Source organism: Vicia villosa, unplaced genomic scaffold (genome assembly GCF_029867415.1).
Source record: "Vicia villosa cultivar HV-30 ecotype Madison, WI unplaced genomic scaffold, Vvil1.0 ctg.000402F_1_1, whole genome shotgun sequence".
Classification (NCBI taxonomy): Eukaryota; Viridiplantae; Streptophyta; class Magnoliopsida; order Fabales; family Fabaceae; genus Vicia; species Vicia villosa.
The window spans coordinates 690,896-762,984 of NW_026705181.1; the positions used below are offsets into that span (position 1 = coordinate 690,896).

Genomic DNA, 72,089 nt, shown 5'->3' on the forward strand with positions numbered 1-72,089 from the left:
CAAATGCAACAATTCTTTCGACAACAATATGGTGGTGGTGGATTTGAAGCAGTTGGTAACCAAGGAATGGTAGACGAGAATGATGAAGAAAACGAAAATAATGCGGACGACCCGGATCCTAAGTGAATATTATTTTGAATTTAAATATTTTGGATTAATCATGAATTTCTTTATATTAAATATGCATTTCTTTATATTAATTATGAATTTCTTTATATTAAGTATGAATTTAAATATTTAGAATTAATTATAAATTTAGTATTTTAAAAAAAATTGAATTTGAATTATTTATTATATTTATATTATTCTAAATATTTAGAATAATATAAATATTTTTGTTACTATATACGTTACTATTTGCGTCGTGCAATAAACAAGGTATGTCAAAATAATTGCCAGGTGAAATCCACCCTGCAAGTATTAAATATTCAAATATTGCTAGGTGAAACTCACCCCGCAAGTTGCCTAACATACTGCAATCTCTGTTCTGGATCATTTGTGTCACACTGAACGAAGTTGTGAGTACCTATTGGAAAGCGTGTTTGCGGGGTGCTATACACCTAGCAAAGTTGCGGGGTGAAAAGCACATTGCAGAATCACCTGCGTCACCTGCTCTGACTCAACTGAACAAAGGTGTCTGCACCTCTTGGAAAGCGTATTTGCGGGGTGCTATACACCTAGCAAAGTTGCGGGGTGAAAAGCACATTGCAGAATCACCTGCGTCACCTGCTCTGACTCAACTGAACAAAGGTGTCTGCACCTCTTGGAAAGCGTGTTTGCGGGGTGCTTTTTACCTAGCAACGTTGCGGGGTGAAAAGCACATTGCAGAATCACCTGCGTCACCTGCTCTGACTCAACTGAACAAAGGTGTCTGCACCTCTTGGAAAGCGTGTTTGCGGGGTGCTTTTTACCTAGCAACGTTGCGTTGTGAAAAACACCTGGCAAAGTTGCGGGGTGCGAATCCCCTTGCAAAAAGTTGCGACTAACGTTTTTGCGAGGTGGCAGGCCCACCTCGCAACTGTTGCGTTGCAGGGTGATATTGGTATTTGCAGGGTGGCTTTCACCTGGTAAACCTGAGTTTTTTTTTTAGTGATGGTATTTTTCAATCATTTTCAAGTTACTGTGTGTAGGAATGACACTTGAAAACTTGAAAAAAGTTATAGGGAAACCACCATGGCCATGTAATATGGTGTTGCTGCCTACCGTTGGGCCATTAGTGTCACAACATGGTTTGGCAATGCCAAAACCTGCCATTTAAACCAAACCTCGAATTGTAATTAAACTATAATTATTGAATTATGGTGCACCCATTTAAGGTACTTTCTTAATTTCTTTTACATCAAGTTGATATCTTCCTAACCCACCAATATCATATGATGGAGATTTTTTTGTATTATATATTCTTCCTAATATTAAATTGTTTTTAATTGATTTTTTATTCAATTATCTATGGAAAACAAGTTAAGTTAGTTAAGACATTCTATTTCTAACTGATTAGTTTTTCATCCTTTTAATTTAATTTTTGTTCTCTAACCCTCTGTTTGTGTGTTCAGAAAAGAGGAGGATAGAGAATTTTAGAGAAATGAGATTTGAAAAAAATTAATAATATGTTAAAGTGTAATTTTATATAGAAGATAAATAAATATTTATTATAATATATTTAAAATTTTCAAAATATCTATCATATAAGAAAATTAGGTGTTCTTAAAAACCCTTAATTACCCTTTTTATTCCTAAATCACCCACGTGGCATACTTAACCATTAACCATTTCATTTGACTGTTTTAAAACTCTATCATATAAGAAAATTAGGTGTTCTTAAAAACCCTTAATTACCCTTTTTATTCCTAAATCACCCACGTGGCATACTTAACCATTAACCATTTCATTTGACTGTTTTAAAACTCTATCATATAAGAAAATTAGGTGTTCTTAAAAACCCTTAATTACCCTTTTTATTCCTAAATCACCCACGTGGCATACTTAACCATTAACCATTTCATTTGACTGTTTTAAAACTCATAACTTCTTATTAATAAACTACAATTATTTCCAAATAATAAATAATAAATTGCCATTATTTAAAAACCTAATTAATATAAAATTGGTCTGCTCCTTCATTCCTCATTCAACATAAAACCGCCTCTCACCATCACTACCACGATCCTCCTCACTACTTGTCAGTTTCCCATCTATGTCCAACCATGTATATTTTGAGATATTACAACTTCCAATTCTTAGACACTATATATACACTCAATAAATATTCTCTCTCTGTATCTTTTGTAAACTCTTTCTTAATCACATCTGTTTTCCGTCATGGCCAGACCTTTAGAGAGAATCGCCGACATCAACGACAAGAAGGAGCTATGGAAGGTTGCTGTCAGGGTGCACCACAAATGGACTGTTGTCTCCAACAACAAAGAGCACTTTGAGATGATCTTGATAGACAAGGAGGTAGATTTCGTAACTCAATTTGATTCTGTTTGTTTGGTTTGCGATTTGTGCTTCTTTATGTTATAAGGAGTTTTATGTTGTAATTTTGTCATTTGACATTTCTATGCATCACAGGGGATGATATACATGCTGTGGTGACAACAGCCCATATGACTGCGTTCTATGACAAAATAGCATTGGACCATACTTACACGGTGTCAAACTTCAAAGTTCAGCCAAATGTGTCGACTTTCAAACCATCGTCGCACAAGTTTATGGTGAAGTTTACCGGAGGAACATCCGTTGGTGATGATGATAAACACGAAATACCACCCAAACCACTAAAATTTACAAGTTTTTCTGATATCATCACCGGCAGGTTTAAAAAAGATGCACTGATAGGTAACAGACCTATGTTCGTATTTTGTTTGTGTTTTGCTTATGTAAATTGTGGCTGATGTGTTATTTTGGCAGATATCATTGGAATTGTGGATAGCATCGGATCTCAACAGACACAGTCCGGGGCAAAAAAACAACAAGTTAATTTAGTGCTACGTGACCACAGTTGCATAAACTTTCCCAACAAAATCTTATTTGATTGTAAATTTACTTCATGTTATGTAACTTAATATTATGTACTCTTTTTTAGCAACAACACCGTGAACTGCACTCTTTGGGAGTCGTATGCCGACCAATTCATCAAGTTCAATCAGGATCGGGTGAATGCGTCTGCACCAACTGTGGTCCTGCTTCAATATGCAAAAGTCAAGGAAGAGGGTTAGTTGGTTTATGTTGTATTTAATAGTGCGACACTTTTAACTACTCACACATATCTGTCGCTTGATTAATGTAGGGAAGTTCCCGCTGTCCGTGACAAACACTTACAACATTACCATGCTCTACCTGGATGCTGATTTTCTGCCAATCAAAGATTTTATAGACAAGTATATTATGTTATTTTATAAGTATTGTTTTCATTTCTCTGGAAGTTATATGATTGTTTTATGTATACGTTTGTTAATAGAATCAAAATTGTGCAGCATCCCTAAAGAGTTGGTGGTTAGTGTGTCTGGAAAACTAACTTGTAATTCTCAGCTTACCTCACAAGGCTCTGAAAATACTCAACAAACTCCTGTTCAGAAGCTGCTCTCTAAGGCTGTTGTTATGCCTCTCTCTGAGATTACCAAACTTACTGACGTATGAACTACTTTTACCTATAACTCATACTTTATATTTCTTAATTGTGTTCCCTATGGATTTTATATCATTTTCCTTTTGTGCTATTTTCGGTTGATGCAGATCACATTTTGCGCTACTGTTGCCGAAACTAAAATTTTAGTAGCATCTCCATTTGGCTGGTATTATCGATCCTGCCATTTATGCCCGAGGGTTGCACGCGGTGACAAACCTCCATTTCTTTGTGAAGCTGGTCATTCCACCGAAGCTGAGATATTTAGGTATGGTTGGTTATGATCTGTTGTCCAAACACGTCTCTGAAAAGTATAATCTTACATTTATGACCCATCCTATTTCTTATGACCATTATTCCCTATATCGTAGGTATAAGATAGAAATTGAAGTTTGTCACTCAGGGAAAAGCTGTAACTTTGTTTTCTGGGACAAAGAATGTGTACAGATTTTGGATTTATCTGCTGCTCAGATGCGCGACACTATGATTCAGGTTTGTTATTTATTTGAACATCAACATATTAACAACGTCGAACATTACCATATAGTAATTGTGTTGTTTCCTTCTATAGGCTGGAATTCATGACCCATTAGAATTTCCACTTGCACTCGATGCGATGTTGAATTTGGAGATGGCATTTAAAGTTAAGTGGCATCCGCGTTGGAAAAATTGCTCTGTTGTCATGCTCCTAAGAGATGACCCCTTCATCAAACAGCTTAAGGCCCCTTGGGAACTTCCCCTGCAGGTGTAATTCATAAGCACACCTTTAGTATTTTATTATTTCTTAATTTTCTGTTGTGACGATTATACTGATCCTACTATGATCACAACAAGAAGGCTGCAGGAAATGTCCCGTCTAAAACATCGGAGCTGCTGCAGGTTTTCTCCTTGCTCCACGATTTACATAGTATTTTACTTTATTTCAGTTGTTTTGTACGGGTATATATTGCACAATGAAAATTATGTTAATTATGCTTAGATTAAAGAGAGCATTGATGAGGTGAACACCGAAGCCCCTGAAGAATGTGATTTGGTTACGGTAACCTTCGATGCCCTTGCACCGTGTGAATTGAATGACTTACTGTAACAATAAATAATGTTGCATGTATCGCTAAGCTTTGATTATACTTGATTATGTAACAGGATCTTGAGATTACGTCTAAGCATAACCCTGATCCGATAACACCCACGTCTAAAAGACAGGTTCCGGATGGATCAAGTGAATCAACAACTTTTGAAGGATTGTCTGAAGGAGAACTCTCATCGAACAAGCTTAAGAAGATCATCAAAATGGAGAAGAAGGCTTAGTTGTAGCTATACTTTGTTTATTGTCTTGAATCGTAATCTGTTTGTTTCATTGTTGCATTTTACTTTTAAATCTGTTCTAAAACTACTTTAGCATTTGTGGTTGAAGTTTATCAATATGCACTATTTATTCATAATGGATTATATTTTTTAATGCTAAAGTCGACTTTATATTACAATACATGCTAATACAAACATCGGCATACATGCTACTAGACAAAAACAACTAAGAACAAAATACTGGGATGTGCTGGAACTGGAAAAACACCATTCAGCATAGGCCAAATAAATTGAAACAAATGAACAAGAAAGTTCCATCGAATAGTGGGATGTACTGGAGCAACAACATTCTTAATATCTAACATATATAACTGAATTATTATTGTGTATGGCCAAATAGTCACATATATCTATGTTTTAATTTTGGTTGATCATAAACCTGAATCAGTCACTGACTTGCAAATATGTATATTTTGGTTCTGTGCTGATGGTGTACACGTAATTAGTCAAAAATCACAAGTTAGTTTCTATGACACTGGACTCTTCAATCTTAAATGAGGAGGTTTGCTCAGAAATTTAAACCACAATACAAGCATGGAGAACAAATTCTGCTTCTTTTATTTTTATGTGGTTGATGATTAATTAGAAGTTCTGAAACCGTAAAGTTGGTCCAGTGAGGTTAATTTTACCATTCACTTTTGTGTAGAAATGCTTATGGATGTATTTTAGAAAATTAGGTGTATATGCTTTTGGAGTTGTTCTTTGTCAACTAATTTCTACTAAAGAAGTTGTGATCGAGATGGATAAACTTAATACCGAGTTCAACGAATTTCTGCATATGGACCTATTTTGTGAGAAATAGTTATATAAAGCTAATTTAAGATGTTACAACATTGGTAGCTGCTGCATTGTTACAACAAGAGATATATGTTGGAAGGTAACTCACTATTCTTACTATTTTACATATATAATTGAATTATTATTGTGATGGCCTAATAGTCATATGCATCTATGTTTTGGTTTTGGCTGATCATAAACCTGAAGCAGTCAGTGACTTGCAAATATATGGAAGAGTGTGGTGTTTTTTTGACAATTGTTATCTTTATCTATTGTTATTTGTCCTCAAACATATGGATTTAAGTTTACCTTCTATGGATGACTAATATCTGAAATCCAATTTAGGACCCTGAGATACTTAGGAACAAGGCAACTTACATGTCTCCCTCAAATATACACACACGCAATCTGCGAGGCGGAAATCTGCAGGGTTGAAAGCTGATAAATCAGGACCAACATAAGACTTACATGAAATAAAATATGATGCCTCGCAGCCACTAGAAAATATGGCAAATGAGAATGAATCAACATCATTAGGATCCAATGATGTAGGGAGATAAGATGTTGAATGTAATTATTGCTATTTTTCTCTTTCTTCTTCTTTTTTTTCTTTTGTTATTTGTCCTTAAACATTTTTTTGCTTGCAGCTTTGAGAAGGCTATCTGCCCTGTTGAAACATGTGAATCCAAAACCAACTGATATATCTATTGAGTGCTTCTTCAGTGGTGATGAGTCTATCCGATCTAAAAACTTCATCTTTAACAGCTTCAACGCAAAGTCCACAGAGCCATATACCTTGATATCTCTGGCGAACTTTCGAGATGTATGCTGGTGTGCATTCTTCTGTGAAACTGCATGAGTCGCATTTCACACACTCAACTTCTACATGGATAATAGTTTTTACGGTAGAAGTTTGAGTTTGTATCTGTGACTCTGATCCTGAAATTGGCATTATTTGAAACAAAGAAGAAAGAAAAAAGAAGATAAACTTTTAGTACTTTTCGATTTCACACACTCAACTGATTTCATCTGATTTAATTATTAAGAGGGGTAGGAAAGTGAGTCAGCAGAGGTTATTTATGTTACTGTCAACGACTTTTCCCTTTCAAATATTTCACATGGGCCAAAACCTTGGAGATTAACTAGCTAATCCTTTGACAAATCTAAGTGCCATGCAAATATTTTGACTACAAAGAAATATGGTGTTAACATGAAGGAGCTTTTAAAGGCTTGTGCTAGCAGAGAGTTTTGCATTAATACTCAAGTAACGACTTGCGATAATACTTACTACCTGTTCATTTTTCTTCAATAAATCTTGTGTCCAGATGCATATAAAAAGCTTAAAGCCATTATTTGAATTAATATTGATAAACTCTTTAATATGTTTTGTCTCATCGTACGAGGTTGGTTGGATGAAAGAAAAAATTGTAATCAAACTTCTGGAAAACATTACATGGATAAAGAAATTATTGTACTCAAACCTTCTGGAAAAACATTATATGGATAATACATATCAATTGTTTCTTCTATGAATTGAGAATTGATCATAATTTTTTACTATTGGCTGTATGTTGCCCCTGGTCGAAGATATCTTTAAAATGGATAGTCCTATTGCGAAAGTATCGGGTTAATGTTATCATTTATGCTATGTGGATCATTTGGTTGTGAATTCATTCAATATCTTTGATCTTCTTTTAAAATATTGTCATTGACTTTTAATCTGTAGGCTATTGAAGCTGAAAGCTTATTGAAAGAAATATGGTGTTAACATGAAGGAGCTGAGCTGTTAAAGGCTTCTGTCTAGCAGAGATTTTTGACTTTCTTTATACGTGAGCCACAGTTACTTCTCGATCTGTCGTGTCAATTCTTGACGGCAAAAAGGGCAAGTGTTATGCTGAACAAACCATGGTACAAGATAATTTGGGTGAAACATATGATTACATAGCATTTGTTTTGCATCACTCCCCACCATAAGTCATCTTGGCATACCGGTCTTGATGGATCTCACTGGAGATGCTTCGACGCAATCTTGACAGTAGGAATTGCGGCTAATATGGACCGCGATGCAGGCGGGGACCTCACTGGTCATTAGCCAAAATATGTTCAGAAAGTTCTGTAACTCCGGGACCGATAAAATAGTCACCAAAGTTTGAAAACCTTGATGGAGTTTGGCCACCATAGATTAAAAAAGGAGTAGTAAACCTTAGACCGTTTTCACGAATTGAATCCAATTGTGCCCTGATATTTTCAACCATTATAACTTTGTCTAAGCTCTTCATTGTTATCCACTCCATGAAAGTGTTATAGGTTGTTGAAACTGAAAGCTTATTGAAAGAAATATGGTGTTAACATGAAGGAGCTGTTATCACAAAAAGTTTATCAAATTAATCTTATAAGACATTCAGTTAACTAAATAAAATAATGTATTACTTTCATAGTTAAATACGGAATGGATATACATAATGAATATAATAAATATGCATATAGTCATTTAATTACTAAATAAAATAATGGATAACGTGAATGTGTTTTATTTAGTGTTATATTCATTTTTTATAATACATTGTATTCTAACTTCTTATGTTAATTCCATTGTTTAATATAGAATGGATATCCTATATACACATTACCATATAATAATATGCAGGTTGTATTTGTTTGTACACTATATATAATATACACCCAACAATAAAATATAAATGCCACATTATCCCACATCACATGTATCATACTGGAAGTTGTGTATTTTGTAATAGTTGGTTACTTTTACATGACCCACTTCACCGATCATGACGAGTAACAATATTGTAAAAACAATTAACAAGTGGGTCCAACGCAAAATCATTTCTTATCTCTCTGTTTCAGTTTGTATTTTTAATAACATTTGCAAAGTGAGTGGAAATACATTAACTTCACACCTTTATTGTTCTTCTACAGCTTTCGTCGACATCTACACCTTAGCAGACTTTCTACACCTTAGCAGACTTTGTGACTATGGATGTTTCCCTCTGCTTCAAGGTATGTTGAAAGCAAGAGCACACACCTCCTTCAATTGAAAAAATTTATTGCTTTTATCTGCTTGGTTTTCTATACTATAATGATTTTCTCTCTTAATATGTGATTTATTGACACTCATGTCTTCCTGTCCAGAGTTGGAATAATTAACGATTTCATATTCCAACGATGGATCCAAACTTTATTCAAAACAACGTCACTCAATGTGCAATTGCTAGACGTAGGAGGAGGTTTATTTTGACAGCAAAGAGAAATGCACCTTACGTTGTGCATACCCGGCAATCTACTGATTTACAGACCCGTAATAATGTATCCACTTTACCGCCTTCTCTTTCAAGTCCTTCATCTAATACACCAATTGGTACTGTTTCTTCTACTAACTATGAAAACTTGGAAAATACTTCTGAAGCTACTATTGCTAGAAGGAGAAGGAAGCTAATTTTAAGTAACAAGAAAAAGTCCTGTAATATTGCAGACAAGGAAAATTATACCGGGGGCCATCAACACTTTGCTATCCCTAATCAGGCCCCATTCACTGTTGCACGTATACCTCTTTCACCTAGCAATTCTAATTTGATAAACACTGGACCATTTCAGAGACATCTCCAACAACAATCTATGCCTAAAAAAATTAGATTGCTTGGAAGTAAACAAAACCTGTTCGAACATTGCTCTAAGACTATTCAACCGAGTTATAACACGAGTCACGCATCTACGTCTAATGCCCCAACCTACAGTCAATATGTAACTCCTGATATTGCAGCAGAATGGCATCATTCGGATGATGTCGTGTCTAATTCTGACGACGAATTCAGTTTGAATGGTAGTTCTGACTCTGATGCCAGCATGGATCCTGAACCCTTAACAGATTCACATTTGCAAGGTAAGTTCATATTGGAATGCCTTTATAACTATACTTGACTATTTTATTTGATTAATATGTTTTGCACTCTGCAGAATATTCGGATATAGGAGACCAAGTATGGGAATGTCCATGTTGTCAATCTTGTATGTGGTATCAAGAACGTATAAAAAAATCGCGCCATACAACTGTTCCTAAGTTCCATCGTTGTTGCAAGGGTGGAAACATTGTACTCCCCCTCCTACAAGACCCACCACAACTGTTGCAACATCTTCTATATGATGGCACTTCTCCACAGAGTAAAAACTATTAGAACAATATTCGAACTTACAATGCCATGTTTTCTTTCACTTCTTCTGGAATGAAATTCGACACAACCTACTCGAAAACAGGAGGCCCACCTACTTTAAGACTGCACGGTCAAACATGTCATCGCATAGGTACTCTACTACCGAAAATTGGAAATCTTCCGCAATATGCTCAGCTATATATTTATGACACTGACAACGAAGTTGATAACAGAATGAAGTGTTTCAGGTATTTGTAATTAGTTAGCAATATATAATGATTGTGTTGGCACATTTTCTATTTCAATTTTTTTACATATTATTCATTCCAAATTACAGGAAAAATGAAGTGGTCAAAAGGGACATTGTCACTAAGCTGAAGCTTATGTTAGACGAGTTCAATGTTCATGCAAAGGCTTTTAGGATGGCAAGGGATCTTTTGAAGTCTAATAATTTCTTAGACTTAAAGTTGAGACTCATTAGTGATAGACCCGGGGATGGACGCGTGTACAACAGACCCACTGTGTCAGAAGTTGCTGCTCTGATTGTTGGAGATATTGATTCTGCCTCTAAAAGAGACATCATCATTCAACCACGAGATGGTCATTTGCAACGCATTGATGAGTTTCATGCTGCGTACTTAGCATATCAATACCCTCTCATTTTTGTGTATGGCGAAGATGGATACAGGAAAAATATATTGAAGAAATATGAACATCAAACTGAAGTTAATAGGAGAAACCGTCAATCCATCAAAGATTGGCTATCATTCAGATTGCAGGAACGCCACAACGAGGCTAAAACATTACATCACTCAAGACGGCTATTTCAACAGTTCTTAGTCGACGGTTATGCAATGATGGAGTCTGAACGACTTAATTGGTTGAGGGACAATCAATCAAAGTTAAGAGTTGGTAAATATAATAAGTTGAATGATCAATGTGGTGGTGGCGAGCCAAATCAACGATCAAAGCGAGGAAAACGTGTAGTATTACCATCTACTTTTGTTGGTAGCAAGAGATACATGGATCAATTGTATTTTGATGGGATGGCCATTTCAAGTAGGTTGGGATTTCCTGATTTATTTGTTACATTTACTTGCAACCCCAATTGGCCAGAAATCACTCGTGCATTGTCTGGAACTGGGTTAAAGCCGCACGATCGACCAGATATTATTACAAAAGTTTTCAAAATCAAGTTTGATGAACTCATGAATGATATTACAAAACACCATGTTCTCGGAAAAGTCTTGGCATGTAAGTGATGTTCTTGATTTAGTAACGCAATTTTTCAATCATTTTTCTTCCATGGACAGCAATCCTTAACTAACTCTTACGTTTACAGTTATGTACACGATTGAATTTCAAAAGCGGGGATTGCCGCATGCACACATTTTGATCTTCTTGCACCCTCAGAGCAAATATCCAACACCTTCGGACATAGATAACATCATTTGTGCAGAAATTCCAGACCCTAATCTTCATCCAACTTTATACAATTTAGTTAGGGCACATATGATGCATGGACCTTGTGGCCTATCACGAATGAACTCGCAATGTATGAAAAATAGAAAGTGCTCAAAATACTTCCCGAAGAAGTTTATTGAAGACACAATTGTTGATGCTGAAGGTTATCCCCTTTATAGAAGAAGGTCAAACTCCCATGTTATTCAAATAAATGGTATCGAGCTAGACAATCGACATGTTGTACCTTTCAATACAAGACTACTTTTGAAATACCGTGCACATATAAACATGGAATGGTGTAACCAAAGTACATCCATCAAATATCTTTTCAAATATATACACAAAGGCTTTGATAGAATCACGGCAACAGTTTCAAGGAATGACAAAGAGCCAATTGATGAAATCAAACAATATCTGGACTGCAGGTATGTATCCCCGAGTGAAGCGTCTTGGAGAATTTACTCTTATAATATTCATGGCAGAAAACCCGCGGTCGAACGTATGTTCTATCATTTAATAGGTGAGAAAGCTATTTACTACACTGATCACGATCGAATGGAAAATATATTGGAAAATGCAAGTGTCACCGAATCCATGTTTACAGCTTGGCTGGTTGCAAATGGAAAATACGAAGAAGCCCGGTTACTGACGTACGGCCAATTTGTATCAAAATTTGTTTATGATAAGAGAAAAAGAATGTGGAAGCCTCGCAAAAAGGGGTTCACCATCGGTCGTTTGATATGGGTTCCACCAACCACTGGAGAACTATTTTACCTGCGGATGATGTTGACGGTAGTCAAGGGGCCGACGAATTACGAGGAAATTCGGAAAATTGGTGACGACCAATATGATACATTTAGGGATGCATGCTTTGCAATGGGCTTTCTTGAAGACGATAAAGAATACATTGGAGCTATCAAAGAGGCGAGTGAATGGGGTTCAGGTCATGTTCTTCGCAAACTTTTCGTCGTTATGCTTTTGTCAGGTGCTGTTAATCGCCCTGCTCATGTTTGGAAAGAATCATGGATGCTATTAGCGGATGGTGTGTTGCATGCCCAAAGACAACTGGCTCAAAATCCAGGTTTAACACATCTCAATATCATAGTTTTTTTTGTGTTATTTGTTTACGTACTACCTTATATATTTCTAACAAGTTTGTCAATTATGTTTTTGTAACTTACCATTAGAATTGTAGGTGAATTAATGATATACCTTTTATATACCAGAATCTAACAACATATATAATCTTCACCTAAAAAATACTGTAACCACGTATGGACTCATTATCACTGGTATACATATTGCGTGGGCTTATATTAGAATCTTTAAACTTAGGTGGATACTAATGTACATGCTGTTTTTTGACCTGCTGTGGTAAAAAAGTGTTTAGACCTTCACAAATGATGACTCTAATCTTATACATTAAACATACAGATTAATCCATGCCTTCGACTTATTAACCCGACATATGTATGTGTTTTCTTACTTAACTACCAAGTATTCTAACTAATTTTGAACTTTGTTTTCTCATATCAATGTGTCCAGAGTTGTTATTGACGGAGGCTGAATTACAGAATTTGACGTTAATAGAAATTGAAAAACTCCTTCAGGCAAATCGAAGGAGTCTCACAGATTTTAAGCCAATTCCATATCCGGATGGGTATGTTCTGCAACAATTAGGCAATAGACTCATATATGACGAACGTAATTACGATGCGTCGACAATGAGATCCGAATTCACAAATCTCTTCAATGCTCTTACAGGTTTGTATTCATGATTAATACTTTATTTTCTACATTTCCATTGTCATCATTACATCTTATTTTGTGGCCTCCTTATCATCAATAATCATAGATGTTTTATGTTATCATCTCTTTATTAGATGAACAGAGGGGCATATATGAAAGAATTATGGAGTCTGTCCAAGCGCAAAAGGGTGGTGTGTTCTTCCTACATGGTTACGGCGGTACTGGTAAAACCTACATGTGGAGGACACTTGCAAGCAAATTGAGGTCTGTTGTGAAAAACGATACCAATAACAAAGTATAATAGGGAATTATAGGGGAGAAGAAGAACACAATAATTGGTTATAACCGTTATTCTTTTACTTTCTCTTAAAACAAGATTACAAGTTTACAAGAATAACAAATAACCTCTCTCACCCTAAATTAGGATTTGCAGCTTAGCAATGATGAGAGACTAGTATGCTATTTATAATAAAACCTAACATACTAACTAATGGGCTTTTTCCACAAGGCCCATTACACAAGTCAACTTAATAAACAAGCTAACTTAACAAATTAGGGTTTAAATACTAAAACCTAATTTAACATGCTAATAACCCTAGCATCTTCGACACAAGCATGTGAACAACCTTCGACTTCATGCTTAACCCTGTCGAACCAAGAAGCTACCCTTAGGCCATACTAGAGTTCGATCCAAAATCTCACAAATCTCCACCTTGGATCTAACTCTACAACATCAAGGGAACAAACTAGCTTTCTTCATGCAGCTTTATCAGCTGCATACAGTGGAAAAACTTGCAACTCGGCAATGTCTTGGTGATCATATCAGCAGCATTGTCTTCAGTCGAAACCTTCAGCACTTGGACTTCTCCATGCTCGATTACTCCTCTGACGAAATGCAGCCTCACATCAATGTGCTTAGTTCGCTCATGATAGGCTGAATTCTTCGACAGGTGTATTGCACTTTGACTATCACATTTAACAGTGATACCTCGACCTTGAAGTTTTAGCTCCTTTGCAAAACCTTCAAGCCACAATGCTTCTTTCACAGCTTCAGTTAGGGCAATATACTCCGCTTCAGTGGTTGATAGAGCAACAACCTTCTGAAGTGTTGCTTTCCAACTAATTGCAGTGCCAAACATAGTGAAAACATATCCAGAAATAGATTTTCTGGAATCCATACAACCTGCATAATCAGAGTCGACATATCCTTCTATTACTGCTTTACTATCTTCACCCAAGGCTCCACCATAAATTAGGACTCTATTCAGAGACCCATTTATGTACCTTAAAATCCACTTCAATGCTTGCCAGTGAGCCTTTCCAGGATTCGCCATGTACCTGCTTACAAGACTTACTGCGTATGCTATGTCGGGTCTAGTACAGACCATAGCATACATCAAAGAACCGACTATATTAGCATATGGGATGCTATTCATATAGGCTCTTTCGACATCAGTACTGGGACACTGATCAATACTCAGCTTGAATTGAGGGTTTGTTGGAGTCACAACTGGCTTCGAATTCGACATACCAAACTTTTCAAGAATCTTCCGTAGATATGCCTCTTGAGATAGGCATAACTTCGACTTCTTTCTATCTCTTCGAATGTCAATTCCAAGAATCCTGGAAGCAGCTCCCAGATCCTTCATATCGAACTCCTTATTGAGTTCAGCCTTCACCCTCATCACATCTTCGACACTGTTGCTTGCTATGAGAATATCATCCACATAAAGCAACAAAATAACAAATGAATTACCAGGTCGAAATCTGAAGTAAACGCAGTGGTCGAACTGACTTCTAATGAAACTTATGCGTGCCATGAACTTGTCGAATCTCCTATTCCACTGTCGAGGAGATTGTTTCAGCCCATACAAAGATCTCTTTAACTCGCACACATAATCTTCCTTCCCCTTTTCGACATACCCTTCAGGTTGCCTCATCAGGATCGTTTCATCTAAATCACCATACAAGAACGCAGTCTTCACATCCATTTGTTCCAGTTCTAGATTGAACTGTGCCACCATGGCAAGCAACATTCGAATGGACCTATGCTTCACAACAGGAGAAAACACATCATTGAAGTCGACACCTTCTTTCTGAGTGAAACCCCTTGCAACTAACCTTGCCTTGTATCTTTTCGACGTCACTCCTTCAATTCCTTCCTTAACTTTGAAAATCCATTTACAGCTGACTAACCTTGCCCCAACAGGTTTCTTGATCAGTTCCCAAGTATGATTATCATGAAGAGATTTCATCTCATCATCCATGGCCTTCAGCCATTCAGTCTTATTTCGACTCCTCATAACTTCCTTATAGTCTCTAGGTTCTTCGTCTAGAACCTCACTTGCAGAGATTAAGGCATAAGCTATAAGATCTGCATATCCAAGTCTCTGAGGTGGCTTGATGACTCTTCTCGACCTATCTCTCGACAATAGGTAGTCATCGTCAGTTTCCTCAACTTCAGCATCTTCTGCTTCTTCTTCGACTTCATCTGGGATATGCAATTCAGCATCAACATGCTCCACCTCAACAGGAATCTCTACCTGTTCCAGCTCTTCGTCAGATGTTTCTGTACTTCGACCAACATCATCAGTTTTCTTAAAAGCCATTTCAGCTTCATTGAAAACTACATCTCGACTGGTGATACACCTCCTGTGACCTGACTCTAGGCACCATAGCCTATAAGCTTTGACTCCTTCTGGGTATCCCATGAACATGCATTTCAGAGCTCTAGGTTCGACCTTGTCTTGCCTAATGTGAGCATAGGCTATGCAGCCAAATACTCTCAGTTTGTCGAGATCTGGTGGATGTCCCGACCAAACTTCTTCAGGTGTCTTCATATCTAAAGCTGTCGAAGGACATCTGTTTATCAGATATGTTGCTGTCGCAACAGCCTCAGCCCAGAACACCTTCTTTAACCCCGCACTAGTCAACATGCATCTGACTCTCTCCAAAATAGTTCGATTAAACCTTTCAGCCAAACCATTTTGCTGTGGAGTACCTGCAGTAGTTCTATGCCTTGCAATACCAGAGGCAGCACAAAAACTGTCGAATGCCTCATTGCAAAATTCAAGGCCATTGTCGGTTCTCAACCTCTTGACCTTTCTGCCAGTCTGATTTTCAACCAGAGTCTTCCAACTTTTGAAATTCTCAAAAGTTTCATCCTTAGTCTTCTGGATGAATACCCATAATTTTCTGGAATAATCATCTACTATGGATAGAAAATACCTTGCTCCTGAATGTGATGGACACCTTGCAGGCCCCCAAAGATCAGCATGGATGTAATCAAGGGATCCATGTGTTCTTTGTTTGCCTTTGTTGAACTTCACTCTGCAAGATTTTCCAAGTACACAGGGTTCACAAAACTTCAGCTTTTCGATTTTGTCTCCACCAAGCAGATTTTGTTTCCCTAATTCGACTAGACCTCTTTCACTGACATGGCCCAATCTCATGTGCCAGATTTCTGTTTTCGACAAAGATTTCGTGGATGCAACATTTGTCGAACCACTTACAACTTCAGCCTCAAGGGTATACAAGCCTTGTTTCTTCACGCCTCTCAAGACTTCCTTCGAACCCTTCATGACTCTTAGGATACTTTTCTCTCCTTGGAAAACATATCCTTTCTTGTCGAATTCACCAAGAGAAAGCAGATTTCTCTTCAAATCAGGAACATACCTGACTTCAGTCAACAACCTTATTGACTCATCATGGAGCTTGAATCTCACAGATCCAACACCTGCAATCTTGCAAGCCTTGTTGTTTCCCAGCAATACTGATCCACCATCTTGATCACATAATTCCTCGAACAAGTCTTTGTTTGGAGTCATGTGCCAAGTGCACCCTGAATCCATAATCCACTCTCTTCTCGAGTCACTGCTTGAAACTACAAGAACATCAGATGATTCAAAATCATCTTGAACAATGGCTGCATTGCCATTATCCTTACCTCCATGATCTTTCAGGCGTTCAGGGCACACCTTTCTTGTGTGACCCTCCTTCTTACAATGATAGCATCGAATGCCAGATGCTTCGCCACTGTAAGACTTCGACTGGCTTTTGCCTTTCTTCTTGTCGAACTTACTATCCTTTCGTAAGAGTTTTCCTTTAACGACCAAACCTTCGCCAACAGTCGAAGGTTTATGCTCCTTTCGTTCATTCAAGTCCTTAGAGTACAAGGCTGATTGAACTTCTTCAAACGTCAGGGACTCTCTTCCATACAAGAGAGTTTCTTTGAAGTGAGCATGTGATCGAGGCAAAGAACACAATAGTAACAGCGCTTGATCTTCATCATCGATCTTCACATCAATATTTTCAAGATCAAGAATCAGCTTGTTGAACATATCCAACTGCTCAGCCAATACTTTGTCTTCAATCATCTTGAATGAATACAAAGCTTGCTTCAGGTAGAGTCGATTTACCAGCGATTTGGTCATATACAAACTTTCAAGTTTCACCCATAACCCTGATGCCGTCGTCTCCTTTGATACCTGCCTGAGAACCTTATCACCAAGGCTCAACAAAATTGCGCTGTGTGCCTTCTCAATCATAGTCGTCTTCTCCGCTGCCGTTAATGCAGCATTCATGGCTGCCTCTCCCTTCAACGCTTCCAAACAACCCTGCTGAACCAGTAGGGCTTTCATCTTCAAGCGCCACAGACCGAAATCATTCACTCCGGTGAACTTTTCAATCTCATACTTTGTTGACGGCATCTTCTCCACGCTCACCGCACCAATTTGTTGTGAAAAACGATACCAATAACAAAGTATAATAGGGAATTATAGGGGAGAAGAAGAACACAATAATTGGTTATAACCGTTATTCTTTTACTTTCTCTTAAAACAAGATTACAAGTTTACAAGAATAACAAATAACCTCTCTCACCCTAAATTAGGATTTGCAGCTTAGCAATGATGAGAGACTAGTATGCTATTTATAATAAAACCTAACATACTAACTAATGGGCTTTTTCCACAAGGCCCATTACACAAGTCAACTTAATAAACAAGCTAACTTAACAAATTAGGGTTTAAATACTAAAACCTAATTTAACATGCTAATAACCCTAGCATCTTCGACACAAGCATGTGAACAACCTTCGACTTCATGCTTAACCCTGTCGAACCAAGAAGCTACCCTTAGGCCATACTAGAGTTCGATCCAAAATCTCACAAGGTCCAAACATGATATTTGTTTAACTGTTGCAACCAGTGGAATAGCTTCTCTTTTATTGCCTGGAGGTAGAACCGCACATTCTAAGTTCAAGATACCTGTACCAACATTGGATAATTCTACTTGCAAAGTAGAATATAACGATGACGTTGGAGAGCTTCTTAGGCAAACAAAACTTATTATATGGGATGAAGCACCCATGGCACACAAGCATGCTTTAGAAGCACTTGACAGAACTTTGAAGGATGTAATGAGTACCTACAGTAACTCCAAGGATGTGTTTGGTGGCAAGGTTATTGTATTTGGTGGTGATTTTAGACAGATTTTGCCTGTTGTTCCAAGAGGGAGTCGTTCTGATATCGTACACTCTACGATAAATGCTTCTTATATATGGCATTCGGTCCAGGTCTTAACCTTAACACAAAACATGCGGCTTCATTCTGGACCAACTGAACAAGATAAAAGAGAGATTGCAGACTTTTCTAATTGGCTTCTGAGAATTGGTGAAGGCAAAGTTTCAGAACCAAACAACGGTGTTGCTGAAATTGAAATACCCCCTGAACTTTTAATAACGGACTTTGATGATCCTATTGTTGGTATTGTCAGTAGTACATACCCTGATTTCATTCACAATTACAAATCTAACGATTATCTCAAAAGTCGAGCAATACTCGCTTCTACGTTAGAAGTTGTTGATGAGATAAACGACCACCTTCTTGCCTTGATGCCAGGTTGTTTTCCTAATCCCCTTCCAAGTCCAAATTTTATATGTTTACTTCTTTTTGCTGATATATTTATGTTTGATATATAGGAGAGATACACGATTACTACAGTTGTAATTCAGTTGACAAATCTGAAATTCATGATCCAACCGTAGTTGACATCCTTACACCTGAGTTTCTTAGTTCCCTACGAACATCTGGCTTGCCTAACCATCACTTAAAGTTAAAGGTTGGAACACCTGTTATGCTAATGCGAAACATTGATCAGTCAGAAGGTTTGTGTAACGGCACAAGGCTAATTATAACAAAGATGGCAACCCATGTTGTTGAAGCTAAAATAATGGCTGGAAAGGGTTTTGGGAATTTAGTTTACATCCCTCGGATGGATATGTCACCATCACAATCCCCTTGGCCATTCAAACTAAATAGACGGCAATTTCCAATAACAGTGTCATATGCAATGACTATTAACAAATCTCAGGGCCAGTCTTTGGATACGGTAGGACTTTACTTGCCAAGAGATGTATTTGTTAGAACAAGATTTGTTCTGATCAATTATCTTAGTTTTGATGATAACAACAATATGAATTTTGCTTAAGATAAATATGGTACTCTAATCCAATGCAATTTCCTTTTCAGGAAATATATAAAGAGTACGCATAATTCAGCGCTCAGAAGCTTTGTCTCAAAGGGTTCAGCATGCAACATCAGAACATGGTCTGGCAAGACATCAGAAGATGGTCGAAGCAGAATCAGAACATGGGTCTATGGAAGCATCAGAAGAACAAGAGAACAGAAGCACTGAAGTTCTGATGGTATCACGCTCAGAAGCACTTCAAGGTCAGAAGATCAGAAGATGCTATGCACCAAGCTGTTTGACTCTGATGATATTCAAACGTTGTATTCACAAACATCAGATCAGAAGAAAGTACAAGTGGCAAGCTACGCTGACTGACAAAAGGAACGTTAAAAGCTATTCTAGGCTACGTCAGTAGACACAGCGTGAACAAGGCTCGAGGTAGTTGACAAAAGCGTATAACATTAAATGCGATGCTGTACGGAACACGCAAAGCATTAAATGCGCTCAACGGTCATCTTCTCCAACGCCTATAAATATGAAGTTCTGATGAGAAGCAAGGTTAACGATCCTGAACAAAAACAACTCAAATTAACTTGCTGAAACGCTGTTCAATTAAAAGCTCAGAATCTTCATCTTCATCAAAGCTCACTACATTGCTGTTGTAATATATTAGTGAGATTAAGCTTAAACGTTAAGAGAAATATCACAGTTGTGATTATCGCTTTTAAGAAGCATTTGTAATACTCTTAGAATTGATTACATTAAGTTGTAAGGAACTAGAGTGATCGTGTGGATCAGAATACTCTAGGAAAGTCTTAGGAGTGAACTAAGCAGTTGTAACTAGAGTGATCGTGTGGATCAGTAGACTCTAGAAAAGTCTTAGAGGGTATCTAAGCAGTTGTTCCTGGAGTGATCAGTGTGTGATCAGAAGACTCTGGAAGACTTAGTTGTTGACTAAGTGGAAAACCATTGTAATCCGTGCGATTAGTGGATTAAATCCTCAGTTGAGGTAAATCATCTCTGCGGGGGTGGACTGGAGTAGTTTAGTTAACAACGAACCAGGATAAAAATAACTGTGCATTTTATTTTTATCTGTCAAGTTTTTAAAGCTACACTTATTCAAACCCCCCCTTTCTAAGTGTTTTTCTATCCTTCAATTGGCATCAGAGCGCCGGTTCTAAGGTGCAAGCACTTAACCGTGTTTAGAAAAGATTCAGGAAGAGAAAAACGCTTCAGTAAAAGATGGTTGATGAAAGTGAAAAGTCTACACCTACACCTGCATCCACATCTGGCTCTGCTGAGCAATACAACGGTAACAATGGTTATACTAGACCGCCGGTATTTGATGGTGAAAACTTTGAATACTGGAAAGATAAACTGGAAAGTTACTTTCTTGGTCTAGATGGTGATCTATGGGATCTTCTGATGGATGGTTACAAACATCCAGTAAATGCCAGTGGCGTAAAGCTGTCAAGGCAAGAAATGAATGATGATCAGAAGAAGCTTTTCAGGAATCATCATAAATGCAGAACTGTTTTGCTGAATGCTATCTCTCATGCTGAGTATGAGAAGATATCTAACAGGGAAACGGCCTATGACATATATGAGTCCTTGAAAATGACTCATGAAGGAAATGCTCAAGTCAAGGAGACTAAAGCTCTAGCTTTAATCCAGAAATATGAAGCCTTCAAGATGGAGGATGATGAAGACATTGAAAAGATGTTTTCAAGATTTCAAACTCTTACTGCTGGATTGAGAGTTCTTGACAAGGGATACACCAAGGCTGATCACGTAAAGAAGATCATCAGAAGCTTACCCAGAAGATGGGGTCCTATGGTGACTGCATTCAAGATTGCAAAGAATCTGAATGAAGTTTCTCTGGAAGAGCTTATCAGTGCCTTGAGGAGTCATGAAATAGAGCTGGACGCAAATGAGCCTCAAAAGAAAGGTAAGTCTATTGCATTAAAATCAAATATCAAGAAATGCACTAACGCTTTTCAGGCTAGAGAAGAAGATCCTGAAGAATCAGAATCTGAAGAAGAAGATGAACTGTCCTTGATCTCCAGAAGGCTAAATCAACTCTGGAAGACCAAGCAAAGGAAGTTCAGAGGCTTCAGAAGTTCAAAGAAATTTGAACGTGGAGAATCTTCTGATGAAAGAAGATTTGACAAGAAGAAGGTCATGTGCTATGAATGCAACGAGCCTGGACACTACAAGAATGAATGTCCAAATCTTCAGAAGGAAAATCCCAAGAAGAAGTTTCATAAGAAGAAAGGTCTTATGGCAACCTGGGATGAGTCAGAAGATGATTCAGACTCTGAAGATGAGCAGGCTAACTGTGCGCTGATGGCGACAGAAGATGACAGATCAGAATCTACATCAGAATCAGATTCTGAAGAGGTATTTTCTGAACTTACTAGAGATGAGTTAGTTTCCGGTCTAACTGAACTTCTGGAACTCAAGTCTCAGATTAGTCTCAAATACAAAAAGCTGAAAAAGCTATTTGAATTTGAAACAAAGAAACTTGAGTTGGAAAATTCTGAATTAAAAGAAAAACTTTTAAAATTATCCAATAATGTTGGATCTCCTTCTGATTCAGAACAATCCACTCCTAGTCTAAACCATATTCTGAAAGAATATGATTTAAGTTTCAGGAAGTTCTTATCTAGAAGTATTGGCAGAAGTCAGCTAGCTTCTATAATATATGCTGTGTCTGGAAACAAAAGAGTTGGCATTGGTTTTGAGGGTGAAACCCCATACAAACTTGAACCTGTTGATGAAATGAAATTCACATACAAGCCATTGTATGATCAGTTCAAGTATGGCCACTCCCATGATATTAGGCACACTTCACATGCTCAAAGTTTTCACATAACACACACCAAAAAGCATGTGACACAACCTAGGAAATATCATAAAACTCACATTAAGAATTATCATGTTGTTCCTCCTATTGCTTACAATGTTAAACCCAAGTTCAACCAGAACTTGAGAAAATCTAACAAGAAAGGACCCAAAAAGATGTGGGTACCTAAGGATAAGATTATTCCTATTGCAGATATCCTTGACTGCAAAAAGGACAAAGCACAACATGTCATGGTACCTGGACTCTGGATGCTCGCGACACATGACAGGAAGAAGGTCTATGTTCCAAGACCTGGTGCTTAAGTCTGGAGGAGAAGTCAAGTTTGGAGGAGATCAGAAGGGCAAGATAATTGGCTCTGGAACTATAAAGTCTGGTAACTCTCCTTCCATTTCTAATGTACTTCTTGTAGAAGGATTAACACATAACCTCTTATCTATCAGTCAATTGAGTGACAATGGTTATGATATAATCTTTAATCAAGAGTATTGCAAGGCTGTAAATCAGAAGGATGGCTCAATCCTATTTACAGGCAAGAGGAAGAACAACATTTATAAGACAGATCTGCAAGATCTTATGAGTCAGAAGGTGACTTGTCTTATGTCTGTTTCCGAAGAGCAGTGGGTCTGGCACAGAAGATTAGGTCATGCTAGTTTGAGAAAGATTTCTCAGATTAACAAACTGAATCTGGTCAGAGGACTCCATAATCTGAAATTCAAATCAGATGCTCTTTGTGAAGCATGTCAGAAGGGCAAGTTCTCCAAACCTGCATTCAAGTCCAAGAATGTTGTTTCTACCTCAAGGCCATTAGAACTCCTGCACATTGATCTGTTTGGCCCAGTCAAAACAGCATCTGTCAGAGGGAAGAAATATGGATTAGTCATCGTAGATGATTATAGCCGCTGGACATGGGTAAAATTCTTGAAACACAAGGATGAGACTCATTCAGTGTTCTTTGATTTCTGCATTCAGATTCAATCTGAAAAAGAGTGTAAAATCATAAAGGTCAGAAGCGATCATGGTGGTGAATTTGAGAACAGATCCTTTGAAGAATTCTTCAAAGAGAATGGTATTGCCCATGATTTCTCTTGTCCTAGAACTCCACAGCAAAATGGGGTTGTAGAACGAAAGAATAGGACTCTACAAGAAATGGCCAGAACCATGATCAATGAAACCAATATGGATAAGCATTTCTGGGCAGAAGCAATAAACACTGCATGCTATATTCAGAATAGAATCTCTATCAGACCTATTCTAAATAAGACTCCCTATGAATTGTGGAAGAATAGAAAGCCCAACATTTCATATTTCCATCCTTTTGGATGTGTATGTTTTATTCTGAACACTAAAGATCATCTTGGTAAGTTTGATTCCAAAGCACAAAAGTGTTTCCTTCTTGGATATTCTGAACGCTCAAAAGGCTACAGGGTATACAATACTGAAACCTTGACTGTAGAAGAATCAATCAATATCAGGTTTGATGATAAGCTTGGTTCTGAAAAACCAAAGCAGTTTGATAATTTTGCAGATTGTGATATTGATATATCAGAAGTTGTTGAGCCAAGAAGCAACGCATCAGAAGCAGAGCTTCTCAGAAGCAAAGAATCGGAAGATCAAGAATCAGCTTCTCTGGAGAATCTAAGCATATCTGAAGAACCATCTGTCAGAAGATCATCCAGACTCATCTCTGGTCATTCAGAAGATGTCATTCTTGGAAAGAAGGATGATCCAATCAGAACAAGAGCATTCCTTAAGAACAATGCAGACTGTCAATTAGGTCTTGTATCTTTGATCGAGCCAACTTCTGTTGATCATGCTCTAGAAGATCCAGACTGGATAATTGCCATGCAAGAAGAATTGAATCAGTTTACAAGGAATGATGTTTGGGATCTTGTTCCTAGACCAGATGGATTCAATATAATTGGTACAAAATGAGTCTTCAGAAACAAGCCCAGAATTAGAAGATGAGAAGTTCTTATATATGGGTATCTTCTGAATTGAAATCTTTTTCTTAAGAAGTTCTGATTAAAATCAATTAGAAATTGTAATTCAGTTACTACTAACGTTTCATTGTCTAAGTTGATTCAGAATCTCTTTAAAAGCAAAACAGCTGTAACTGGCTATCCAGATGGTAAACACGTGTTCACTACTCCTGGACAAGCGTGCGTGCAGTTGAGGGGACGTCTACTTAGGTAACTGTGCAAATCACGTCTTTTGTCTTTATTATCTCTCCTCATGTCACGTAACATTAAATGCTTTTCATCATTAACTCCCTTTCAGTTTTCTTTTTATATTCTTCAAACGTTTCTTTTCCCTCTTATATTTCTCTCACTTTGCATACAGTTTCTTTTTCGTTCTCTCTCTTTGCATTCATATCATAAACCCTAGCAGTCTCCAATATCTGCAAATCCATCATGAATCCATCGTCAAGCTCTGGGAATCAAGAAAATGATCGGAAACAAAAGAGAAAGGCAACTGCTGAACCAGAGACCAAACCAAAAAGAGTAAGGATCACCTATGACCCTCTCAAAGTGTATCAACCCCTTGACGGTACCCCTCAATCACCTCCCTCTTCAAAGACCTCCACCACCTCTTCCTCCTCATTCATTCTCTCGGAACCACCTTCTTCACCATCTGATATCTCCTCTCCTTCAACCCTTCCATCAGATATTTCTTCATCTCTCTCACACCCTTTTCCCACCAGAACACCTAATCCCTATAGTGTTGTTCTTCCCGACTCTAGGTTCACCGTCAACCCTCCAACCCCTACCACTCAATCATATCTGGAGCTTTTACATTCTGATGTAAATGGCTGGCTGGAAATTCTAGGTGCTGCTCACCTTAACCATCTGGATGAGTATGCTACAAACAACCTTTGGAATACCTTTCGTCAGGATTTTCTGGATAAGGCTACAGACACTCAGAGAAGGATCATGTCTGAAGCTCCTGGTATTCGTGGTCTTCGGCTGGAAGCTGGTGAAAGCAGCCGTCACCATCTCATCAGGAACAGAAGTGTTCTTGAAAGGAAGATACCAGCAGATGAGTTGGAAGAAGAAAATCTCTGCAGAGACATCGTGGTGTGGAGACCATGGTTTCCTGTGCTGACTGGAGATTTTCAGTGGCTGTTCAACTGGTTCAGGATGAACCCTTCTGAAAAAGCACCTCACATGGTCTTTCCAGTAGTGGTTTATCGTGCTGAAGTTGCTGGTCCTACTCCTCCAACAAACCTAGCAGCTATTCTTCAAGCGTTGGAAGATGGAACTTCTGAGCTGCCTGAACCAGAATATGCTAAGGCTACTTCTGAGTCAGACTCAGATGAGGAAATGGAAGATGCACAAGCTGAAGATCTCCCAGAAGATCACCCTGCTGAGATTGCTGTCCCTTTTGGCAGAAATTCAGGTGCCTCCTCTTCTGGTGAAACCTCAGCTCTGATGGAGACCTTGGAAACTCTTCATCAGAATCAAGCTATGCTGGCTTCTCGCTTGGACGCGCAAGAAGCAGCCAATGCTGAGTTTCGCTCCTTCATGACAAGGCAAGCTACAAGCACTGACGGGATTCATGATGTTCTGGCGCGGATTTTGCGTAGGCTAGGATCTTAGTCTTTTGGTCTTTGTAGTTTTCTTTCCTTGTTGCATCTGTTTCTTGCATTCCTCTCCTGTAAACCTTCGTTTGATTATCAATGAAATGTTTCTTTGCTTTTACATTCAAGTGTTTTTATTTGTCGTTTTATACATCTAAATCTTTTGTTATATTCTTTTTGATGTTATGACAAAAAGGGGGAGAAGATAAATGATAAATGATTTGATTAAATCTATCAGTTGCTGGGTAAAGCTCCCACACATTCACTAACAAGAACTGCAAGTTCTATATGGTTTAAGTGTTTTGCAGGTATAAAGAAGTGAAGAGAATCTTCAAAGCAAACACAAGAAGCAAAACCATGGAAACTGAAGCAAGCTGAGTGCTGTCAAGCTTCAGAAATCAGAAGCAAGAAAGAAGAATGAATCAGAAGCACTGATAATAGAATTTGATCCATATTTGTCTATTTGATCTGACAAAATTCTATTTGCTATGATACATTATCTTAGCCTATATGGCTCTGATACATATTATGTGTTCAAATATACATTTTATGTTCTAACTCGTTCATGCTGACTTTTGTCGTTTAGTTTTTGTTCTGTAACATTTCAGGATGTAGAGATGCTCAGATGATGCTCTGGTACATTCAACAATGTTCTGATACAAATCTAGCATGAAGTGATGTTGGTAGAAATTCAAAGCTCTGAAGCTATCCGAGGGAAGCAGAAATCAGAAGCTGCGAATGTTCTAAAGATCCAGAAAATTCAAGTTCTGAAGCTGTCCTAGATGGAAGCAGAAGTCAGAAGCTGTGAATGTTCAGAAGATCAAAGAAATTCAAGTTCTGAAGCTGTCCTAGATGGAAGCAGGAATCAGAAGCTGTGAGTGTTCTAGGAATCTAAAGAAATTCTAGTTCTGAAGCTGTCCTATGGAAGCAGAAGTCAGAAGCTATGAATTCTCTGAAGACAGAAGCTTATATGATCGTCTCTACCGAAATAATCAGGGAAGTCTTTTATTAAAGTTCTTCGAGTATTTATTTCAGGGGGAGATTATTTATCTCAGGGGGAGATTGTTAATCTCAGGGGGAGACATATTCATATGCTTATGCTATAGCTGTGTAATTTGTCTTTTGCCGTTTATTCTTTCTGATCGCAAATTCATATCATTTATATATGTTTTTGTCATCATCAAAAAGGGGGAGATTGTTAGAACAAGATTTGTTCTGATCAATTATCTTAGTTTTGATGATAACAACAATATGAATTTTGCTTAAGATAAATATGGTACTCTAATCCAATGCAATTTCCTTTTCAGGAAATATATAAAGAGTACGCATAATTCAGCGCTCAGAAGCTTTGTCTCAAAGGGTTCAGCATGCAACATCAGAACATGGTCTGGCAAGACATCAGAAGATGGTCGAAGCAGAATCAGAACATGGGTCTATGGAAGCATCAGAAGAACAAGAGAACAGAAGCACTGAAGTTCTGATGGTATCACGCTCAGAAGCACTTCAAGGTCAGAAGATCAGAAGATGCTATGCACCAAGCTGTTTGACTCTGATGATATTCAAACGTTGTATTCACAAACATCAGATCAGAAGAAAGTACAAGTGGCAAGCTACGCTGACTGACAAAAGGAACGTTAAAAGCTATTCTAGGCTACGTCAGTAGACACAGCGTGAACAAGGCTCGAGGTAGTTGACAAAAGCGTATAACATTAAATGCGATGCTGTACGGAACACGCAAAGCATTAAATGCGCTCAACGGTCATCTTCTCCAACGCCTATAAATATGAAGTTCTGATGAGAAGCAAGGTTAACGATCCTGAACAAAAACAACTCAAATTAACTTGCTGAAACGCTGTTCAATTAAAAGCTCAGAATCTTCATCTTCATCAAAGCTCACTACATTGCTGTTGTAATATATTAGTGAGATTAAGCTTAAACGTTAAGAGAAATATCACAGTTGTGATTATCGCTTTTAAGAAGCATTTGTAATACTCTTAGAATTGATTACATTAAGTTGTAAGGAACTAGAGTGATCGTGTGGATCAGAATACTCTAGGAAAGTCTTAGGAGTGAACTAAGCAGTTGTAACTAGAGTGATCGTGTGGATCAGTAGACTCTAGAAAAGTCTTAGAGGGTATCTAAGCAGTTGTTCCTGGAGTGATCAGTGTGTGATCAGAAGACTCTGGAAGACTTAGTTGTTGACTAAGTGGAAAACCATTGTAATCCGTGCGATTAGTGGATTAAATCCTCAGTTGAGGTAAATCATCTCTGCGGGGGTGGACTGGAGTAGTTTAGTTAACAACGAACCAGGATAAAAATAACTGTGCATTTTATTTTTATTTGTCAAGTTTTTAAAGCTACACTTATTCAAACCCCCCATTTCTAAGTGTTTTTCTATCCTTCAGTATTCACCCATGGTCAAATATATGTCGCACTATCAAGGGTCACAACCAAACAAGGAATCAAAATATTGGTACATGATGACAAGGGCAAGTTCAAAGGAACCACTACAAACGTCGTTTACAAAGAGGTTTTCAATAATATATGAGATAAACTTAATTACGGTAACCCATTATATATTTTTGCTATTGTGTTAATTTTTTTGCGACTTCTTGATATTTTCATTGCTACTGAAGGATGATAATTGTTCTGAAACAGGGTGCATTTTCATCCGTCTTAGAAGAGTTGTTGCTCCTATTATCCTACCAACTCCACTGCCCCTATATGAAGTGAGTATGACTCCCACAATATAAGTGTAACTATTGTGTTTTCATTAAGAGGAAAGAAGTTCTCATTCACTACGAGATCATTAGTTTTAGATGATTTTATTAGATTTTCCAGTTTGTTCTTTCATGAAATGTAGGATCTAATTCAAATAGATGAGTAGAGATATTTTTGATACTATATTTTCTTATAAGCATTTTAAATACTATCTGATTGTGTCAACCTGCTATATCTGTCTAAATGAGATGCTGTTGTCAATGAATTGAATTGAAAAGGACACAACTAAACTCTTATCCAAAGCAGAATAACCTATTCTTTGAGATTAGCTACAAACATCAATATTATATCATAGTATTTTTTTGTATAGTAGTGGTAATTGGTAATTAATGGATATCATCTATTTTGCAGATATGTTCGTTGTGTGAATGTGAAAGAGTAATATGGAATGTTTAAGTTTTTGACATTTCTGTTGTTTTTCCTTGAAGAAATACAACATCAGCATGTAGCATAATATTAGAAAGTATTATGAATTGGTATTTATTTTGGCTATTAGATATTATTGTGAACTACTTGATATTTGTATTTTCTAAGTATATGTTACACTGCTATCTGCAACTATTGATGGCTGAACTAATTTAACATGTTAATACATTTCAATTGTTAGATATTAGTTAACAATGTCTAAGTTATATATTAAATTTTGATGAGTTAAAAAATACTTACTCTTTTAATATACATACTGTTACCATTTATAAGTTATATAAGTTATATATTAAAAAAAATACTCTTTTAATATTAATATATAACTTATATCTAATATACATTCTAATTGTTAGATATACATTTCATTCTTGTGAAGATATCGTTATCTGCATTTCGTAATGATTCAGCAACTGTAAATGTTATGCCCAAAATGCAGGCAATTTGTTAGTTAAAATTATCTAGCCTTTATTGTTTCATTTATCAATGGTTGAGATGGTTTTGAGTTTGGTTGTCGTAGAGTTTGCAAAACTAACCTTCATACCACAGCAAAATGCAGTTGAATCGGTTGCAATTGCAGCTACAATGTCATTCTAAACATCTTTTCACCTTTATGTTACTATCACAGTTGCAGCTACAATGTCATTCTAAACAACTTTAATCCTTTATGTTACTATCAGTTATGAATTGATTTAGATCTGTGAGCTTTGATTGTAAGGCTTTCAATCAGTCTTGAATCGACATTGTCCCAAGCTAGCAGTGGAGGCGAAGATGTTGGTGGGGACTGCATTGGATGGACTGCATTTCAGTATCAAGATCTTTTATAATTATTAGACTTGAGCTAAGTTTCAATATATCGAGAACATAAACATGGCCAACCTAATAAATTGTAGAAAGGTTCGTAGAAGAAAAGTAACTTGGGTAAGAACTGCCCTTCCTATCTGCTCTAGGGACAGGGGGCTACTAAAAAAAAGAGATTACCTGTTATGGCCAACCCATGACGATGTACTTTTTCTTGTAAAATATTTATAAAATATAAAATTAATAAAATAGAAATAATAAAATTAAAATTTAATTTCAATAATACAAGGCAATGAAAACTATTCAAACTACATCACCTTTTATTCATTAACATTAACAATAAAAAAATTATTTCATAGATTTTTAATAAAAATATCATTTCAAGTTTTTTTATTAGTGATATTTTTTACCGTGTTTTAATTTTATAATTTTGTTTAATAATATACATTTTAATGTATAATGTTGAAAAAAATAATACATTTTTTCCTTCTTATTTCAATAAAAATATCCTTACATTTTCTTTATTAATATCTATTTATTTGACTCATTCCAAATACGCGAAACCGACGAGTACCCGTGCGAACGCACGGGTATCACACTAGTTACAACATAAATTATGATTAAAAAATTTAACTAAGTCCTATAAAAATTTTCAAACTTTTCATCCAATATAAATTTTGAGTTATCTCAAATTATAAAATTTTAATATTTTAAATACAATTAAACTCTAAAATTCTCTTCACCTAAATCCTATAATTCTTTCATTCTATCCTTCTATTTAAAAAAAATATATATATTTTCTCTCAAATTTCAAAATATTTAAATATACTACAAAATATTTGATTAAAGTTAAATATCTAATATAATGTCAATTTTTATGTCAAAATATTATTTCTTAAAAAAACCATGTGATTTTTGTTATATATAAAAAAGAGCCATGTGATAACAAAAAGATAAATACGTAAAGGAAACCGCGTCGTATAGTGGAAAAAATTAGCTACGGTTTTTGGTGATGTTCGCATCACAAATGGTCCATATTTTTCTTCTGCTTTTAGATTTCCTTGTCGTTTGCCCAACACTGTTTACAAATTGGTCCCTCTTGTTGAGTGTAATGGCAAGGTTAATCCCCCTTTACCTATATCTTTCTTTTTTTTCAATATGGTCAAACAGTGTTGAATCCATTATAAAATGACATTTCACTAGGTAGGCCATGTTTCAAAATCAGAACATCATCTTGCCCATACTAAGTGTCTCCTAGTTCATGGAAATCATGTCTCCCTTTGTTTCTTGGATCCTCACCTGCTTCGTGTTTAAGTAAACCACACGATTATTTATACTTATTGGGATTGAATTATAGTTTGGTGAATGAAATGACACGGTTTAACATCATTGTCTAGAAAATCAAATATCCAATGTTTGTAACTTGTGATTGAGGGTATTCGTGGTTGTGGGTGATCCGAGAAAATGTGAATCCAAATTAAACTAAATTAATACATTATTTATTCTAATATATTTAAATACGGGTAAAAATCGACCTAATCCATATAACCTGTGAGTGATTAGTTCGGTTTTTGAATTTGAATTTTAAAATTTATAAATTTGATGACTCATTCCGATTACGTGACATTATTATTATTATTATTATTATTATTATTATTATTATTATTATTATTATTATTATTATTGAAAGATTGGTGAGACACTCTAATGTTTTATTAGTGAAATTGTTATTGTTGAAAGATGCATTTCAAAATGTTAATGATTGATTCTAAATGTCACTGCAATGAATAACACTTTTTATGACAAAAATTCCATCTCCAACATGCTAAAAACAGAGAGGATATGTTTTGGGAGTGTAATATTTTATTTTTTAATAAGATAAACAACATGATGTTACGTTAGGGTTTTAAAAAACCGAAGTAACACAGCTATAAGTTAGCGCCTTTTTTAATTCCATAAAAAAATAATAAACTTGTTATCTCGATTTTTTTGAAAACCGAGGTAATATAACTATAAGGAACCATGCTTCGAATCCCTTTCGCCACATTTAAAACTTTTTTCAAAGATTTATCACCTGACGTCTTTTTCAGATGTCATGTTTTGTTTTGTTAATTAGTAATTCTAAAAAACTTTGTTAAACAATAACAGGCAATAATAGACAAAGGAAATATTTCATTGATAATAAAAAAACAATACAACAAAGAAAAATAATCAACAAATTCAAACTTCTCAGTGAACTCAACTTCAACATCCCCCTTAACTATCCCTAACTTATAGAAAAGTTCAGAAGAAACTCTTCCCTACGGTATGAGAAAATTTGTTTCTTCCCGGGAAGCCTTTATTATTTCCTTCAAGAAGTTGAAAATGGTAAGAAAAAGATTAACATTGATGTTGTAGGTGAGGAATAACACGAGATGTTTGTCATACCAAATAAGTGTTTCTAGTTCTTTCTCTCTTGGGCGGAGATTTGCCACTAGAAGTTGAAACCAATGTTTTGCAATTTGGGTTAGAGAAGCAGGACTAGAGAGATTATTTTGGTTGGAAAAAAGTCGGTGAAGGAGGGTTGTGTAGCCATTGTTGAGTTCATAATGTTTAACACAACTACCAAACTCTTCATGATTGAATGTCATAGCAATCAATGATGGAGTAATGTATAAATGAGTGACATTGATATAGGACTAGATGATTTCTTGATGACCAGTTGGAAAAACGGAGGCATTCAACCAGAACTCTTTAACGAGGTTAGTGTATATGGGGCCACGTGGAATGTTAAAGTAACCATTCAACTTTTATTTGTTAAAAGTTTTCCTCAACTTTGGTTCAAAACGTTTTAAATCATTTAAATCAACATACTTTTCATCGATAACGAACAACAAATTTTCATCCATTTTTGCTAAGAAAAAAGGAATTTGAAACAAGGAAAGAGCGAGTTGATAGTAGGACGTTGAAAATAGGAAAAGACTTTGAAACAATGTTTGAACTTCAAAATTTGAAGACACAACGATTTGATAATCTAAAAGAGACGTTACGACTTGATTATATAGTTGATCATTGCTATTCTAGTGATATGATTCCAGTGCATGCGTGATACGTCGGTGTTCTAACCTCTCTTTTAATTGTATATTTTATTTGTAAATTAAATGTTCTAACTTGTCGGTGTTCCTAAAAATCGAGGTAACATTTAGCGTTCAAATTGGAACCTCTTTATTAATTGTATTTTTTATTTATAAATTAAATGTTCTAACCCGTCATTTTTTATAAAAACCGAAAGATAATTTAACATTAAAATCAAGGGCATTTATCAAATCCTTAATCAAATCCTTGTCGTCCATTTCATGACTATCAACGCTAAATACATTATCGTTAGTGAACCGTGTGAAACATAAATAACTTTCATTATAAAGAAGTTCTCTATCATGGATTGCATTATGAATATCAAGAATTGTTCCTCTCAAGCAAGTATCATCATATGAAGAATTTAAGGTTTGCAATAGTGTTTTTCATGAAGAGTTCTCTATGATAGATTGCAAGAGCATAAAATTATTTCGGTTTAAGGTTTGTGTTCGTAAATATTTATTTGAGCGAAAAAATTATTTATTTACGTTACCCTTTTTTTGCTAACACTTTTTTTCATATAAAAAACAAATGTATGCAAAAGCGATATATGATCTTGCCCAATATTTAATTTGAAGGATAGAAAAACACTTAGAAAGGGGGTTTGAATAAGTGTAGCTTTAAAACTTGTAAGATAAAAACAATTTGCACAATGATTTTTATCCTGGTTCGTTGTTAACTAAACTACTCCAGTCCACCCCCTTGGAGTGATTTACCTCACCTGAAGATTTAATCCACTAATCACACGAGATTACAATGGTTTTCCACTTAGCCAACTGCTAAGTCTTCTAGAGTATACTGATCACAACTTGATCACTCTAGGAACAATCTGCTTAGATACCTTCTAAGACTTTCTAGAGTATACTGATCAACAACCTGATCACTCTAGTTCTTACAACTTAATGTAAATAAATTATAAGAGTTACAATGCTTCTTAAAAAGCTATTATCACAACTGTGATTTCTCTTAAGTTTAAGCTTAAATCTCACTAAGATATTACAACAGCAATGTAGTGAGTTTGATGATGAAGTTTGAGAGCTTTTGAATTGAACAGCGTTTCAGAGTTTTTGCATAAAGTCTTGTATTCAACTTTTCATCAGAACTTCAATATATAGGCGTTTGAGAAGATGACCGTTGGGAGCATTTAATGATTTGCGTAATCCGTACAACATTGCATTTAATGTTTCACTCTTTTGTCAACTACCTCGAGCCTTGTTTTCGTTGTGTCTACTGACGTTGCCTTTAATAGCTTCTAACGTTCCTTTTATCAGTCAGCTTAGCCTGCCAGCTAGTACTTGCTTCTGATCTGATGTTTGTGTAAACAACGTTTGAATATCATCAGAGTCAAACAGCTTGGTGCAGAGCATCTTCTTGTCTTCTGACCTTGAAGTGCTTCTGAGCGTGATACCATGAGAACTTCAGTGCTTCTGCTTCTGATCTCAAGTTCTTCTGATGCTTCCATAGACCCATGTTCTGATTCTGCTTGACCATCTTCTGATGTCTTGCCAGACCATGTTCTGATGTTGCATGCTGAACCTTCTGAGTCAGTGCTTCTTGCGCTGATTTTGTGCATACTCTTTGTATAATTCCTGAAATGGAAATTGCATAGTATTAGAATACCACATTATCTCATACAAAATTCATATGCTTGTTATCATCAAAACTAAGAATATTTATCAGAACAAATCTTGTTCTAACAATCTCCCCCTTTTTGATGATGACAAAAACATATATAAATGATATGAATTTGCGATCAGAATATCAGACGGCTAAAGACAATTACACAGCTATAGCATAAGCATATAAACATTGTGTGTGAATATGTCTCCCCCTGAGATTAACAATCTCCCCCTGAGATAAATAATCTCCCCCTGAAATAAATACTAGAAGAAATTTATAAATAAAGGACTTCCCTGAGTATTTTCCATTTCAGTTGAGACGATCACATATGCTTAGATCATCAGAACATTCACAGCTTCTGATTCTTGCTTCCATAGGACAGCTTCAGAACTTGAATTTCTTCGATCTTCAGAACATTCATAGCTTCTGATTCTTGCTTCCATAGGACAGCTTCAGAGCTTGAATTTCTTCTTGAATGATTGCATGCTAGATTGTATCAGAACATTGTTGAATGTACCAGAGCATCATCAGAGCATCTTTACATCCTGAAATGTTACAGAACAAACTAATCGACAAAAGTCAGCATGAATGAATCAGAACATAAAATATGTATTAGAACATATAATATGTATCAGAGCAAACAACAGTAATGTTACAGAGCATATTTTATAACTAAAAACATGCATCAGAACATATAAGGAATAGGAATGTGTTAGAGCATATTCTATCATCAGAATATCAGAACATTCTTCCTTCTTGCTTCTGATCTTGAAGCTTTGTAGCACTCAGCTTGCTTCAATTTCCATGAGCTTGTTTTTATACAGAATTGCTTTTCCCCATGTCTTTGCTTCTCATGTTGAGCTTTAAAAGAGGATCTTCAATTCCTGCAAAACACTCAAAGACATAGAACTTGCAAGTTCTGTTAGAAATGTGGAGTCTTTCTCTCAGCAACTGATAAAATAAATCAGATCATTTATCACATTTTTCTCCCCCTTTTTGTCATAACTTCAAAAATAGAAAAGATTCAGATGAAAAAACAAGACAAACAATATGAGAGAAGAAAAGATAAATTTCATTGATAGCAAGGAGAAATTATCAGAAGTACAAGAGATATTGGAAGATGCGTAGAAAACAGATGCAGCAAACAAAGAAAACAATCTAAGACTCAAGGACTAAGATGACCCTAGCTTGGACATGATCTTGGCCAGCATGTCATGAATCCCATTGTTGCTCTCAGTCTGCCTCTCCATGAAGGTGCGGAACTCAGCATTGATCATTCGTTGCTCATCCATGCGAGAAGATAGCTCAGCCTGGTTCTTCTAAATAACTTCCAGAGTCCTTGCGAGACGAGAAGGTTCATCAGAAGAAGCTTCACAACTTTTGTCCAGAGGGATAGCATTCTAAACCGCAGCTTCCATAATCAGATCATCATCTTGATTTTCCTCAACAGGAATACTTTCAGCAGGATGATCTTCAGCATCTGCTTCTTCCATAGAAGCATCTCCATATTCTGCAGCAGGCACCTCGGAATCTCCATTCTCAAGAGCCTGAAGAATGGCAGCCAGATTCCTTGGGGCAGAAGGACCTTCAACTTCTGGAGGATCAGCAACTTCTGGAATGACCAAGCTGGGGTCTTTCTCAGAAGGATTTTCCCTCAGAAAGTCAAAGAGTGACTTGAAGTCTCCAATCAGAACTGGATACTGAGGTCTCCAGACCACAATATCTCTGCAAGTATTAGCTTCCATTGCTGCAGCAATTCTTGCTTCCTCAAGTTCATCAGTGAACAACTTCTCTTCAAGAGCTCTCCTGTTTCTGATGGGGTGATAGTAGACACCATTATCAACCTCCAGGAGATAACCCGCATAGCCAGGAGCAGCAACCACTAGTCTCTTCTGAACAGCCATAGCTCCAACTTGAAAATCCTGGCGAAAGCTTCTCCAGAGGTTTCTTGTGGAAACATCATCAAGACCATGGAAGAAAGCATCCTTCAAAAGATCCAGCCTACTGATCACTTCATTTCTGAACATCTTCAGGTAGATATGGGGTTCAGGTTCAGGTGGGTTGAAGGTGAATTTGTAGTCAGGGTAGAGAAGGCAGTATGAGTTGGATTTTCTGGTAGTTAGGGGATGGGAGAGAGAGGGGGGAGGTGCAGTGGTTGAAGAAGATGGAATATCTGTGGGAAGAATTGAGGAGGAAGGAATATGTGTATGGATGATTGAGGAGGATGGTATGACTGTGATGGGGGTTGATGAGGATGGAATATCAGAAAGAGTTGGGGGATGGATATATAGTGGTGTAGGGTTCAAGACAGGTGTAGACAGAGATGGTGGAGGTGGATTTGGTATGGTGAAGTTGTTTTGTGGTTCAGAAGGAGGCGGTTGGGTAGAAGTTTGAGGTTCAGAAGGAGGTGGTTGATATACCTGCCTGGAGAAGTTACCAGTTCTTATTGCTCGAAACGAATCTACTCTAAGAGGATCATAAGTGACCTTCTGCCTCTTAGCTTCTCTAGCAGCTTCTTCTGCAGCCTTTCTCTTCAGCCTTGCTTCTTGCTTCTTCTGATCCTTCTTCTGAAGATCAGCAAGAGAAGGAAGCACTCTACCACGAATCCACGCAGGATCAACGACAGATTGAGTCCTAACAGAAGCTTCCAAGTAATGCTCGACAGCCTTGTGAAGTTCTAAATGAAACATAGTAGCAAAGCCTTCAACAGGAACTCTTCTTGACAGAATATCTGGAAAGCTTGTACCAACAGAAGTTACGTCCTTGATGAGATCAAGTCTGAACAGATCAACACCATTGAAGACAGGACCTTGAACAACTCCAAGGAATTGGGACGCTCCAGTGGTCCTTATAGAATCCAACAAATTACTTTCTATCAGAATATCAGAGATCATTCTGGCATAAGGAATAGTATTTCTTGGAATGTGAGGACACTTCGCACGTTCTTCATCTCTAGACTCTACAATATATGTCTTCAGATTCTCAAACAGCATGTGAGAAATGTTGAGTTCCAATCTTCTTCCAATGCAGAAGAGAGTGTATTTGTGATCAGGACTGATGTAGGCGGAGGAGGAGAATAACTTCTTTCTGTGATGAAGAGAACCCAGAATAATTTCAGCCCACACCTGATAAAATGCCCTCAATGTACCAGTTTTATGAGATTTAATACCGGTAGCCAATGAGATTTGTTGTTCAACCTGAAACCAGTTAACTCTTTCAGGAAGAGGACCAGTGCAACCTTCTTCATCATCCAGGTTGTATAACTTCCTTATCATCTTTTCAGTAACTACAACTTCATGCCCTAACACAAAGGAGATGATTGCAGTTGGAGTAACCGTTGCATGAACCCAGAAGTCCTTCACCAGGTCAGGATAAATTGGTCCAACCAATCTATCAAGATAGTTTGACCGTCCTTGTACCAAGATCCTTGCATCAGGATGGAAACCATTTGCTCTAAGGTTTTCAAAGTCCACAGTGGACTCACACAGAACTTCCAAATCTTCAGTAGTTAAAGTGCATGTCTTCAACGGAGCATACCCATGCTTTCTTAGAAGTATTTGGGTGGAAGAGAGTCTTTCTGCTGGGCTAGAGGAACTCGATGAGGAATACATGACGAAGTGCTTGGTTACAGATCAAAAACTAGGGTTTGAGAGAAGAATGCAAAGAGAAAGACAAATGAATAGAGAAAGAGCGAAAAAGATGAAATGAAAATGAAGCGGGTTATTTAAACGGTTTGAATAAAAGAAAATAAAATAATAAAAAAAATGAAATGATTACAGAAAAAACATGACATTAATATGCATTTAATGAGAAATGACGTTAGGAGAGATAAGGTGACAGAATGAACTGATTTACACAGTTACCTAGGGCGGCGTCTCCTCAACTGCACGCATGCTTGTCCAAAAATAGTGAACACGTGTTCATTTTCTGGAGAGATTGGTGACAGCTGTTTTGCTTTAAAAGAGCTTCTGAATCAACTTAGATAATGAAACGTTAGTAATAACAGAATCATAACTTCTAATTGATCATTATCAGAACTTCTTATAATCACTTAGTCCTAACACATTTCAGAAGATACCCATACATAAGATCTTCTCATCTTCTCATCTTCTCATTCTGGGCATAAATCCATACTGATATTCTTCAGAATGAACTTAAACCTATCTTCAGCAAGGGGTTTTGTAAAGATATCAGCCCATTGATGGTCTGTATCCACAAAGTTCAAAGAGAGAACACCCTTCTGAACATAGTCCCTCATAAAATGATGTTTAATCTCAATATGTTTAGCTTTGGAATGTAAGATAGGATTCTTAGATAAACATATGGCAGAAGTATTATCACATAAAATAGGAATGTTACTCTCATATATCTGATAATCTTCTAGCTGACTCTTCATCCAGAGCATTTGTGTGCTACACCCAGCAGCAGCAACATATTCTGCTTCTGTTGTTGAGAGGGCTATGGTAGCTTGCTTCTTACTGTACCAGGAGATCAAATGACTTCCAAGAAATTGACAACTTCCAGAAGTACTCTTCCTTTCAATTCTATCTCCAGCATAGTCAGCATCACAGAATCATACTAAGTTGTATTCTTTAGATCTTCTGTAGACTAAACCAACATTAGTAGTACCTTTCAGATACCTCAGAATTCTCTTAACAGCAGTTAAGTGAGATTCTCTAGGATCTGATTGGAATCTAGCACAGAAACAAACACTGAATAGAATGTCAGGTCTAGAAGCAGTTAAATATAGAATAGATCCAATCATACCTCTGTATAACTTCTGATCTACCTTCTTACTTACCTCATCCTTACCTAGAACACACGTTGGATGCATAGGAGTTTTGGCTTCTTTGCTTGCAGAAAGATTAAACTTCTTCAGAAGTTCTTTCACATACTTCGTTTGATGAACATAAGTTCCATCAGAAGTTTGGTTGATTTGAATCCCAAGAAAATACTTGAGTTCACCCATCATACTCATTTCAAATTCCGCCTGCATAGACTTAGCAAACTCCTTTCCAAGTGAAGCATTAGATGTTCCAAAGATAATATCATCAACATAAATTTGACAAATTAAAATGTCCTTCTTAGACGTTTTACAGAAAAGAGTCGTGTCCACTTGTCCTCTAGTGAAACCATTGTCCAGAAGGAAAGAACTTAATCTTTCATACCAAGCTCTGGGAGCTTGCTTCAATCCATACAATGATTTCTTAAGTTTGAAAACATGTTCTGGAGACTTAGAGTCTTCAAAACGAGGAGGTTGGTGGACATAGACTTCCTCATCTATATAACCATTTAAGAAGGCACTCTTAACATCCATCTGATACAGAGTGATGTTATGCTGAGTGGCAAAAGAAATTAGTAAGCGAATAGATTATAACCTGGCCACTGGTGCAAAGGTTTCTGTATAGTCAATCCCTTCTTGCTGACTATATCCCTGAGCCACCAGTCTGGCTTTGTTTCTTACCACTTCTCCCTTCTCACTAAGCTTGTTCCTGAACACCCACTTTGTACCAATGATGTTGAATCCTTTTGGTATAGGAACCAAATCCAATACATCATTCCTTGTAAACTGATTTAGTTCTTCTTGCATGGCAATTATCCAGTCTGGATCTTCTAGAGCTTGATCAACAGAAGTTGGCTCGATCAAAGAAACAAGACCTAATTGACACTCTGCATTGTTCTTAAGGAATGCTCTTGTTCTGATAGGATCGTCTTTCTTTCCAAGGATCATATCTTCTGAGTGAGCTGAGGTGAGTCTAGAAGATCTTCTGACTGTTGGCTGTTCAGAAATTCTGATATTCTCTAAAGATGTAGCAACTTGACCTTCTGATTCTTTGCTTCTGAGACTTTCAGCTTCTAGAGCTTTGCTTCTTGGTTCTACAGCTTCTGATATGTCAATATCTATATCTGCAAAATTCTCAAACTGCTTTGGCTTTTCAAGACCAAGCTTAACATCAAATCTGATATTGATTGATTCTTCTATAACCAATGTTTCAGTATTGTATACTCTGTAGCCTTTAGAGCGTTCAGAATATCCAGAAGAAAACATTTTTGTGCCTTAGAATCAAACTTACCAAGATGATCTTTAGTATTCAGAATAAAACACACACATCCAAAAGGATGAAAATATGAAATGTTGGGCTTTTTGTTCTTCCACAATTCATAAGGAGTCTTATTTAGAATAGGTCTCATAGGGATTCTATTCTGAATATAACATGCAGTGTTTATTGCTTCTGCCCAGAAGTGCTTAGTCATATTGGTTTCATTGATCATGGTTCTGGCCATTTCTTATAGAGTCCTATTCTTTCGCTCTACAACTTTATTTTGCTGTGGAGTTCTAGGGCAAGAGAAATCATGGGCAATACCATTTTCTTTGAAGAACTCCTCAAAGAATCTGTTCTCAAATTCGCCACCATGATCACTTCTGACCTTTATGATTTTGCACTCCTTCTCAGATTGGATCTGAGTGCAGAATTCAAAGAACACTGAATGAGACTCATCCTTGTGTTTTAAGAACTTTACCCATGTCCAGCGGCTATAATCATTTACGATGACTAATCCATATTTCTTCCCTCTGACAGATGCTGTTTTGAATGCAGGTTTGGAGAACTTGCCTTTCTGACATGCTTCACAAAGAGCATCTGATTTGTATTTCAGATTTGGGAGTCCTCTGACCAGATTTAGTTTGTTAATCTGAGAAATCTTTCTCAAACTAGCATGTCCTAATCTTCTGTGCCAGACCCATTGCTCTTCAGAAACAGACATAAGACACATCACCTTCTGCTTCTCAAGATCAGAAAGATCAATCTTATAGATGTTGTTCTTTCTCTTGCCTGTAAATAGGATTGAGCCATCCTTCTGACTTACAGCCTTGCAAGACTTTTGATTGAAGATTATGTCATAACCATTGTCACTTAATTGACTTATGGACAATAAATTATGCGCTAATCCTTCTACAAGAAGTACATTAGTTATGGAAGGAGAGTTACCAATACTTATGGTTCCAGAGCCAATAATTTTGCCCTTCTGATCTCCTCCAAACTTGACTTCTCCACCAGACTTAAGCACCAGGTAACATAGACCTTCTTCTCGTCATGTGTCGCGAGCACCCAGAGTCCAGGTACCATGACATTTTGTGCTTTGTCTTCTTTGCTGCTAAGGATATCTGTAACAGAAATTATCTTCTCCTTAGGTAACTGTAGCAACCTGCCCTAAAATTAAATATTTAGAGGCGCCACCTATTCTGAAGGGCGAATAGGAAACCCTACGCAGTTAAGAGATTCGGGGTAAGTTATTATAATCAGGTCGAGGGAAGGTGTTAGGCACCCTCGACCCTTTCCTATTGGCTTTGAATCTAAAGGGTCAAGTTTATGGCTAAAAGTTAAGGTTAATAGCAAAAGAAGTGAAAAGGTCAAAATCGAGATTTTAAGTGAATTGAGATTTTAGGGAGGGGGACTCGCCTTGAAGAAGAGTACCTGAAAAAATTCTTAGAAAAATAATGTCTTAAAGAAGACTACCGAAAAGATTCTTAGAAAAATAATGTCTTAAAGAAGACCACCTGAAAAGATTCTTAGAAAAATAATGTCTTAAAGAAGACTACCTGAAAATGTTCTTAGAAAAATAATGTCTTAAAGAAGACTACCTGAAGAGGTTCCTGAAAAGGATCGTAAGGATTGTCTTAAAGAAGACTGTTTGAAAAGGTTCCCAGAAGGGATCGTAAGATTTGTCTTACAGAAGACTACCTAAAAAGGTACGGTGTAATGTATCGACCAATGTATGTAATGCGTGACTTATATGTATTTGCATGATGCTCCAATGATAGGTTGTTAATAACCAAAGCGTATATAGTTCGCTGGAGTTGTAAGGTTGTTGGATGCTAGCGCGATTCCCCAATACCTATTTTTTGAACTTTGAATATCGTAGTTAGGAGAAATATTTGTTCGATGTTTGGAGAGTGTGAGAACGCCTTTTCCTTATGTTGTGCGCCTTGCCCCATTTTGGCTTTGTCGTATGCTTCGACTTTTAGATTGAAGGGGTATGCCCTTGATCCCCAGGATATGGAGGGTTATCCATAGTGTGCTATCCTTTTGAATTTGAATTCTTCCCATGTTTGACATGCCCCTGTTTGTTATTGCTTCGAGGTGTGCCCCAAGTCGATTGAACCTTTAGGATGAATACCCCTGGTGAATAAGATGTTTGATTGCATGCCCCGGTGATCTTTGAAATTTTGCCCCTGTTTAGGAGAACCCTCTAGATGTGATTCCCCCATTCCAGAGTTTTTATTAGAAATGATCGCCTTTGATTAACTGATTTCGAGATCTCCTCGATGCTAAGTGTATATTCGTAGATGACGTTGTACCCTTTCGAGAAGTAACTCCAATGGAATGCGTATACAAGTTTTGAAATCGAAGTCCGTTATGAATTAGGACTGGATGATTTAGAAATGAGTGCTTGAAGAAGCACAGTGGTTGGAAATAGTTTTAAAAAACATAGGAGTCAGTATAACAAAATCCTGCTTAATATGCTTTCATAGTTAACCTTGCCTCAGTTAGGACTTTTGAATGTTGTAACTTGGCCTGGTTCATGTTTTAGGAAACAATGGATATAAGGCTCAAAATTTATTTAACCCAACCCCTTTCTCCTTGATGTTCTCCAAATCCTAAGAATTCGCCTAATCCAATGATTGCACTTTGTTTGCAAGAGAATCGTTTCAAATTTGATATTGAGCAGAAGCCTTAGTAGAGATCCAAGCACCGATGAGAAATGTTGTGGAGGTCCAAGCATTGACGGGAAGCTTCAGCAGTCACAAGATTATCCTTTGTATTTCACCTTTGTGTTTTTTTTATCCCTTATTTTTGCATGAACCAATCCCTTTGAGTTTGGTCCATCGGGATGCCCTAATTTTTGCCTAAGTCGCTTTTGTTTTCATGGAATTTTCCATTTTGACTTAGCGGGCGTTTTTCTTTTGAATTCTCCTTTTGAGGTTTGATCCTTGGATTTTGAATATTGTGACTACCATGTTGACTTTGATTTGCGAGCTTCGTCTTTGATACGTCCTCGATCTTGAATGATATATTGAGGAAGAAGATGTTACAAACGTTATCTCCATTGTTTCCTCAATCTTGGATGAATGCGAGGAAGAAGATATGCTTGAACCTTGCTTGGATTGACGGATTCTCTTGACAACCAAAACACGCCATTGCATTAATTGAAATCTACCCTGCCCCTGGTTAAAATCAAGGTTTATTTGAAATGTAGAAACAAACTCCAACTCCTGGCTCGAGGGGGTGACGAGGGATTAACATCCTTATATCTCCACTGTTTGGGAATTGAAACAATGCCTGTACATCCTCGGCTCGGTCTTACCTTGAAAGCATATGTTTAGCTGAACTTAGTTATTTGTATTCGTCATTCTCCCTTAAGTTTGTTAATAATCCTAAATTGAAAATAGAAGTGTGCGACCTGAAAGTTGTAGTAGTGAGCGAAATGAATTGATTCTAAAACCTGCATAGTCATCCCATTAGAATTGCTAATCCGAAGGTACAACTTTTATCCTGAGAAACACTTAGCGATCATAGGGGTTGAAATTCTGACATGATAAACACCTATTGATCCTAGGGACAATCTCCTTTGTAAATCCATTATTCTTGTTTTACTCCTTAGCTCTTTAGACTTGTAGAAGTAAGGGCAACCTCGAATTTTCCTTGGGCACGTCAAACCTGTCGGGAATAAATTGTTAGCAGTGGGTTTTCGTCGTATCGGAATTTCATGAGTTTCCTTTGACTGAACCTCTTTTGTTTTTCCTAAGGATAGTATCACCTATGACCCTTCAGCGTTTGTAAATTGACAAAGAAACCCTATGACCTTTTTTCCTTGGTGTGGGGTTAACACACGTCTTTCCCCCATTGTAAATAGGCATCTTTGTTCAGGATATTGCCCCAGTTGGACTGATCCTTGCCCCTAGGTTATCGTAGAGCGTCCTCGTAAATTTGATATGTTCTAAGACAAACCCCTTTATGACTAGATACCCCTTGTGTGCATCTATGAGGGAATTCTTTTGTTGAACTGATCCTTGCTCGATGATAACCTTTATTGTATTTATAATCCTATTATGACAAGGCATGGACATGTGGCTGGCGTGGTGAAAGACATCCTCTTTTCCTTATTAAGACTAAGATCATTCTTAATAGTTTATCCTCCTTTCTCCATAGTCTATGATCCTTTTCTTTTCTTCGAGAATTTCGGTAAACCGGCTAGCATGGTAAGCATGGGTGCGGGCGAAGACGCGAATGTAAATGTAGATGGAAATGTATGACTGCATGAAAATGCGAATGCGTGGGTCTGCAAGAGACTCCTTTTTTATTTGTACGCTATGACTCCTTATATGCAATGCAGACGTGTGACGTATTATCCTAGGGATAGCCTTAGAGGCGACATTAGACCCCTGTGAAATCCTTGCAAGGTAGATGTTATGACACGCCAATGGAAATCCCTTAGGTTGGGGAGTATGCAGAAGGTAGCGGCTGGTGACTGTTCAAGACAGTCACCAAGTCTCATGGCCATCGAGAGGCCGATCAATGTGTGCCAATGAAGTTGTCCTTGGTAGGGAGGTTCTCTATGCGGAACACAACATATATAAGGACGACATCGAATGAAGTGAAATCCCTACAGGCTAGGGATGAAAGATGTATAGATGGAAATCCAAACCCTACAAGTTAGAGGGTGGCGGAAACAAGCATGGAGTGACCGTTCAGGACAGTCACTAGATCTCATAGCCATCGAGAGGCCAATCGAACGCATGCTAATGAAGTTGTCCTTCGGGGAAGGACGCGTCGTTGTGAAAACACATGGATGTAAAAGGAAAATCCCTACAGGCTAAGGAGTTCGTAAGAGCAAGCACGGGGTGACCGTTCAAGACAGTCACTGAATCGCATGGCCATCGAGAGGCCAATTGACGTATGCTAACAAAGATGTCCTTCGTACGAAGGATGCGATTTTAGAAGTAGAATCCCTATAGGCTAGGGAATGCGTAGACGTAGGCACGGAGTGACCGTTCAAGACAGTCACTAGATCGCATGGCCATCGAGAGGCCAATTGACGTACGTAAATGAAGACGTCCTTCGTGGGATGGACACGTAGTTGTAAGAATACAAGGATATATAAGGAAGGTCCCTACAGGCTAGGGAGTGCGTAGATACAGGCGCGAAGTGACTATTCACGATAGTCACTAAGTCTCATGGCCATCGAGAGGCCAATCAACGTGCACTAATAAAGGTGTCCTTCGTGGGAAGGACGCAATTCTAGAAATGGAATCCCTACAGGCTAGGGAGTGCGTAGATGTAAGCATGGGGTGACTGTTCATGACAGTCACTAAATTGCATGGCCATCGAGAGGACAATTGACGTGCGTAAACGAAGAGGTCCTTCGTGGGAAGGACACGTAGTTGTAAGAATACAAAGATATATAAGGAAAGTCCCTACAGGCTAGGGAATGCGTAGATACAGGCGCGAAGTGACCGTTCATGACAGTCACTAGATCTCATGGCCATCGAGAAGCCAATCAACGTGCGTAAATGGAGGTGTCCTTTGTGGGAAGGACATGGTCTTAGAAATGAAGTCCCTGCAGGCCAGGGAGCGCGTAGGAGTACCTGCAAAAATTACACGCAAGACATTCGCAGTATATAAATTGCATATATAATAAGCACGTAAGCACATAAGCCCTAGGTTCATAGGTTCGACGTAACGGCTTAGGGTGCCTACCCTTCCCATAGGAATGTTCTAGAAGGTCTCATGGGATCGTTCGTAGCCGCCGAGACTTTTTGTCTCTTTGGATTTTGGAACAACTCATTGGTCCATGAGGTTCGAATTTTAGGGGTTGGTTCCCAGAGAGATCAGCTAAATACCCAGTCCAGCCCTCAACAAGGTCGAGCCTCGTATCAGACCTTTCCGAATATTTAACCCACTCTGAGTGGAATTATAATAAGACTCGTAGGCGATGTATTTCCCCTCTGGTCTTAAATATAATTCCCACGCTTAGGTTTGACAGCAATTTATATATCCCAAAAATGCGATAAAATAACACATATTCAAATAAATAAACATTTAATTGAATTGTGGTAAAAAAAATGAGTTGCAGAGAATAAATAAGATTGCAAATAAATAAATAAATAAAATTTAAATATTTAAAAGAACATGATCTCCAAATTTGCCATTTGTAGCTCCAAAAACGCCGTACAACAATAAATATTAACGTAGACAAATATTCATTTAAATTGTTGTAAATAATGATTGTGAATAGGAATTGTAAATAAATAAATAATTAAAAAAATTAAATATTTAAATAAAAAAATGAAAACCTAAATCCTAATCCAAACCCTAATCTTGGCGAATCAGCCAAACCCTAAAAAGTTCGCCAAAAACCTAAATGATTTACCAAGAAACCTAAACCCTGCCAAGCCTTAGGAGCATAATAATTCACCATTAATGATTAGTCCCCAGCAGAGTCGCCAGCTGTAGCAACCTGCCCTAAAATCAAATATTTAGAGTCGCCACCTATTCTGAAGGGCGAATAGGAAACCCTACGCAGTTAAGAGATTCGGGGTAAGTTATTATAATCAGGTCGAGGGAAGGTGTTAGGCACCCTCAACCCTTTCCTATTGGCTTTGAATCTAAGGGTCAAGTTTTATGGCTAAAAGTTAAGGTTAATAGCTAAAGAAGTGAAAAGTGCAAAATCGAGATTTTAAGTGAATTGAGATTTTAGGGAGGGGGACTCGCCTTGGTTATCCAAGTGCCTACGTATCTCCTTAGGGAGAATCAGAGTCAACGTAGTTCGAGCACAGGGTTGTACGCCTTAGAATTGATTATGGAGGTGTTTGAAGGCTTTTTGAACGGCCTATCGTAGTTTGAATTTGATCCGAAAGGCATTTTGAATTGCCTAGGATAAAAATCCGTAGTGTCGTGGTTTAGTGTGTTTTGAATGTTTGTTTGGACGTACAACCCTGATTTGATATGGCACCGTTAGATGCGGTGACAAATAGATTTGGTCAGTATAGCTAACGGATTAAGGGGCATTGCTTGTTACTCAGATCGATAGATTGATCGTCGCGGGCAGCAAATTAAATGTGTTTTGGATTTTATGTATTTTTTATCTCTCGTCTAAAGCGACTAATAGATTTAGTCGGGTCAAGGAGAGAATTAATCAAGGGTTAATGTTTTGCCAAATGGCAATGGGATTTGGGCAAACCCTAATGCATATGACCTTCCTAGGGTTTTTGTGATTTTAAAAATAATTAACTCGAATAATCGAGGAAACCGGGAAAAAATCCTAACCCTAGTCATTAACTTAATCTAATTTTATTATTTTAATTCTAACTAAATAAATTAATTGAATTAAACATGAATTAACTAATATTTAATTTTAACATTTAAATAATAAAAATAAAAATATATAGAACCTGGTTTTAATCCTGTGCAATGCGCCTGTGGGTGTTCATGGTAGACCTTCAGCTTTGTATGCGTTAGATCTAGATGGTAGGAGATCCAGTGGCTGATGCATGAGGGAGCACCATGAACCACGTATGGGAGACGCACCAGATTCCTGTTCAAATAACTTGAAAAAATAAAACTTCAATCCTGGGGATTGAACCCAGAACCTGAATGTCACAAGACTGATTCCTCTCCCATCCAGCTGCGCACGCTTAGTCAACATTTGTGTGCCTCCAATAAAATAAATATGATAAACAATGATTAATGGGAAATTCAAAGTAAGTTCATCACTGGGGCCCACTCTCATCGCTGATATCCAATGAAAAAAGGAAAGAGAGAACGTGAAACATTGACCCGTGAATTGCAGGATGACACGCAGGCTTGTTGACTGGCTCGAAGGACCCCAAGCACCGGAACAGTAACGCCGGTTATCTTCTTCGGCCATACGCTTTCCTCAACCTACAAAACAGCAACAAAAACGCAAAACGAAACGCCCAGATCCACCAAAAGCACTGCTACGAGTTCAATGAAACAATTAGTTTGGATTAAGGAGCCCTCCGGTGGAGACGAGAGAGGAGGTTCTGGACGTCGTTGGTCTCCTTCTACGTTTGAGAACTGACCCTATTAACCTTGGGGAGACGACTCAATACTCAGAACCCCTCAACATCCGCTGTGCATGGAAATCTTTTATGCCCTCTTTTCGTCCCCCCTCCTCTCCAGCCTCTTTTTAGCATATATATGATCTTATTAGGGTTATCATTGGGCTTGGCCCTTAGGTTTTTAGAGAGAGTGCAATTTGATAAAAAAATAAGCTTAATTCTTTCTAAGTTTGGTAATTTTTCTTCATGGACCATGCAAGTGATACCTTTGCTATTTGATGATGTTATATGGGCCCTTATAGGATTAGTAATCAAGCCATGCAAATTAATTCAAATATTTTTATAATTTTAACTAATTTATCTAGTTTTTATTTGCATAAAATCCAAATAAATATGAATAAAATCTACAAAATAAATGAGTAGCTTTACATACTCCCTTTTAGGTCATAAGATTGTTTGGAAACAAAATCTTAGGCTTATCAAATCAAAGAATGCAAAGTTGTGCACTTAGGGTTTCATGTATCTCTTGAAAATCGACCAACTTGTGCGCATTGTATCTCCCTCATTATTTGCCCTATAACCATGTTCCAGGACTCTTTGGAAAGCTCAGAGAGTCCTTTAAAACCTCCTTTTGGTTTCACCCCGATTAGAGCTTCCATGCTCAAGTTATGAGCCTTGACCCAAAAGGTGTTTCTTGTTGACTTTTTGGAGGACCTATGATCTTTTGCACCATATCTCTCAAATGAAGCATTTATAGCCTTGGCTTGTGAGAGACAAAGTTGTAGAGAATCAAATTTCCTTCAAAATAGGCTTTGGTTGGGAAATTTTTGATGCTCCATGTGAAAGTTATGGCCAGTCAAAGTTGAGTTGACTTTCTCCTAAAAAAACCCCACTTTGAACCCTTGCATATGTTCATTTCTGATTTTTTATTGATGGATCATGATCAACCTTTGATAAAATTATGGATATAACCCCACACACTTGATGTTGACCAAAAATCTTGAAGTTTGACTGTATTTTGACTGTGGTTGACTTTTAGGTCAGTATAGTCGATTATTGATCATCTGAGCCATTGAGTGCGCCATCCTTGGAATAGAAGCTTGATAATTGACATAGAGGTTCCTTGATATATGTGAGATACCTTGGGATCCATTTGAGACCCTAGAAATTCAAATTCCTTTGATAAACTGCAAACCCTAGTCTTGAGATCCTTGATTAGGAGAGAGAGACTTGAGAAAAACCCTTGAACCTTGAGGTATTGAAGATGAATAGAGAAAGGCAAATTTTTGGGTATGGCAGTACCCACAATTTCTTGGGTCCTTTCTTGTTAGTTTTCCTCAAGTTCTGATTGAACTTGGGTTTAGCATTATAAGTAACAGGAGGAACAACATGATATTCTTTAGGTTTGGCAGCATGATATTTTTTAGGTTGTGTCACATGCTTCTTGGTGTGTGTAATGTGAAAACTCTGTGCATGTGAAGTGAGCCTAATATCATGTGAGTGGCCATATTTGAACTGATCATACAATGGCTTGTATGTGATTTTCAAATCATCAACAGGTTCAAATTTATGTGAGGTATCACCCTCATAGCCAAAACCAAACCTTTTGTTTCCAGAAACACCATATATCATAGAAGCAAGATGACTTCTGCCAATACTTCTAGATAGGAACTTTCTGAAGCTTGAGTCATATTCTTTCAGAATATGATTAAGGCTAGGAATGGATTTTTCTGATTCAGAAGGAGATCCAATATCTTTGGATAATTTTAAAACTTTTTCCTTCAGTTCAGAATTTTCCACTTCTAGCTTCTTAGTTTCAAATTCAAATTGCTTTTTCAGCTTTTTGTATTTGATACTAAGATGAGCCTTGAGTTTCAGAAGTTCTGTTAAACTAGAAACTAACTCTTCTCTAGATAGTTCAGAAAATACCTCTTCAGAATCTGATTCTGATGTAGATTCTGATCCATCATCTACTGTGGCCATCAGTGCAAGGTTTGCTTGCTCTCCTTCAGAGTCTGATTCTGATTCTGATTCAGAATCATCCCATGTTGCCATAAGACCTTTCTTTTTATGAAACTTCTTCTTGGGATTCTCCTTCTAAAGTTTCGGACATTCATTCTTGAAGTGTCCAGGCACATTGCACTCATAGCAGACGATCTTCTTCTTGTCAGATCTTCTGCCACCAGAAGATTCTCCTCGTTCAAACTTCTTTGAACTTCTGAAGCTTTTGAACTTCCTTTGCTTGCTCTTCCAGAGTTGGTTTACTCTTCTGGAGATCATGGACAGTTCATCTTCTTCTTCTTCTGATTCTGATTCTTCAGAATCTACTTCTTCAGCCTGAAAAGCGTTAGTGCATTTTTTAATATTAGATTTTAATGCAATAGACTTACCTTTCTTCTGAGGCTCATTTGCATCCAGCTCTATCTCATGGCTTCTCAAGGCACTGATTAGCTCTTCCAAAGAAACCTCATTCAGATTCTTTGCAATCTTGAATGCAGTCACCATTGGACCCCATCTTCTGGGCAAGCTTCTGATGATCTTCTTTACATGATCAACCTTGGTGTAGCCTTTGTCCAAAACTCTTAATCCAGCAGTTAGCGTTTGAAATCTTGAAAACATCTTCTCAATATTTTCATCATCCTCCATCTTGAAGGCTTCATATTTCTGGATTAGAGCAAGAGCTTTGGTCTCCTTGACTTGAGCATTTCCTTCATGGGTCATTTTCAATGACTCATATATATCATAGGCAGTTTCCCTGTTAGATATCTTCTCATACTCAGCATGAGAAATAGCATTCAGCAAAATAGTCCTACATTTATGATGATTTTTGAAAAGCTTCTTTTGATCATCATTCATTTCTTGTCTTGTAAGCCTTACGCCAGTAGCGTTCACTGGATGTTTGTAACCATCCATCAGAAGATCCTATAAGTCACCATCTAGACCAAGGAAGTAACTTTCAAGTTTATCTTTCCAGTATTCAAAGTTTTCACCATCAAATACTGGCGGTCTAGTATAACCGTTGTTACCATTTCCATTGTATTGCTCAGGTGAGCCAGATGTAGATGTAGATGAAGGTGGTGGAGTCTCAACCATCTTGACTTAATGTTTTTCTCTTCCTGAATCTTTTCTAAACACGGTTAAGTGCTTGCACCTTAGAACCGGCGCTCTGATGCCAATTGAAGGATAGAAAAACACTTAGAAAGGGGGGTTTGAATAAGTGTAGCTTTAAAACTTGTAAGATAAAAACAATTTGTACAATGATTTTTATCCTGGTTCGTTGTTAACTAAACTACTCCAGTCCACCCCCTTGGAGTGATTTACCTCACCTGAGGATTTAATCCACTAATCACACGAGATTACAATGGTTTTCCACGTAGCCAACTGCTAAGTCTTCTAGAGTATACTGATCACAACTTGATCACTCTAGGAACAATCTGCTTAGATACCTTCTAAGACTTTCTAGAGTATACTGATCAACAACCTGATCACTCTAGTTCTTACAACTTAATGTAAACAAATTCTAAGAGTTACAATGCTTCTTAAAAAGCTATTATCACAACTGTGATTTCTCTTAAGTTTAAGCTTAAATCTCACTAAGATATTACAACGGCAATGTAGTGAGTTTGATGATGAAGTTTGAGAGATTTTGAATTGAACAGCGTTTCAGCGTTTTTGCATAAAGTCTTGTATTCAACTTCTCATCAAAACTTCAATATATAGGCGTTTGAGAAGATGACCGTTGGGAGCATTTAATGCTTTGCGTAATCCGTACAACATTGCATTTAATGTTTCACTCTTTTGTCAACTACCTCGAGCCTTGTTTTCGCTGTGTCTACAGACGTTGCCTTTAATAGCTTCTAACGTTCCTTTTGTCAGTCAGCGTAGCCTACCAGCTAGTACTTGCTTCTGATCTGATGTTTGTGTAAACAACGTTTGAATATCATCAGAGTCAAACAGCTTGGTGTAGAGCATCTTCTTGTCTTTTGACCTTGAAGTGCTTCTGAGCGTGATACCATGAGAACTTCAGTGCTTCTGCTTCTGATCTCAAGTTCTTCTGATGCTTCCATAGACCCATGTTCTGATTCTGCTTGACCATCTTCTGATGTCTTGCCAGACCATGTTCTGATGTTGCATGTTGAACCTTCTGAGTCAGTGCTTCTTGCGCTGATTTTGTGCATACTCTTTGTATAATTCCTGAAATGGAAATTGCATAGTATTAGAGTACCACATTATCTCATACAAAATTCATATGCTTGTTATCATCAAAACTAAGAATATTGATCAGAACAAATCTTGTTCTAACATAATTTTTCTCATAATATCAAGGAATTGAAGATCCAACATATGATCTTCATGGACAATTAATGTAATATTTCAAGTAAACACTTTAATGAGTTTTATTAAAAAATGTAATATTATGGGGTAAACATTGTAACGAGTTTTATTTTTAAAAAAATTAATGACCCCTCGATTTTCTTGATAAACTGAGATAAAAAAGACACTAGTTTTTGTAAATAATAAAAGTGCAGAAATTGGGGTTCGAACTAATACGCTAATAATGATTTATATAGTTATGTGTGATGATTAATAATGATTTATATAATGGTGGTAAAATTGATAGTAAGTATTAGTGAAAATAAAAAACAATTAAACTAATCATACTCATGATAAAAAAAGTTTAAACAAAGAGAAATAAAAAGATAGTAACTAGAATAATAAAGATATGAAAATATTATTATAAAGAAAGGATTAAAACAATCATTGTGGAAATGTTGTGAAAGAATACGACAAACAATACAAGTAACTAAGTTGTCATACAAAATCTGCTTTCATTAAAGGATTATTGTCTTCATATGAGGCAATTGTATGGTGGACTTTCCCATAAGGATTTCCGTCGTCCTACGAGGAAATATGATGCTAGACTGCTAGACCTTTACAAAAGAATTTTTCCGTCCTAAGAGGCAATACGATGATGGAGCTTCACTTAAGAATCTTTGTCGCCTTATTAGGCGATACCTTAGAATCCTTGCCAAAGTAGACTTAACTTGCCCCATATAACTCCTTAGGGACTTACCCCAAGCGAAAAATCTAATTAGTTGAGCGACATAAAGGAATACGCTTCAAAGATAATTATGAAGAAAGAAATCAAATTAAAATAAGGAAAGCTGGACATCTTCATTAAAAAGACCCTAAAGGGCGTGATTACGAAATGGTCCACCGAGGGAGAAATATAAATTGTGGATAAAAAGTACACATACATAAAGCATTAGATGTTGCACATGCTCTCTCTAAGCTACACTTAAGAAACTCTCATTCTAATGTTCATTTCATGGATGCGCTTCTCTAGAAAGGGATTAACGTCTTGCGAATTTAAATCATTCCTCTCTTCCAAGGTATCGGTCCTTGGTGAGTAGTCAAGGCCACCCTAAGAGACTATCTCCATCAAGTCAAGGCTAAGCCTCATAAGGTGTCTTCGCTAAATCAATAAACTCAATAAAAATAAATCAATAAATATACCATATGATATGGGAGTATTATTGTTAAAGAGATCATGAATGGCGGTGTTGCAAGAAAGCCTCAAGCAGGGTAACCATACAAATAGTACGAAAGGAAATACTAAAAAGGGACTCGAATATCAAAGTCTCGCTTGATAGTGCCAATTTATCTAAGTATCTCCCGAGGGATTTCACTTATCATGTCTCTCCCGAGAGACTCAACTTATCTAAGTCTCGCCTGAATGACTCAATTTATATCACTCTACCCGAGGGATTTAATTTATCTAAGCCTCTCCCGATGGAATCAACTTATCTAAGTCCCGCACAAGGGACTCAACTTATCTTAGACTCAACATATCTAAGTCTTGCTTGAGTGGATTGACCATTTGAGTCTTGCCCAGAAATAAATTACCTTATGTATGGACTAAATTACTTCGCCCTTTCCAAGGCCTCGTGCTTGGGAGACAGTGTACAAGGATAATTTTATTGGAACCTAAGAAGGAAGCACCATAAGTGCATGATACAAACCCATTGTCTCATATTCGAACGAGCGCCTTACTCATGAGGATAAATCATCGAATATGGGCTTGAGGTCACCGGGCTTTGGGCGACTGCTTGCTTGATTGGGCTTGATCGCCAAAACTAACTCCAATATCCATTTGTCAATAAACGTGGGTGATAACGTGTCTAAGCAGGAATGAGTTAAAGAGAGATTAAAGGAGGACACATTATCTCCTTTCTTTGTTTCTAGTAAGGAAGTGGGAGTAATCGCTCCTTACCCAAGGTACAAGGGGTTCTTATATATCCATTTTTCTGAAGGAGAAAGGATCTCCAATCTTTCTCCCAAAAATTCGTATACAAAACTTCTCACAATCCTACGTGAGTTAACCCTAAATGTAAATAAATACTCTAAATTCTAAACACCCCAAACAATCGTACACAACAAGAAGTTGTTCTCATTGTACTTTTTAGCGCGTGCACACACACACACGCGCGCACACACACACATACACACACACACACACATATATATATATATATATATATATATATATATATATATATATATATATATATATATATATATATATATATATATATATATATATATATATATATATATGTAAATATATATTTTGGGTAAGTGAGGTATCTCAACATGTATGTGTTAGTTGAGTTAAATGAGTGTAAATTATTGGTTATGGGGTTCAATCCCTAGCGTCAGCATTTATTTATATTTTTAAACCCATTAAGATAGAATTTAGAGAAAATAATCTATCAATATCTTGGAGAAGACCTCAATACAAAGGTGGACTATGGGCTACGTAAAACGGATCTTATGAGCTCGTCGTAAGGAGACAAGGGTGGGACTAATTGGATTTAAGACCAAAATGCCCTAATTTGGAAGGTCAGCTCGGTCAATTGACCTTATCAGTGACATGGATAAAACAATACATTAAAAATCCTTAACGTCAACATTTATTTATATTTTAAAACCCAGTGAGATAGACTTTATAGATTAAAATTCGTCAATATCTTGGAAAAGACCCCAATACATGGGAAAATTACGGGTTACATGAAACAAGATGAAATAAGTTTGCTGTAAAGAGACAAGGGTGGGACTCATTTAATTTAAGATCAAAATGCCCTAAATTGGAATATCAGTTCGTTCAACTGACATATCAGTGACATGGATAAGACAATACATTAAGGAACTTTAAATACTTGAACCACTACTAGAAATAACCCCATTTCACCTCAGATGCGAAAGGAATAAAATCTAGGTTACACATGCAAGGTAACGAAGGGCGATACGAAAACCTGCCACTTTTCCCCTCGGTTATTCAAAAATTAAGGGGTAAAGTGACACTGGTCATGGGTTTGATCTCCAACAACTACATTTTTTGGATTTTCAAAACTGCGCTACTTTTTACCTCGGTTTTTAACAATAGCCGAGGGGTAAAGTCTTGTTTACAAAAAAAATAGACCTATTTTTTCGTTTTAATCTGCAAAGCATCAAATTTGTTGACAAACTCTAAAATTTTCTCATTATCAACAACAACAATAATAACAAAAACAAAAATAAGATCAATAGAATCCTTAAACATTAAATCTCAGCAACAAAAATAACAACAACGATAACAACAACAAAATTCATGGATTCTTTAAACATTAACTCTCAACAACAACAACAAATAAACAAAATCAATAGAATTGTTAAACACTAAATTTCAACAACAATATTAACCATTTTAATTGATACAATTACAACTAACATTAATAAGTGACTTTCATGCTTTCCTAAACTAGAGAAAATATTAAACATTAAAAAACTAACCTTAAAATATTTTTCTGTTCTTCCTTTCATTATCATTGTTTTCAAGATGTTAAGTTCTAATTTTAGCACGTTTTGATTGGCTAGTAAGAAGAGTTTTACGCAGATCACTAATGTTTCATGTGGATTGATGAGTTGACAATGTCTAACCATTGTTACTTTATAAATGGACGACCGAGATTCGTAACTTATTTTTTTAATCAAATTGATCATAAATAAAAAAAAAAATGCTCCTTTACCCCTCGGTTTTCAACAAAACCGAGGTGATATACAAAAAAAATTAAAAAGTGATAAAATATAGTTACTGAAATTCGAAGACGTGTCCTCTAAATACTTTATCCTTCGGTTTCCAACTCAATCGAGAAAATATATGCTATTTCTTTTTAAAAAATAAAAATAAAATGTGACGCGTCTATGATTTATACTTCAATTTTTTTTAAGTGAGGTGAAAGTTCCATCATAAAATTTATTATTTATAGTAGTGGAGAAAATATTTAATGACCATATGAAAAATATATACAAACCTTTAATACGCCTTAATACGGTTTCAAGTTTCATTTAGACTTATGAGGTGTGCTACTTTTACACCTTTTTCATACACCTATACTAGTACACCGTATGAAACAGCAAGGGAAATTTGTTTTTGCACACATAAACCAAAAAATTTAAATTATTAAAAAAATAGAATTGGTAGGTATTGTGTACAACTATACGGTGTAGTGTTAAATTTTGGTGTAAGAATATCTTTTCCCTAGACTTATATACATTCTTAAATCTTAGCAAATGATTGACGAAAGTTAGCCTTTCAAATTACAATAATACAACTGAAGTTTTTTTTTAATAAGCCAAAATTGCATTTAAAAGAAACAGCACAAGCAGTGCTATACAGATACAGATTACACCACCAACAAACTATCAAACCAAAATAACTAGAGTCCTTACACATCATAAGTAAACCCCAACACCCAAGCCAACTAATAACAGCTAGAGAAAAACAATAACACTGCATAAAACCCTTAACCAACATTCAACAATTTGCCAATCTGCCCCTGGCACCAAATGAGACCTAACCCAGAACCAGACAGCAGCACTGCCAGTAACTAAACCGATAGCCTAAGCATCGACAACTCCAGACAAGACATATGGAGCTAACTCAAATCGTCGCATATGATAAAAGCTAGTATTGACTTGCTGAGATACTCCAAACGACTTACAAACTTGATTCCTCGAATATTAAAAAGCTCCAATTGATGATACTAATTGATTACCACCTGTGCTCTGAAGCCATATTAGAGCATCTCTAATGGTGTAACCCATTTTTGGGTTCTTTATGGGTCCCACTAGCCACATCATCTTAAAATAATTTTTATAATTTTTATTTTAATTGTATAATTTTAAAAAGTTATTATTGGGCCCACAACTTTACCTCATAAACTAATTTGATTGGGTACCACAATTTTTTCATAGTTGCATTGCAATGCAATGGTACTATGATGTGGCATGTCTAGGTGGAGAACTCAAAAGAAAATACCACCATTGAAGATGCTCTTAATCACATGATCAGTTAAGCTGCATCGATATACTTTTGACGTGCAATATGAATTACAAAATAAAAATATAAGAAAAAATAATAACTACTTTCACACTAAGCAAAAATAACTACTGTATTAAACAATTCATCAAAATTCTTAATGAACTATCATTCTCTTAATATTTTTAAAACAATCAAACAACTAATTTAAAAAAAGAAACAAAATTAAAAATTCATTAAATTTCGATCAAAGAAGAAAATTCACTCATAACAATTGAAGTATTTTTTTAGTTTTTTTAAAATAAAATCCTCAAAATTTAATTTTTTAAATAATTAAAGTATTGTTAATTGTCTTTGTTGAATTTTTCTTTTTCTTTTTCTACAATTTGTTTATCATATACTCTTACACTTTTCTTCTTAAGGGTATGATTGTAGTAAGTTATCAAAATATTTCTTTTCCAAATTATATTTTTAAGATTTTTTAAAATTTTTATCTATTGTTTGGAGTTTGGACAAAAATTATATATTTTTTTAAATATTTATAAATTAAAAAAATTAATGTGGTTTCTCGTGAATGGAAAAAATTATACATAAAAACAATTTTTAAAAATTTAAAACAAACATGAAATTATTCATTTTCAGTTTTCAGTACACATTCTCAAAAACCTATTTTCAAACCTTTAAAAACACACCATTGACTAAAGAAGTGGTTTACTTTTCCACATATTTTTTTTCATTTCACCGTCCACTTAACCCCCACATATATCTAATTGGTTTTTCTCCATTACCCACATCACAGACAGTAACTTTATCAACACCTTACATCACCAATATAAATACCCCACCACCTCATCATCTTACGCGTAGAAACTCTCCATTGTTCTTCTCTCACTTCATTTTCTCTCTCTAAAATTCAAAGGAAATCAGAAAAATGGGATTTCCCATAGGCTACCCTGAACTCTCCGTTCCCAATTTCTTCCTTTACATTCTCTCTATCCTCGCCTTTCTAAGATCCATAGTCATCTCCTTCCTCTCTCTCCTCCACCTCTCCGACTTCCTCGACACCGATTTCTCCACCGCCACCGTAACAGAATCAAACCCCCACCGTCCTACCCTCTCCGCAATCCTCATCCGCGATTTCCTCCCGGTCGTCAATTTCCGTGACCTCGCCGGAGATTCGAAAACAGTAGAGTGTGCGGTGTGTCTGGACGAATTTTCCGGCGAGGAAGAGATCAGGTGTATGACGAATTGTAAACATATTTTTCACCGGACGTGTGTGGACCGTTGGATTGATCATGATCAGAAGACGTGTCCGCTTTGTAGGACCCACTTTGTACCTTGTGATAAAATGGAAGATTATAATCAACGGTTATGGAAGGCTTGTGAATCTGAATGTGTAGATGATGATGTTTCTCTTTTTTCTCAACATGATGACGATCACTACATTGCTTCACTTTGATTTTTTTTTTTTTTGTTTTTGATTTTTTTTCTCCTTATATTTTTATAGGAGTTTTTTTCTTTTTGGGTGGTGAATTTGTATATAAATGAAACCAAAAATGTCAGTGTATGGATAAAAAGAGAGAAATTAAGGTTAGGATAATTTAGCTTTATTGTATTTTAGGGTCCTTTGTTAGTTTTTTTACTCTTACAAAGAAAAGAAGGTTTTGGTGGACACTGAATGATTGAGAAAGAATGAGTTTTATCGGACATGTAAGCTGAATTTTCTTCTCTTAAATAGGCAATATCTATACGCAAAGTTTAGATTGGTACTCCTTCCTACCTGAATTATAAATAAATATATTTTTTAAAGTTTATTGAGTAATAAATATATTTAATCTACGTAAAGACTAAATACATTAAATAATAAATTTTAAAAAAATATTTATTTATAATAATAGCCAGAGTGAGTGTTTTGGTTATTTACAAAGTCTATGATTTAATGATAGTTAATGAACTCTTAATAACATAGTAATTTTTGTTCCATTTCTATAAAGAGTATGCTTCTTCTTTTTTATTATAAAAGTATTAACTGCTATGGAATCTTAAATGATTGTTTAACGTGGGGCCCTTCACCTCTTATCATTAGTAGAGACATATTTTAGTGGACTACTTTTCAACTATACTTTTATTTAAAAGAATTTATCAGTGTTTTAAAATAGGGTTAAGTATGTTTTTAATCCATATAAATATGACAACTTTCAATTTTAGTCCCTATAAAATTTTTCTTCAAACAATGGTCCTCGCAATATTTTCCGTCACTATTTTTAGTCCCTCCCGTTAAATTCCACTAACGGAGGCTTACGTGGCACGCAACGTGTCTCGCCACATCAGTTAAAGGCAACACTAAAAAAAAGAGACATATTGCGGGGGTTTTAAACCCCCTTTAAATAACATAAAAAACAATAAATTTTCAAAAGCAATTAATGAAACAGATGATAGTAAAATCTTTGTTACGCTCATTCTTCAGAGCATCTAACTTATAAACCTTCATTACACTCACTCCTCTTTGCATATTGTTAAGATAGATAATATTTGTATTAACTAATTGATTAATTAGTTTTAACTAATTAGTTTAGTTTTAACCAATAGGATAGCTTTCCCTCTTTTTTTCTCTCTTTTGAAACTTTGTATATAAACTCTTCTCTAACACTTTGTAAAACTGCCGCATAAATCATAACATCTTCTAAGAGTTGACTTTTCAAATTTACACTCATTTAGGCACGAGTCTATCATAATAAATTAATAAGTGCCATGAATGTAGACACTTCAGAAAACACATGACACAGCGATGAGATCTTAACCTTACAATTTTCACAGCTAAATAAAACAAAAACACAACTGGTTATATGTATTAAACACTAAGAAGTTTATTTCCGTTAAAAAAAAAATCAAGAATAGATAACCGGCAAAGTAAAAACAGAAGGTTTTAGATAGTAGCTACTGAAAAATATCGTTTAGTTTGTAAGCAATTCTAGTAAAAGAAATCATGCATTTAACTCATATACCAATAGATAACCATTTAAAAAAACATCAGTAGTCTATAGATAACAGTAGTCTATAGATAACAAGTATAGTGACTATAGGCTTAAATTGCATGCATCAAGAACAATATAGTAAATTAGAAAAAGCAGTGGTGGTGCAAGAACAAACTGTATTCTCTCCATCCTCTTTGGCCACTTATCATCTCATCCATTCTACATCAATATGAAGAAAAATATATACATAAATGTCTAAACTCCAATTCTCTATTATTGGTCAGTTCTTTAAAGCTCCAAATGCACAAATGATATTAACCATGAAGGTTAAAATATATAGATAAAAAAGTATATAGTCCAGAAAAAAGACTCAACACTGGACGTAAGACTTCTATATTTTAAACAAGTCTAAAACTCCTCAAATGTATCAATATGTGTCAATCTTAAATCCCTTCGTTATTAATGTTTTTTTTTTATTATTTCAACATTTAGTTTTAAGAGAAAATAGGATACTCCAAAATGAAGATATAATAGGATTAGTTCTAACTCAAGAAAATGGGGATATAGAGAGGAGAAGATTTCTGTAAAGATGTGGCTATATCCTCAGCTAAGTAAGTTTCATGCCTATGCACCTGCTGGTGTTGAAACTTGGCACAGAATTTTGAAACAGCTTTACTTGCAAATTAGTGAAGCCATATTGAAAAATCTAGAACTAGATGTTAAATATGCTATATATGCCACCTCCATAACTATATTTTTAAATGGTATAAGTTTTTTGAAATTTCAAATTCGAACTCCTCCAGCAAATTAGAATCAATACCAAGTCTTGAACGGGCCAATCTTCTATTGTTCAAGGCTCTGAATCTTATTTTCTGGAGATTTATTATATGTGAAGGGGTTGTTAATTGAGGAGAAAAATGGGTTAGGTTCAGCTCCACTTAAAGGTTGTTATTCTAAAAATATATTGTTTTAAGTTACTTAAAGGAAGTTTAAAACCCCCGCAATCCGTTCTTTTTTCTTCAGTATTGACTTTAACTGAGATGGCGTGGTACGTGGCGTGCCACGTATGCATCTGTTAGGGAAATCTAACGGGAGGGACTAAAAATAGGGACGGAAAATATTGCGAGGACCATTGTTTGAAGAAAATTTTTATAGGGACTAAAATTAAAAATTGTCATATTTATAGGGACCTCTAAGATATTTAACCCTTTAAAATATAATAAAAGCTAGATCGATAAAAATAAAACATGTTATCTATATGCTTTGGAAAACACAATTTTAATCTTTTTTTTCTTTGCCCTCCACCTCATTGATTTAGGGGCATTTTGTGTCCAAAAATTACTTTCTGCAACCAAAATGTACTATTGATTCTAACTCAAATAGACTTACTTTCTTTTATGAATAAATTACAAACACATTTTCTATTAGTATTTCAACTACAACAAAATAGTAACTAAAAAAAGTACTATTTTTAAATTTCCTAATACTTTTTGAGTGAACACTTTTTCTGATGTAGAAAACATGCTCTCATCACATCAATGTATTATTTTTCAAATCTTCTTTTTTCGTTTCTCTCTCCCACTACCTTTTCCTTTCCCTCTACCACTTCTCTATCCACTTTATTTTCTTTCTTCTACTTCTTCCTCTTCTTTCTTCATCATCTTCTTATCATATTTTCTCTCTCTCTTTTAAAATGGTTTACAAAAATGGTTTATGAAAAAATTATTTATGAAAATGGTTTATAAATATTTTGATTATTCTTTCTTCTCTTTATTTCTATTTTTCAGAAATGGTTAACGATTTGTGTAACTCATTATTCTTTTGATTAATTTTTCAGACAGGTTTGTTGTGGAAGTAAGTGTTCATCTTGTTAATCCAAATGCAGGTAAGATTTTCTAGATAAAAATTGTAAATTTTATTTTTGTGATTGTCTTTCTCTTTTTTTTTTTCCTAATAATATTGATTGGTTCCTAACAATCTTATCACCATTAAATTGATTATCTTTGCAGACTTACTTTAGCAAGGAAAGAATGAGTTTGATTTCAGAGGTGCTTCTTAGTTGTCATTCTTTGTTGAATATCTTATAGAACAAACTTGTATTTCCTTCTAAATTGTTGCTTCCTTATCCGGCTTGCATTCAATTTTTCGTTAACTCTTTATCTTTTTCAACACTAAAGATACATATTTTTTTATCTGAATTTTTTTATCATTTCTTTTTCAATTTCCATTAAACTATCATAGATTACAAAGAATGATAAGAGAATCAATACAATAATACCACATTTATCTATTTCCCATTTCTTTTGCCGTAGATTTTAAACAAATTTAAGATGAAAATATTACATTTAAAATAAATAGATAGTTTTTTCATTATAGTTGTTAAATATGAAAAAAGTATAAGAAAATTTGTAATCTTAGAAGAAAAAAATGTTGATACATAAATAATTTAAAAGAAAATTAGTTAAATGAAACAGAGAAAAAAGAGAAGGTTTTTGTATAAATTAATAACACCAAAAAACTAGATCTTGGAAAAAATGAATATAAAAAGACTAAATTTTCTTTTTACCATTTAGAAGAAAAAAAAACTAGATCTAAAAGAAAACAAAAAAACTTAAATCCAAACTCTTCTAAGAAGTTGTATTGTGTGTCTCCAATATGTTAAAGCTATATCGCTTTTGCTTGAAAATATGGAGAGAAAAAAAGGTTTCATGCACATCAGACAAGAAATAAACTTGAGATGGAGAGAGAAGAGTTTGAATATGTTTAGATTTGTTGTGAAAAAGTTTGATGGAAGGTGTGGCGAGAATTTATGGTGAGGTTAAGTTAGAGTTGTGTGAACTATGAATCATAGAGAAAAGAATATGAACTTGTCTTTACAGTATGACTTAATCTAAGTGTATGTGTGGGATGTGGGAGTTTCTATAATTTTAAAATAAAGGGTAATAAAAGAGGATGAGTGATTGAGACTGAATGAGAGATGAGGTAATTTAGATCAATTTTTTTGCATTTTGTACTACTCAAGAGACAACAGCCCTCAACCGTCAGATGATCTGTAATTTTTTCTTCCTTCACCTTCATGCGACACGTGTATTGCCATCATTAATTTTTCTTAACGTGATAATCATGAAAGGGACAGTTCTCTGCCACCTTTTCAAAACCAATTTTTCAAGAAACCCATAAAACTTTGCCAAAGTTAATTGGTGATTAATCAATTGAAAATTCTTAAATTATAGATAATTGAATTTAGACAAAGTTTTTTTCTAAAAGTGTAAAATCAATGGGAGAAAAACTTTGCTGTTGAAAAGGCTAAAACTATCACAGAATCAATTTATTAGTAATAAAGTGATGCACGTTGATGTAATTATAAAGTAGTACCATACAATATTATCTTATTATTGTAGTCCTTTCTTTTAATTTGGTAAGAAATAATATACAAATAATTGCATTCATTCATTTTCTTTTAGATAATGTTTCATTATAAATGATTCTTAATTTGTATTTAAGATACATTAAATAGAAATAGAAAAAAATAAATCTTTTTCAGTATTAAATTTTAAAATTTTAAAATTTATGTTATTATTAGTTGGTGTTGTTTATACCAGAGTCATACGATAAAAAAATGTACACTGCTTCAAATACGAGAAATACGAGAAAATATTAGGATACATATTTATAACATTATACATGTATGATTAATTTAAATATAAGAAATACGTGGTTTTTTTCAATAATTTATGTATTAATCAGAACTTTTAATGGGTCTAAACCCCCAATTTTTAATAGGTCTAAACCCATATACGTGGTTTGTTTCAATTTTTAATGGGAATACATTATTAAAAATTGATCTAAACTTTTGTTTAAAGTTGTAGATTTATTTTTAATATCTTTAAATTTACTATTAAGATAAAAAAATTTAATTTTTATTTAATCAAATATAGTTTTAAATATAAATTATTTAAGTTTATATATATCACGGTTTGGTTTATAAAATCAAATCAACAAGTGACATTATTACGAATTAATTAATATTCGGATATGCGGGTGGCTAAACTATATACAAGTTATTAGTGGTCACATGGCAATAACATAAGGAAAAAAGTTATCAATCATCAATACAATAGCATAATTGTAAAGAATGATAGTGCAATATAGTATTCGATTTTAGCATTATCTTTTTGATATGTAATATTATTTTGCAATTTATATATTAATATATAATAGTTATTTGTCTAAATCATGTCAACTCCTACACTAAAGTAGACAATAGGACCAACACGGCCACATTTTAAAAATCTGTAGCATAATTAATGCAGAGTTCCAACAAATCAATATCCTATGACATGCACCTACTTTTATTTTTTTATTAAATAAAATATTCATTTCAATCGATAGAGTATATTGTTACAATACAATTTAAAAATCGCCAAAAACAAAAAGGATAAATCAGCAAACAAACTCACAGCATCTATGTTAATAGCATAAAACGGTAAATTGTATATGCCTATGAATATAACTATGACTATATTGAAATGTTTGAAATATTCATGTCTCCAGATATGTAGCATTAATGGCACCAAAGTCATAGATATGATCTGCACTAGATCGAATGTCATCTTTCAACCTGAAACAAATGAACACTGCGCACAACGACAGAAAAACAAAATACACCGCACAAAGACGGTAAATCAAAACAAACGACGCACTAAAATGACGAAATCACAAAAAAAAACACTAAATATATGTGAAAACCACTTATTTAACTAATAGAGAAACAAGAACGATTTGGAGGGGTGATTTTAAATCCAAATCGATCCAAATCACCCCTACTTTTATTAATCAACTTTTGTTTTACATTTTCCTTTTTGCTCAACATTATGAGTTTAACTTAGTTACATAGAAATACGACAAATAATTTAAATATGATCATGAAGCAATTGGTTACATGTAACTGCCCTAATAATGAATGATTAACAAAAAAAATTCAAAATTTTGATAAATGTATCTTTAATTTTTATTTCAAAAAAATCAAAACTAATTTTAAACGTGTATAATTAATTTTAATGTGTTTGATTATTTTTTAAAATAAATTTGACTTTAAAAAAATTATTTTAAGTTATGATTTATAAACGAAAACAAGTTTCCTATTGATTCAAATATTTGTATGAATAATGAAAAACTGAAAAATAATTTTATATACGAGAAAAAAATATATTGTTGATTAAAATATTTTAATAAACAAGAACAAGTTTACTATTGATTCAAATATTTTTATAAATAATATCAGAAAAAAATAGTATATATATATATATATATATATATATATATATATATATATATATATATATATATATATATATATATATATATATATATATATATATATATATATATATATATATATATATATATATATATATATATATATATTGTTGATTCAAATATATTTATATATAAAAAAAATTATATGCACCAATTTATTATCACTTTTAAAAATAATAAATTATTTGGTTATATAATTTAGTTTTTCTTTCATTTCATTTTTATTATATTTTGGAAAAAAATGTGCCTACCATATCAGTACCCGTGCGAACGCATATGTATCCACTAGATTGTATTTAAGATTCAAATATTTTTTATTAAAAAATGGTATACGAAAAAAAATTATTATTGATCTAAATAATTTTATATACAAAAATTTACTATTTATCCAAATATTTTGGTAAATAATAGCTAAACAAAAATAATATTTATAAACGAGAAAAAATATCTATTATTAATCTATATATTTTTATCGAAAAATGGTATTTATGATTTAAATATGTTTTATTCAAAAAAGGTATACGGGAAAAAATCTATTTTTGATTTAAATATTTTTATATACGTAAATTTACTATTGATCCAAATATTGTAAATGATATCTAAGAAAAATTAATATTTGTATATGGGAAAAAAATCTATTATTGATCTAAATATTTTTATATACGAGAAATGATATTTATAATCAAATATTTTTGATCCAAAAATGATATACGAAAAAAAAACTATTATTGATCTAAATATTTTTATATACGAATTTTTTTATTATTGATCTAAATATTTTTTTTCTTTTCTAACATTCTATTTAAAATAAATATATTATATAAATAAATGCGCGTAACATACCAGAACCCGTGCGTATGCACGGGTTTGTTACTAGTTTGACAACATACAAGAACAATTTTGCTGTCTTTATTGGAGTCGACAATTTTGTTTTTGTGGTGACAATATTCTAGAAGGTGTGTGACATGTGTGCATGCATCACCCTCATCCTAGAAGGTATTGCAGAACGCCGGCCTTGTTTTTTGAGTCAACCGGAAAGCCACGTTTCCAATTCTAAACGCTATCGAAATCTATCTGTCTTCATATTCAAACTATTTCAATAACATGCATCTCAACAAGAAGTTATTATTGAAACTATTATTAGTTTTTTTAAGTGATTAATTTATTATATAATTTAATGTCAATTTTTATGTTAAAATATTACTAGTATTTCTTAAAAGGCCATGTGATTTTTGTTATATATATAGTTATAGAAACAGAAGCCATGTGATAGTCAAAAAGATAAACACATGAAGGAAAACACGAGGCATATTGGACAAAATTAGCTACGGTTTTTGGTGAAATTCCCGTCACAAATGGTCCATATTTTCCCTCTGCTTTTAGATTCCTTTGTCTTTGTAAAACACTGTTTACAAATTGGTCCCTCTTGTTGAGTGTAATGGTGAGGTTAATCCCCCTTTACCTATATCTTTCTTTTTTTTTTTCAAAATGGACAAACAATGTCGAACCCATTACAAAATGACATTTCACAAGGTAGGCCATGTTTCAAAATCAGAACTAAATCTAAGTTGAAAATCATGTCTCCTTTTGTTGTCTTGATAGAGAAATATATACCAATGTTATGTTAGAGTTGGGAGAGGGATTTGGACCCTCACCTTCTTTGGGTTTAAGTTAACCTCTAACACACGATTATTTATATTTATTGATTATTTATATTTATTGAGATTGAATTATAGTTTGGTGACTGAAATGACATGATTTAATATCATCGCCTAAAGATAAAAAATATTTTCAATAGATGTGACTAAGGCGGTTTAATATCATTGTTTGAGAAATCAAGTATTTCATAGGTATGAAATACGATTAAAGGATGGATGTGATTTGATCCGCGAATTAAAACTGAATCAATTTGATATTTATTCGATCAGTTTAAATACAAGTAAAAATTGATCCAACTCATGTAATTTGAAAATAATTGATTTGCCGTGCGGTTTGGATCGGTTTAGGGGTAAAAAAATTCATTTGATCTAAAGATAATTTTATGCGCGGTTCAGTTTCGTTTTGGATGATTGATTTAAAAAATCAATTCGATCTGATTCAATTTCATGCGGTTAAACTGAATCGGTTTTTGAAAATTCATGTTACAAAATATATACTTTATTAAAATTATAAAAAATGCTATAAATTACCAGTAATAGATTTTTTTATAAGCAATTTGTTCCTAGCAAATTTCAAATTTGAGACCTTGAGATGAACACACTCTCAAAACTCAAACAATTATTAGTGATATGATTTAATATAATATATAACATATAATATATTAAAAATTAATGTTACAAAATAAGAATGATCGATTATTATTAAAACAAATAAAGAAAAAAAAATTAATCTGAACTAATAAATAGTATTAAATAAATATCATCGGATAATAAATTTACACAATAAATCATATTAATAAAAAATAAATAAGTATAAATATATATATATATATATATATATATATATATATATATATATATATATATATATATATATATATATATATATACACACACACACACACACACACATATATATACACACACACACACATATATATATACACACACACACATATATATACACACACACACACATATATATATACACACACACACACACACACACACATATATATATATATATATATATATATATATATATATATATATATATATATATATATATATATATATGCGATTCGGTTCGATTTTGAAAAATAAATCTAAAATCCAAATCCAATCCAACAGTTTTTTATAAAATAGCATCCAAGCATATTCAATAAAAATCAAGTTAAAACTGACTTGATATGCGTTATCAAGTAGGCTTAACCAAATTGGAAGACATTGCAATAAAAGATAAGTATTTAGCATGAAATGTACTGATACTTAAAGCTGTCAAAATGGGCCGGCCCGACCCAACAATTTAGCGTGGGTCGGGTTGCAAAATATCTTAAAAAAACACGACCCTGTCTTTTTGGGCCAGCCCATCGGGCCTATGTTGTTCATGGGCTGGGCCGGGCCAAGCGGGCTTCTGGCCAGCCTATTAAAAAAAGATTTTTGTAAATTTTGGGGAAAAAAGATTGAGATAAGATATGATTGCATAAATGTGTTTTCAAGTGATAAAGAAAAGTTATAGAGGATGAAGATATATTTTTAAGATGATGTGATCAATGAAATGGTTGTGAGATGAAGAGAAAATTTGATAAGTATTGGTAATAATATTAAGTTACTTTTTACTTTTACATGGACGCTTTTGTGGTATTCATATATATATTTATGGATAAATATTTTAAACATCACTTATATACGTTTATGATAACTCTCTACTTATATTATGTTGCATTTATCATTGTATCTTTTTTATAAAATTAAAACTATAATATTAAAATACGGGTCGGGCTGGCCCCTCAGCCCGCATGGGCCTTTGTGAAATGGTCAGACTCATTTTATGTAGCCCATTAAACAATCAGGTCGGGCCAGACTAGTCCATTTAAAGCTATTGACCCACCGGACCGAAGCGGGCTGGGCCGGGCCGGTGCATTTAACAACTCTACTGATACTTGCTCTCATATATAACTATACCTGAAGCTTACAGTTAAATTTGTTTGATTTATTTATGATCCATGAAGCTTTGACACAGAAATGATTAAAAAAAAATTCAATCTGTTACAAATAAATTTTGAAGATTTCTAAACGTTTATGATAAGCATGAATATGCCTTGTGAGTTTCATTTGCTTTATACTAGACAATGGGAAATCAATACCTTTTCAAATCAATATGCTAGTTCCCAGTATATACCAAAGAGTAAGTTAAAATGTTAGTGAAATCTAAGGATCAGGTTTGGTTTCCTAAGTTTGAGATTATTTTGAAAAATAAGATTAAGCTTAGAAAAGAAGAAGTAATTAAAGAGCAGTCACAAACTGTGATTGCATGTATGAATAAAGTTGTAGACTTAAAATTTATACAATTAGTGATGATACATGTACACAGGGCCGGTCCCGACATTTTGAAAGTCCTGAATAAATACAAAATTCTTTAAATTTTAATATATTATTATAAAATAAAATAAAAATAATAAAACTAAACATAAATAATAATAATATTATTTTATCATATAAATTTAATAATAATAAAATTAAAAAAAAGCAAAAATGCTACTTCAGCATGACTTAAACTCAAGACATCATAATTGCTACACACTACAATTACCGCTAAGCTAATGATACACGTTGTTATTAATTTAGCAAGTGTTATATTTATTATCTATTATTTATTTTTTATTAATCAATTTTATCGATTTTGACGCCCCCGGGTTTTTGAAGTCCTGGGCCATGGGCCTGGTTGCCCTGGCTCAAGGCCGGCCCTGCATGTACATCAATTTTTTATGATATGTTAAACATTTAGAAATTATGTATGGGATATTATTATAAGAAAAGCCACACATCCTTTAATGAAATCTAAGGATCTAAGGATCAGATTCTGTCCATGATCGAATGAAAGCATGGAATCATGTTTACAATGTTATAGTTGTTGCAGGAAGAGCTTAAGACCGGAAATGCAAATTATCCTTTGACAAGAAGTGTGTTAGTGTATGTCTGTTAAGTAGTTGTTTTATTGGATAAAGTGAGATATTGTCTCTTCCGTGTGTAAAAAACTCTTAGCTTAACTTTGAATAAAAGGTGTCGCTCCTTTTTCTTGCACGGGCGGAAGGCACCTCTCCTTTTCCTCAACTCATAGAACTTATGTAGTAGTGTCGCCAGATGGACCTATATCCTACTAAAGAAGTTAAACACCGAACACTACGGTAAAAGGAACTAGAATGTCCAACCGCGATAGCTTTTGCTCAAAGCGCTTCATCATGTGCCACAAGCCTCACGCTTGGGGTATTACATAGGTATTTTGGTTTGGAAGATTATGGAAGACAAAGTCAACTCACACTACAAGAAAAACCTTATTTAGCCAGGTTTTTTCCAGGGGATAAACTCCTCATTGAATTTATTACGTTGCTAGGTGATTAACCCCTCACAGCGCACACAAACAAATTTAATAGTACTTTGGCGTGGGGACTCCCCTCGCAAATGTATTGGGGGGAATTTCAAAATTCAAAATTCTGCTTTGCGACGGGCTAAGAAAAAGCGCGCCATAATACTTGACAATTTTTCAGGAACTAACCCCCTCACAAAACTACATGACAATTTGCCAGGGGCTTCCCCTAGCTAAAAAGAGAATCTCTGCACGTAATCCCATCACCATTCAGAGTGACAACTCGTGAATTTATTAATTGGCAATTTGCTAGGGACTAATCCCCTCACCAAACTCACCATAAATTCTTCAATTACTCTTCAACTTCCCCATTTTATAACTCTCTCCATTTTTCTTCTTCCATCCTACTCTCTAACTCTCTTCTTCTTCTCCACTTCTTCACCAAATCCACTTCATCTCAAATTATTCTCTTCACTTTTCAAGGTAAAAATAAATATTTTCTTTTTCTTTTTAACTTACAGTTTATT

At 35.2% G+C, this 72,089-nt stretch overlaps 4 protein-coding genes across 5 annotated transcripts; all 4 read left to right on the plus strand.

Annotated features, from left to right (window-relative positions):
* The first annotated feature begins 2,552 nt into the window (after nt 1–2,552).
* On the plus strand, nt 2,553–3,080 carry LOC131627812 (uncharacterized). The gene is made up of 2 exons (XM_058898673.1): nt 2,553–2,838; nt 2,911–3,080. Exons 1-2 carry the CDS (start codon nt 2,607–2,609, stop codon nt 3,063–3,065), a joined length of 387 nt encoding a protein of 128 aa, XP_058754656.1. The 5' UTR covers nt 2,553–2,606; the 3' UTR covers nt 3,066–3,080.
* On the plus strand, nt 3,074–5,067 carry LOC131627811 (uncharacterized). 2 transcript variants are annotated; one of them, XM_058898671.1, is made up of 9 exons: nt 3,074–3,213; nt 3,290–3,380; nt 3,477–3,633; nt 3,736–3,893; nt 3,997–4,117; nt 4,197–4,370; nt 4,460–4,504; nt 4,605–4,664; nt 4,769–5,067. In XM_058898671.1, exons 2-9 carry the CDS (start codon nt 3,331–3,333, stop codon nt 4,931–4,933), a joined length of 930 nt encoding a protein of 309 aa, XP_058754654.1. In that variant the 5' UTR covers nt 3,074–3,213; nt 3,290–3,330; the 3' UTR covers nt 4,934–5,067. The 2 variants fall into 2 exon arrangements, with proteins under 2 accessions (XP_058754654.1, XP_058754655.1); XM_058898672.1 differs by having other exon boundaries at nt 3,075–3,213; nt 4,463–4,504.
* A 3,883-nt stretch (nt 5,068–8,950) lies between these two features.
* Nucleotides 8,951–29,715, plus strand: LOC131627786 (uncharacterized). Its single transcript, XM_058898642.1, has 10 exons — nt 8,951–9,665; nt 9,740–9,943; nt 10,037–10,181; nt 10,271–11,187; nt 11,276–12,439; nt 12,943–13,161; nt 13,281–13,410; nt 18,355–19,046; nt 19,127–19,312; nt 29,621–29,715. Exons 1-10 carry the CDS (start codon nt 8,951–8,953, stop codon nt 29,713–29,715), a joined length of 4,467 nt encoding a protein of 1,488 aa, XP_058754625.1.
* Nucleotides 29,716–59,097: 29,382 nt separating this feature from the next.
* LOC131627813 (brassinosteroid-responsive RING protein 1-like) lies at nt 59,098–60,048 on the plus strand. Its single transcript, XM_058898675.1, has one exon. It carries the CDS (start codon nt 59,175–59,177, stop codon nt 59,700–59,702), a length of 528 nt encoding a protein of 175 aa, XP_058754658.1. The 5' UTR covers nt 59,098–59,174; the 3' UTR covers nt 59,703–60,048.
* Nucleotides 60,049–72,089: the final 12,041 nt, after the last annotated feature.

What these genes read in the sequence shown, in the direction of transcription:
- LOC131627812 (XM_058898673.1), top strand. Translation starts at nt 2,607, where the DNA reads ATGACTGCGTTCTATGACAAAATAGCATTGGACCATACTTACACGGTG. An exon ending in TAAAAAAGATGCACTGATAG is followed by an intron (nt 2,839 to 2,910) that starts GTAACAGACCTA and finishes TTATTTTGGCAG; the next exon opens with ATATCATTGGAATTGTGGAT.
- LOC131627811 (XM_058898671.1), top strand. Translation starts at nt 3,331, where the DNA reads ATGCTCTACCTGGATGCTGATTTTCTGCCAATCAAAGATTTTATAGAC. An exon ending in AGATTACCAAACTTACTGAC is followed by an intron (nt 3,634 to 3,735) that starts GTATGAACTACT and finishes CGGTTGATGCAG; the next exon opens with ATCACATTTTGCGCTACTGT. An exon ending in CTTGGGAACTTCCCCTGCAG is followed by an intron (nt 4,371 to 4,459) that starts GTGTAATTCATA and finishes GATCACAACAAG; the next exon opens with AAGGCTGCAGGAAATGTCCC.
- LOC131627786 (XM_058898642.1), top strand. Translation starts at nt 8,951, where the DNA reads ATGGATCCAAACTTTATTCAAAACAACGTCACTCAATGTGCAATTGCT. An exon ending in TCTCGGAAAAGTCTTGGCAT is followed by an intron (nt 11,188 to 11,275) that starts GTAAGTGATGTT and finishes TTACGTTTACAG; the next exon opens with TTATGTACACGATTGAATTT. An exon ending in ATGGATGCTATTAGCGGATG is followed by an intron (nt 12,440 to 12,942) that starts GTGTGTTGCATG and finishes CAATGTGTCCAG; the next exon opens with AGTTGTTATTGACGGAGGCT.
- LOC131627813 (XM_058898675.1), top strand. Translation starts at nt 59,175, where the DNA reads ATGGGATTTCCCATAGGCTACCCTGAACTCTCCGTTCCCAATTTCTTC.